The following is a 72,089-nucleotide window of genomic DNA, read 5'->3' on the forward strand; positions in this document are numbered from 1 at the left end:
TTTAGTGATTTTACAGATTTTACTTTTGCTTAAAAAAAAGTCTAGACACCTAGAAGGTCTTCATGTCTGTGGTTCTTAAAGTCAGGAATTAGCCTGGAAAGTTGTTTATATTATGTGAGAGAGAAGGAGTAATTCTTTCTGGCCTCAATAAACTGTTTAATATGAAAAAATAAATTAATGGAATCATGGATGGATGGAAGAATGTATGGTTGAATGGATAGTTGCATACATGTTGTGTCTAGATGTTCTAACTTCTCTGCAAAATAAGTTGCTCCTCATTCCTCACCCTGATGCAACCTTTAAATTTGAGAACCAGGAACAAAGAGAGAAAATTTTCCTAGCATGACTGAGAATTCTCTGTAGCCTATCTAGTTTTGATACCAAATGCTTATCACGCTCAAGGTTAGAAAGAGAATTACAAGGACTTCACAACTTATAATCATCACAACACAACAATACACATTTCCCTCAGCACACTGAGACATTACCTATTTTCTGCCATAACGAATAAAAAATTAACTGTGTTAAATTGTCATCATTTTTAGTTTTGAAAAATGTCAGGCAGTTTTTATAAGCTAGATGTAACTGAAATAGATGAGTATGCACTATAGTACTGTGAATAATTTTCTGTGAGGAATATTTGCAGTATCGCATTTCCAGGATATAGACACTGAGTGAAGGTTATACAATGACAAAGAATACACATTGCACTGCTTGAGCAAATCATTCCAGTCCTTCTGATCACATTAAATCCTGTGCATACACATCAGCACATCAATACTGAAAAGCCACTGAAAAGTGGAACTTTCGAAACAGATGAATGGCATTAGTACAATTGAAGCCAACTTACTTTCTGGCTCTTGTTCAAATGACAAAAGACCTTTCTGCCCATGTCTGTGCTTGGAAACTGATTCAGACAAGTAGCAGCAGCTCCAGGGCTTCAGATAATTTCTGTGTTTCAGTTCTTTTCATTCCACCCCTCTCAAGCAGTGCTTTGTCTCAGGGGGTTGTTGTTTAAATTCAAGCTCCATCATTGTGACTGCTGCACTAGGAGAAAAGTCAGAAGAATGGAAAATTTTGAAGAACTATCTCTGGCAAGAATCTAGAAAGGTAGTGTAATCTATTTTGTATTTTAGTTTTGTAAGATGCCAGTAAAATGTCCTTCTCTGCAAAGAAAAGGCTTTCTTTTCCTCTAAGCCTGTTGGAATTCCTTTACAAGACTTCTTGAGCCAGAATGCATGCCTCCAAGAGATACACAACATTATGCTGCAGATGGATAGTAGCAAGGGAAAGCCACATATAAAGTACAGGATAAACACAGCATATTTTTCTATCTGTTAGAGGCACCAATTTTATCCCATTATAAGTAAATTTAAATGTTATTTCATGTAAAAACAAATGCAGACATATTAAGAAGGAGAATGAGAATTGCATATACATTAAAATAAACAAGCTAGGATTTTAGCTTCCACCTCACATAAGCTACTTACACATCTAGCTTTTTCCCTAGAACTATTGGGATGTGGCTTCATTTTCCACTACTAGTAGGAGTATGTATTGAAAATATCTGAGTATTCCTGGTAGAGAAATGGCCACTTCAGTGCTACTAAGATGAATATGATTAAGATAAAGGGAACTATCTCCTTACAAACAAGGATTTGTAAATTTTAGTTCCCGAATAAACTTTATTTTTAGCATAGTACTTTATTTTTTATTTTTATTTTTTTGAGATGGAGTCTTGGTCTGTCGCTCAGACCAGTAGTGCAATAACACGATCTTGGCTCACTGCAACCTCTGCCTCCCAGGTTCAAGCTATTCTCCTGCCTCATCCTCTCGAGTAGCTAAGACTACAGGCACGTGCCACCACACCCAGCTAATTTTTGTATTTTTAGTAGAGACAGGGTTTCTCCATGTTGGCCAGGCTGGTCTTGAACTCCTGACCTCAGGTATGTGTCCACCCCGGCTTCCCAAAGTGCTGGATTACAGGCGTGAGCTACCATAGCAAAGTACTTTTTTAACTTCTTGCCTCATTATTGCAACTTCATTGTACATACTACCAATAATTTTCATAAGGCCATAGTCTTAGGGCCCCACTGTTATAATCTCCTCTTACTTTATTTACTTCCTGAATACTTTATCTACAGACACAGTTACATTTAGGCCTTCAACATATAAACTTGAGGCAGGAGACACAATTCAACTCATAGCTTTCTGCTTCTGCATTCCAGTCCAAATTCATGTCCTTCTTGGATGCAAAATGCATTAATTCTATCCCAACTGCCTGCAAAGTCTTAACTGATTTCAACATCAACTCTAAGTTCAAAAGGTTTAATCCAACTATCATTGAATTAGATAAAGGTGAGCCTCAGGTATAATTATTCTTGAGACAGAATTCCTCTCCAGCTACAAAACTGTGAAACCAGACAAGTTATATGCTTCCAAAATACAGTGGTAGGACAGGTATAGGAAAGACATTCCTATTCCAAAAGGGAGAAATTAAAAGAAAAAAAGGACTGGTGGGTCACAAGCAAGTCTAAAACCAATAAAGGCAAATTTTAGATCTTAGACTCTAGAATAATCCCCTCTGGTTTGATATTCTGCTCTCCAGGACCATGGGTGACAACACCAACCACAGAGCTTTTTGGGGACAAGCTTACCCATTCAGCTCTCTGAAAGGGCCCTAGCCACGTGGCTCTTTGCAAAGATACTCTGCCCCCGAGGCACTAAGTATAGTAGTTCTAGCTTACTGAATGCAAAGAGGTAGCCTTACCCTTTGAAACTGAGGAAGAAACAGCCTTGCCTCCTGGGGTGAGAATGAGAGCCCTGATGATCTCCAAATTTCTTTCTGGGTCATTCTTCCCTCTCCTTGAAGAATAGTTCAGGCTTAAAGCCAAATAGTTCTATGTCCCAGTTTTGTAGAATCCGAAAAGTATGGCAGCCTTCCTTCATTCTGATCTATTTTCTCTGTTCTCCTTATTTTAGAGTGGTAACATATTTGCTGGTATAATCCCATCTATGTTCCTAGCTTCAGCTGAGATAGCTGATTACTTCATTAATCATATCCATCATCTCTGTCAAATGATTTTTCCAGCCACACCCTTGTTTTTTTCTTCTGAATAAACTTTCTCACACTTTGGAATATGGATAGGCTGGTAATTTTCCAAATTTCCAACTTCGGGCTCCTTTTTGAGTAATATTTTTTTTTCAACTCATCACTCTCCTTTCACATTTTACTCTGTCAGGAAAAATAAAGGCACTCATCAACACTTTATTTAGAATTTCTAATTTCATTGCTCACAAGTTGTACTTTCCACGAAATATTAGAACACAGTTAAGCCAAGTTCTTTACTGCTTTATAACAAGGATCACCTTTACTTCAGCTTCCAATAACATGTTTTTTATTTTCTTCTGGGGCCTCACTGGAATTACTCTTAACATTCGTATTTCCTGTATATGCCTCAAAAGTCTTCTAGCTTCTACCCATTACCCAGTTCTAAAACCATTTCCACATTTCTAAGTATTTGTTACAGCAGCAACCCAGTCCCCAGTCAGCTTAGGCTGCCATAAGAAAATATCATAGACTAAGTGAGTGAAACAACAAATATTTATTTTTTCACAGTTCTACAAGATAGAAGTTGAAGATCAAAGTGACATTCAATCAATTTCCTATTGTGGGATCTGTTCTGGCATGTATTTGGCTACCTTCTTGCTGTATTTTCAGAGAAAGAGAGAGGTGTTCTTATGAGGCCACAGTCCTATTGACTGAAGGCCCCACTTTTATTAGCTCATTGAAATGTAATTGCTTCCTGAAGACCCTATCTTTAGATAGAGTCATATTGGAGATTAAGGCTTCAACACATGGATTTTCGAGGAACACAAATCAGTCCATAGCATCTAGCAATGGCTCCTTTGCCCAAGGTTTAATATGACCCTTAGTCATATTAAACAATTGGGACAAGAAATATGAAATTTACCACTGAAGACCTAAGGAAAAACCCTCCTCTGGGATATAAAGTATACACAGATGACTCTACAAACACATGGAACCACGGATGCAGTAGGGGCCATATTGGGGAGAACTCATCCTTGATCCCCAGAGTGAAAAGTCTTAGAAAGAACCTACAAATAACAACATTAGATGATTCTGCAGAAAACAATAAGGAGGACCAAGGCCAGAGCAAGTCAAGCCATAATGGTGATTTGATATTGACCTCACAAACCACAGCCCAATATGAAACTGTCTTCAAAATATATTAATTGAAAGAAATAAGGTAAAAAACAGCATGCATATACGGCCTCTTTTATAAAAATAACATGTAATAAGTACATTCATGCTAAGCACACACGTACAGATACACATTCACACACATGTGATAAAAATGCAGTCAGGCTCTGACTAACAATAACAGGCTGCATATACAGTGGTAGTCCCATAAGATTATGATCGAATTGAAAAAATTCTATTTCCTAGTGACAGTTGTAGCTTTCATAATGCTGTAGCACAGGGCATTACTCACAGTTTGTGGTGATGCTGGTGTAACAAACTTACTGTCCTGCCAGTCATATAGAAGGATAACACATACAATTATGTCCAGTACATAATATTTGATAATGATAATAAATGACTGTGCTACTGATTGATTTAGGTATTTACTACACTACACCTTTATTGTTACGTTGGAGTATATTTCTTTTACTTATAAAATACAAGTTAAATGTAAAACAGTCTCAGGCAGATCCTAAAGAAGATATTCCAGAAGAAGGCATTGTTATCATAGGAGATGACAGCTCCATGTGTGTTACTGATCCTGAAGACCACTCAGTGGGACAACATGTGGAGGTGGAAGACAGTGATATTGATGATAGTGACCCAGTATATGCATAGGCTAATCTGCGTGTTTCTGTCTTAATTTTTAATGCAGTAAAAAATAAAATAAATTAGAAGAAGGCTTATAGAATAAGGATATAAAGAAAGAAAATATTTTTTGTACAGCATAGTAATGTCTGTTTTAAGCTAAGTATTATTTAAAAAGAATCAGACATGAAGTCCTTGCCCATGCCTATGTCCTGAATGGTATTGCCTAGGTTTTCTTCTAGGGTTTTTATGGTTTTAGGTCTAACATTTAAGTCTTTAATCCATCTTGAATTGATTTTTGTATAAGGTGTAAGGAAGGGATCCAGTTTCAGCTTTCTACATATGGCTAGCCAGTTTTCCCAGCACCATTTATTAAATAGGGAATCCTTTCCCTATTTCTTGTTTTTGTCAGGTTTGTCAAAGATCAGATAGTTGTAGATATGTGGCATTATTTCTGAGGGCTCTGTTCTGTTCCATTGATCTATATCTGTTTTGGTACCAGTACCATGCTGTTTTGGTTACTGTAGCCTTGTAGTATAGTTTGAAGTCAGGTAGTGTGATGCCTCCAGCTTTGTTCTTTTGGCTTAGGATTGACTTGGCGATGCGGGCTCTTTTTTGGTTCCATATGAACTTTAAAGTAGTTTTTTCCAATTCTGTGAAGAAAGTCATTGGTAACTTGATGGGGATGGCATTGAATCTGTAAATTACCTTGGGCAGTATGGCCATTTTCACAATATTGATTCTTCCTACCCATGAGCATGGAATGTTCTTCCATTTGTTTGTATCCTCTTTTATTTCCTTGAGCAGTGGTTTGTAGTTCTCCTTGAAGAGGTCCTTCACATCCCTTGTAAGTTGGATTCCTAGGTATTTTGTTCTCTTTGAAGCAATTGTGAATGGGAGTTCACTCATGATTTGGCTCTCTGTTTGTCTGTTATTGATGTATAAGAATGCTTGTGATTTTTGTACATTGATTTTGTATCCTGAGACTTTGCTGAAGTTGCTTATCAGCTTAAGGAGATTTTGGGCTGAGACAATGGGGTTTTCTAGATATACAATCATGTCATCTGCAAACAGGGCCAATTTGACTTCCTCTTTTCCTAATTGAATACCCTTGATTTCCTTCTCTTGCCTAATTGTCCTTGCCAGAACTTCCAACACTATGTTGAATAGAAGTGGTGAGAGAGGGCATGTTGAACATTGATGCAAAAATCCTCAATAAAATTCTGGCAAACAGAATCCAGCAGCACATCAAAAAGCTTATCCACCATGATCAAGTGGGCTTCATCCCTGGGATGCAAGGCTGGTTCAATATATGCAAATCAATAAATGTAATCCAGCATATAAACAGAACCAAAGACAAAAACCACATGATTATCTCAATAGATGCAGAAAAGGCCTTTGACAAAATTCAACAACCCTTCATGCTAAAAACTCTCAATAAATTAGGTATTGATGGGACGTATCTCAAAATAATAAGAGCTATCTATGACAAACCAACAGCCAATATCATACTGAATAGGCAAAAACTGGAAGCATTCCCTTTGAAAACTGGCACAAGACAGGGATGCCCTCTCTGCACAGCAAAGGAAACTACCATCAGAGTGAACAGGCAACCTACAAAATGGGAGAAAATTTTCGCAACCTACTCATCTGACAAAGGGCTAATATCCAGAATCTACAATGAACTCAAACAAATTTACAAGAAAAAAACAAACCACCCCATCAAAAAGTGGGCAAAGGACATGAACAGACACTTCTCAAAAGAAGACATTTATGCAGCCAAAAAACACATGAAAAAATGCTCACCATCATTGGCCATCAGAGAAATGCAAATCAAAACCACGAGATACCATCTCACACCAGTTAGAATGGCAATCATTAAAAAGTCAGGAAACAGCAGGTGCTGGAGAGGATGTGGAGAAATAGGAACACTTTTACACTGTTGGTGGGACTGTAAACTAGTTCAACCCTTGTGGAAGTCAGTGTGGCGATTCCTCAGGGATCTAGAACTAGAAATTCCATTTGACCCAGCCATCCTATTACTGGGTATATACCCAAAGGACTATAAATCATGCTGCTATAAAGACACATGCACACGTATGTTTATTGCAGCATTATTCACAATAGCAAAGACTTGGAACCAACCGAAATGTCCAACAATGATAGACTGGATTAAGAAAATGTGGCACATATACACCATGGAATTCTATGCAGCCATAAAAAATGATGAGTTCATGTCCTTTGTAGGGACATGGATGAAACTGGAAATCATCATTCTCAGTAAACTATCGCAAGAACAAAAAACCAAACACCGCATATTCTCACTCATAGGTGGGAATTGAACAATGGGAACACATGGACACAGGAAGGGGAACATCACACTTCGGGGACTGTTGTGGGGTGGGGGGAGGGGGGAGGGATAGCATTGGGAGATATACCTAATGCTAGATGACGAGTTGGTGGGTGCAGCACACCAGCATGACACATGTATACATATGTAACTTACTTGCACGTTGCGCACATGTACCATAGAGTCTAAAGTATAATAATAATAATAATAATAAAGGAAAAAAAATAATAAAAAAAGAATCCAAAATTTCAAAAATGTTAAAAGGTTATAAAGCAAAATAGTTATAGTAAGCAAATGTTAATTTATTATTGAAAAAATAAAAAATATTTTTATAAATTTAGTGTAGCCTAAATTTATAAAACTTTATAAACACTAATTTATAAAGTCTACAGTTGTATACAGTAATGTCTGAGGATTTCACATTCACTAACCAGTCACTCTGACTCACCTTGAGTCCTTCAAGCTCCATTCATAGTACATACCCTAACAGGCATACCTTTTTTTTTCTTTCATACTATATATTTACTGTACCTTTTCTATGTTTAGATATGTTTGAATGCACAAATGCAATTGTTTTATGATTGTCTACAGTATTCAGTATATAATATTCAGTACACAGTGTTCTGTAGAGGTTTGTAGTCTAGGAGCAACAGGCTATACCATATAGCCAAGGGTGTATCCATCCTTGTTGTGTAAATACACATCCAGGTTGTGTAAATACAGTCTATGATGTTCACACAACAAGAAGATTGCCTAATGATGCATTTCTCAGAACATGTCCTCATTAAGTAATTACTGCATTTAAAAAAATAGATTGATAGGTCAGGCACAGTGGCTCACACCTGTAATCCCAACACTTTTGGAGGCTGAGGTGGGTGGATGACCTGGGCTCAGGAATTCAAGACCATCCTAGGCAACATGGCGAAACCCCATCTCTACCAAAAATACAAAAAAATTAGCCAGGCATGGTGATGCATGCTTGTGGTCCCAGTTACTCAGGAGGCTGAGGTGAGAGGACCACTTGAGCCTGGGAGGCAGAGATTGCAGTGAGCCGAGATTGTGCTACTGCCCTCCAACCTGGGTGACAAGAGTGAGACCATGTCTCAAAAATAAATAAATAAATAAATGAACGATTGATTGATAAATTAAATTTCTAGAAGGATACACCAGAAGTTTCTACCCATGATTAAATTAGAGAGGAAAGAATGATTGGTGTGAAGACCAAGATTTTTACTTTCCAGACATTCATGTTCTGTTTAAATGGTCTTAGAATGTACATATATTTCTTAAAATTGTTTTAATCTTAACAGTTTAAGTCTCTTGGTTTAGAGAAACCAAGAAAGAACTTTAAAGCCCTTAAAATACATTATGTAACATAAAGGTTCACCTGGAAACATCACTGAGGGCATGACAGAAGCCTCCAATAAACATTGCTTCCACCCTGGGCCCAAGGTCCCTCACATGAAAAATAATGTATTATGGGTAAAATGCAGGACCTAGATTGCAACCCTGAGGCTTGAGTCCTACTTCTACTACTGAAAACAATATAAATGTATACATTTTAAAGCATGGAAAATTAATGTTCTCATTTGTGATAGAGATATGTATCTGCCTCACAACACTCTGAATTGAAATGATAAAGTATATGAAAAAACATTTTTTAAATTATAAAACAATACATAATATCACTTTGAATGAGTGAAACTACATTAAAACAGGGCCTTATAAACTTTAGTAATTAAATTTATCTTCCTGGCAGTATTTGATATGAAACTTCTTTATATTCAGTTTTCCTCTGTAATAAATGACAGTGTTAGGTTATCTATGCTTTGAAAAACCTGCAAAGAAGAAATAAATAAGGAAAGAAGGAAGGAAGAAAGGAAGGACACTGAAGTTTTTAAAAAAATAATAATAAACTTTGTTCTAGCCGAAGAAAAATTAGATTAGTCTCCTTGTGTCAAATATCATACAGGAAACACTGACAGACTGTTTAGCAGTGTCAGACATGTAATAATGATTCTGTACTTTTTTTCCAATGAATAGATGTAAACAACATCAGATGATAATAATTTAATTAACAATAACACCCCCGCACGGCATGAATTAACCCTAATTTTTCACAATAATATAATAAAGAAAATTTATAATTGAAATCAAGAAAAGTGACCTGGGACTAGAATTGAGTCTCCCTTATTTGAGCTGCTTCAATTGGGGTCAGGAGAATGGAGATAAACTGACTGTACAGTATAGTATATTAGAACAGAATGGATAATTAGTCATCAAACCAGTCAGAAAAGCAGTTCTTGGTAAACAATGCAATCTTCCAAATTAAAAAAAATATATATTTTTCCTCAACAAAGACAAAAAGGAATAGAGTGATAAAGTTATTATTATTTTTCATTACATAAAGAAAACTAATTTAAATTATATTATTCTGTCAGATACTCTTTCTCATGTCTCTGTCTAACCTCATGCAGAAACACTCCTTTCATTGAGGATAGCATACCTGAGATTTCCATTATTTTCTTAATACTTTAATTTGTTGAAAATAAAGAAAGAAGAACAGGAAAAATAGTTACGCTGTCTCCCTTTTCTCACTTAAAACTTATAGTTATAAAACATATCAAATATAAAAATATGAAAAAAATGAACTGACATTCATGTACCAAACATACATATTAAACATATGCCAATATTTTACCTATTTTTTCATTCTTATGTTTTTAAGAAAAAAATGACAACTTTTGATTTTCTTAATTTTCTCAATTTTTCTTTTTTAATGTTTTTTAAAATTTCAATAGTTTTAGTGGTACGAGTGGTTTTTGGCGATACAAATTAATTCTATAATTGTGAAGTCTGGGACTTTAGTGTACCCATCACGGCAATAGTGTACATTGAACCGCAATAGCTAGTTCTTTTATCTTTATTATTCTTTCATCTGCATTGTTTGCCTTTATTCTGTTGTTCACTTTCAAACTTCTTGATTAGTGATTTAGCTCATCAAATTATTATCTTCAGCTTTTCCTCCAGTATATATATTTAGCAATATAGACTTCCATAAAGCATTTTATGGAATATGTTTTATGCTTACATATTTGATGTATGTTGTTTTCATTGTGATGTTGCTCTGAGTGTGAAGAGATATGAACAGAAAAGGCAAAGCAGTATTTTAATTTAAATTACTAATTTAAGTTAGTAATTTAATTACTTCCTAATTCCAGGAGACTCAAATTGTCACTGTGGGTCACCAGTCAGAGAAGGAGCTTATGGAGGTCAGGTGATCAATAGAGTATTAGCTCAGGAGCATCTCACAGTAGGCACAGTGGGTCTCTAAATATATCCTGTGTTCATTTCCTCAGTTCCAGAATGCAAAATTGAAATTGACATACTCAGCAATTGGCAGAATCCCCGCATTAGTTTTCTAACCTGTGAAGTGTGTACTATTATAGTGGGACAAGCTAAGTGGAAGTCGCTAGAACAGCTTCTTTCTATAAAAATAGTAAAACTAAAACGAAAGCAATACCGTATGTCTGAAGGGCTTGCATAAATTATTGCTACTATCAAGTACTTGAAGATGTTAATGTGGTGATTTCCACCACATCCCCATTAAGTTGACCCACTTGACTTGTGCAGAAACTAGATGTATGTTGGACAATGACAGTAGATTATCATAGTTAATTTGGTGGTGACTCAAATTGCAGCTGCTGGTACAAATGTGGATTTGTTGCTTGAACAAATTATCACATTGCTTGGTACCTGATATGCTATTTATCTGGAAAATGCTTTTTAAAAATCGATATTTGTTTTAAAGACCATCATGGGCATGGAAAGCCATCAATACATTTTGATTCTCCCATCTCAGGGGTATATCAAATTCCCAGCCCTATGTCATAATCTAGCCCACAGGAGCCTTGATTATCTTTTGCTTCTATGAGAGACTACACCTAGTGAAAAAGATGTAGCAACTACTCTAGAAATGTTGGTAAAAAATATTTGCCAGATGCTGGGAAATAAATACTACTAAAATTTAAGGAAACTTTTACCTCAGTGAAATTTCTAGGATTCCAGGTATGTGGAGACATGTTAAGATATGTTTTCTTAAGGTTGTTGCATCTGGCCCCTACTGACCCGAAAAGAGGCACAATATCTATTGAACCCCCTTGGACACTGCAGGCACCATATTCTTCCTCTTGTGTGCTATCCTTTATGGATAATTACTCTCATTTTGAGAAACAACTTTTAAATTGCTAGTGGTCCTTAGTAGAGGTCAAATGCTTAACCATAAGACAAGTTATCTTTTGAACTTTGCTGTTCATCATGAACAGGGTGTCATGAGACTCCCCACACTAAAGTTGGGTGGGCACAGCAGCACTCCCTTACCAAATGGAAAAGCTCAAGCAGTACCTGAAGACACAAGTAAGATATATGAGGAACTGGCCTAATGCACATAGTCCCTGCTCCTGGTAAATTACATTATCTCTCCCAACCTGCACCTATGACCTCATGAGGAGTTCTGTATTACCAATTGACTATGAGAGATACAATTTGGGCCTTATTTACAGATGGTTATACACAGTATGCAGGCACCACCTAGAAGCAGACAGTTGTAGCAGTAGAGCCTTTTTCTGGGACAACCCTGAAGGATAGAGGAAAAGGGAAACCTACCCAGTGAGCAGAACTTCAAGAAGTATATCTGGCTGTTAATTTTGCCTAGAAGAAGAAATGGCCAGAGGTACCTATCTATGCTGATTCACTGGCTGTGGTCAATGGTTTGACTGGAAGGCCAAAAAAATTGTGAGAAACACAATTGGAAAATTGGTGCCCAGGAGGTCAGAGGAAGAGATATGCAGAAAGACCTCCATCGAGGGGCAAATAATACAAAGATATTTGTATCCTATGTCAATGCTTGCTACAGGTGACTTTAACATAGGAGGAATTTGATAATCAAGTGAATATGAAGACTTGTACTAAAGATATCACTCAGTTTTTTACCCTAGCCATTCTATCATTGCCTAATAGGTTTATAAGCAAACTAACCATGGTGGCAAGGATGGAGATTATGCATGAGTTCAGCAGTATGGACTTCCACTTACCAAGATTTGCCTGGCTACAGCCACTGTTGACTGTCCGATCTGCCAATAGCAGAGGCCAACAATGAGTCACTAATATGGCATCATTTCTTAGAGAAATAGCTAGCTATTTGATGGGAAGTTGATTACATTGTACCATTTCCATCGTAAAAAGGGAAGCTCTTTTTTCTTGTTAGAGTAGATATTCAATCTGAATATAGATTTTTCATGCAATGCTTCTGCCAAAATTTGCATCCATGGGATTACAGAATGCCTAATCCATCATCATGGTATTCCACACAGCATTGTTTCTAATCAAATAATTCACTTCACAACAAATGAAGTGCAGCAATGAATCCATACTCAGGGAATTCACTATTCGTATTATGTTTCCATCACCCTGAAGCAGCTGCTTCAGCTGTCTTGATATAACAGGATTGCCTTTTGAAGAGTCAATTACACAGCCAACTAGGTGGCAAGACTTCAAGGCTGGAGCTGTGTCTATCAGTATGTTGCATATCCTTTGAATCAGCATCTAATAAATTGTGCTATTTCTCCCATAGTCAGGATTCATGGGTCCAGGAATCAAGAAGTGGATATGAGATTGCCTCCACTAGCAGATAACCCTAAAGATTGAATAGTAAAATTGTTGATTCCTGTTTTTTAGTTCTGCTGGTCTATAAGTTTTAGCTCCAAAAAAGGAAATGCTTCCACTAGGAGACACAACAACCACTGAACTGGAAGTTGAGACTACCATCTGGCCGCTTTGGGCTCCTTATGTCTCTAAATTAACTGGTAAAGAAGTGGATGAATGTACTCTCTGGGGTAATTGATCCTGATTACCAAGGGGATATTGGACTGCAAAGAGTATGTCTAGAATACAGGAGCTCTCTTAGATGTCTCTTAATATTACCATATCTTGTGATTAAAGCTAATGGAAAACTATAATATCCCAATTTAAACAGGACAGCTAATGGTTCAGAATCTTTAGAGTGAAGGTTTGGTTTACCCCACCAGGCCAAAAACCAAGACCAGTTGAGGAGCTTCCTGCAGAAAAAGAGAATATAAAGTACATAATTACAGTAATAGTTACACACACTATCACCATGCAATCAGTTGTAGAAATAAGGACTATAATAATTATAAGTATTTCCTTTTTATTTTGTTATGGATATGTGTATGTATGCATATAATATTTTCTTCCTTCTTATAGCTTTATCATGTAACATCAAATGGATTAAAAATAGCCAACTTTATTTTACAGTATTTATTTCATAGGGTATCATAGGAGAAGGGTGAAAAATTACCTAAAAACTTTACATCCTCTTTAGATGAAAAAGAATAACATGTTTTCAGTTGTAAACAGGAAACTTATGTCATGTTAGGTGGAAGAACAACTTTGGTATTGTCTTTATTGGGAGATTATGTATGGTTTAAGGAGATGTATATGAGTGCAAAGTTGACCAAGGATAGGCAGTCATGATCAGTTTATGTTTAACTTGACTGGGCTGCAGTCCTCAGTTATCCAATCAAATGCTAATCAAAATGTTCCCATGCATTTTGTTATTATTATTATACTTTAAGTTCTAGGGTACATGTTCACAACGCACAGGTTTGTTACATACGTATACATGTGCCATGTTGGTGTGCTACACACGTTAACTCATCATTTACATTAGGTATATCTCCTAATGCTATCCCTCCCCACCCCACCCCACTACAGGCCCCAGTGTGTGATGTTCCCCACCCTGTGTCCAAGTGTTCTCATTGTTCAATTCCCACCTATGAGTGAGAACATGCGGTGTTTGGTTTTCTGTCCTTGCGATAGTTTGCTTAGAATGATGGTTTCCAGCTTCATCCATGTCCCTACAAAGGACATGAACTCATCCTTTTTTATGGCTGCATAGTATTCCATGGTGTATATGTACCACATTTTCTTAATCCAGTCTATCATTGATGGACATTTGGGTTGGTTCTAAGTCTTTGCTATTGTGAATAGTGCCGCAATAAACATACATGTGCAAGTGTCTCTATAGCAGCATGATTTGTAATCCTTTGGGTATATGTGGAGTAATGGGATGGCTGGGTCAAATGCTATTTCTAGTTCTAGATCCTTGAGGAATTGCCACACTGTCTTCCACAATGCTTGAACTAGTTAACAGTCCCACCAATAGTGTAAAAGTGTTTGTATTTCTCCACATCCTCTCCAGCACCTGTTGCTTCCTGACTTTTTAATGATCGCCATTCCAACTGGTGTGAGATGGTATCTCATTGTGGTTTTGATTTGCATTTCTCTGACGGCCAGTGATGATGAACATTTTTTCCTGTGTCTGTTGGCTACATAAATGTCTTCTTTTGAGAAGTGTCTGTTCGTATCCTTTGCCCACTTTTTGATGGGGTTGTTTGATTTTTTCCTGTAAATTTCTGTAAGATCGTTGTAGATTCTGGATATTAGCCCTTTGTCAGATGGGTAGATTGCAAAAATTTTCTCCTATTCTGTAGGTTGCCTGTTCACTCTGATGGTAGCTTCTTTTGCTGTGCAGAAGCTCTTTAGTTTAATTAGATCCTATTTGTCAATTTTGGCTTTTGTTGCCATTGCTTTTGGTGTTTTAGTCATGAAGTCCTTGCCCATGCCTATGTCCTGAATGGTATTGCCTACGTCTTCTAGCATTTTTATGGTTTTAGGTCTAACATTTAAGTCTTTAATCCATCTTGAATCAATTTTTGTATAAGGTGTAAGGAAGGGATCCAGTTTCAGCTTTCTGCATATGGCTACCCAGTTTTCCCAGCACCATTTATTAAATAGGGAATCCTTTCCCCATTTCTTGTTTCTGTCAGGTTTGTCAAAGATCAGATGGTTGTAGATGTGTGGTATTATTTCTGAGGGCTCTGTTCTCTTCCATTGGTCTATATCTCTGTTTTGGTACAGGTACTGTGCTGTTTTGGTTACTGCAGTCTTGTAGCATAGTTTGAAGTCAGGTAGTGTGATGCCTCCAGCTTTGTTCTTTTGGCTTAGGATTGTCTTGGCAATGTGGGCTCTTTTTTGGTTCCATACAGACTTTAAAGTAGTTTTTTCCAATTTTGTGAAGAAAGTCATTGGTAGTTTGATGGGGATGGCATTGAATCTATAAATTACCTTGGGCAGTATGGCCATTTTCATGATATTGATTCTTTCTATCCATGAGCATGGAATGTTCTTCCATTTGTTTCTGTCCTCTTTTATTTCATTGAGCTGTGGTTTGTAGTTTTCCTCAAAGAGGTCCTTCACATCCCTTGTAAGTTGGATTCCTAGGTATTTTATTCCCTTTGAAGCAATTGTGAGTGGGAGTTCACTCATGCTTTGGCTCTCTGTTTGTCTGTTATTGGTGTATAGGAATGCTTGTGATTTTTGCACACTGATTTTGTATCCTGATACTTTGCTGAAGTTGCTTATCAGCTTAAGGAGATTTTGGGCTGAGATGATGGGGTTTTCCAAATATACAATCATGTCATCTGCAAACAGGGACAATTTGACTTCCTCTTTTCCTAATTGAATACCCTTTATTTCTTTCTCTTGCCTGATTGCCCTGGCCAGAACTTCCAACATTATGTTGAATAGGAGTGGTGAGAGAGGGCACCCCTGTCTTGTGCCAGTTTTCAAAGGGAATGCTTCCAGTTTTTGCCCATTCAATATGATATTGGCTGTGGGTTTGTCATAAACAGCTCTTATTATTTTGAGATACATCCCATCAATACCTAGTTTATTGAGAGTTTTTAGCATGAAAGGCTGTTGAATTTTGTCAAAGGCCTTTTCTGCTTTTATCGAGATAATCATGTGGTTTTTGTCTTTGTTTCTGTTTATATGCTGGATTACGTTTATTGATTTGCATACATTGAACCAGACTTGCATCCCAGGGATGAAGCCCACTTGATCATAGTGGATAAGCTTTTTGATGTGCTGCTGGATTCGCTTTGCCAGTATTTTATTGAGGATTTTTGCAGTGATGTTCATCAGGGATATTCTCTTTTTTTGTGGTGTCTCTGCCAGGCTTTGGTATCAGGATGATGTTGGCCTCATAAAATGAATTAGGGAGGACTCCCTCTTTTTCTATTGATTGGAATAGTTTCAGAAGGAATGGTCCCAGCTTCTCTTTGTACCTCTGGTAGAATTCAGCTGTGAATCCATCTGGTCCTGGACTTTTTTTGGTTGGTAGGCTGTTAATTATTGCCTCAATTTCAGAACCTGTTATTGGTCTATTCAGGGCTTCAACTTCTTCCTGGTTTATTCTCAGGAGGACATATGTGTCCAGGAATTTATCCACTTCTTCTAGACTTTCTAGTTTATTTGCACAGAGGTGTTTATAGTATTCTCTGATGGTAGTTTGTATTTCTGTGGGATCGATGGGATCCCCTTTATCACATTTTTATTACATCTATTTGATTATTCTCTCTTTTGTTCTGTATTAGTCTTGCTAGTGGTCTATCAATTTTGTTGATCTGTTCAAAAAACCAGCTCCTGGATTCATTGATTTTTTTGAAGGGTTTTTTTCTGTCTCTATCTCTTTCAGTTCTGCTCTGATCTTAATTATTTCTTGCCTTCTGCTAGCTTTTGAATGTGCTTGTTCTTGCTTCTCTAGTTCTTTTAATTGTGATGTTAGGGTGTCAATTTTAGATCCTTCCTGCTTTCTCTTGTGGGCATTTAGTGCTATAAAATTCCCTGTACACACTGCTTTAAATGTGTCCCAGAGATTCTAGTATGTTGCGTCTTTGTTCTCACTGGTTTCAAAGAACATCTTTATTTCTGCCTTCATTTCGTTATGTACCCAGTAGTCATTCAAGAGCAGGTTGTTCAGTTTCCATGTAGTTGAGTGGTTTTGAGTGAGTTTCTGAATCCTGAGTTCTAGTTTGATTGCACTGTGATCTGAGAGACAGTTTGTTATAATTTCTGTTCTTTTACGTTTGCTGAGGAGTGCTTTACTTCCCACTATTTGGTCAATTTTGGAATAAGTGTGATGTGGTGCTGAGAAGAATGTATATTCTGTTGATTTGGGGTAGAGAGTTCTGTAGATGTCTATTAGGTCCGCTTGGTACAAAGCTGAGTTCAATTCCTGGATATCCTTGTAAGCTTTCTGTGTCATTGATCTGTCTAATGTTGACATTGGGGTGTTGAAGTCTCCCATTATTATTGTGTGGGAGTCTAAGTCTCTTTGTAGGTCACTCAGGACTTGCTTTATGAATCTGGGTGCTTCTGTATTGGGTACATATATATTTAGGATAGTTATCTCTTGTTGTTGAATTGATCCCTTTACCATTATGTAATGGCCTTCTTTGTCTCTTTTGATCTTTGTTGGTTTAAAGTCTATTTTATCAGAAACTAGAATTGTAACCCCTGCTATTTTTGTTTTCCACTTGCTTGGTAGATCTTCCTCCTTCCTTTTATTTTGAGCCTATGTGTGTCTCTGCATGTGAGATGGGTCTCCTGAATACAGAGCACTGATGGGTCTTGACTCTTTATCCAATTTGGCAGACTGTGTCTTTTAATTGGAGCATTTAGCCCGTTTATATTTAAGGTTAATATTGTTATGTATGAATTTGATCCTGTCATTATGATGTTAGCTGGTTATTTTGCTCATTAGCTATGCAGTTTCTTCGTAGCATCGATGATCTTTACAATTTGGCATGTTTTTGCAGTAGCTAGTACCAGTTGTTCCTTTCCATGTTTATTGCTTCTTTCAGGAGCTCTTGTAAGACAGGCCTGATGGTGACAAAATCTCTCAGCATTTGTTTGTCTGCAAAGGATTTTATTTCTCCTTCATTTATGAGGCATAGTTTAGCTGGATATGAAATTCTGGGTTGAAAATTCTTTTCTTAAGAATGTTGAATATTGGCCCCCACTTTCTTCTGGCTCGTAGAGTTTCTGCCAAGAGATCTGCTGTTAGTCTGATGGGCTTCCCTTTGTGGGTAACCCGACCTTTCTCTCTGGCTGCCCTTAACATTTTTTCCTTCATTTCAACTTTGGGGAATCTGACAATTATGTGTCTTGCAGTTGCTCTTCTCGTGGATTATCTTTGTGGCATTCTTTACATTTCCTGAATTTGAATGTTGGCCTGCCTCACTAATTTGGGGAAGTTCTCCTGGATAATATCCTGAGGAGTGTTTTGCAGCTTGGTTCCATTCTCCCCGTCACTTTCAGGTACACCAGTCACACGTAGATTTGGTCTTTTCACATAGTCCCATATTTCTTGGAGGATTTGTTCATTTCTTTTTACTCTTTTTTCTCTAAACTTCTCTTTTCACTTCATTTCATTCATTTGATCTTCAATCACTGATACCCTTTCTTCCACTTGATCAAATCAATGACTGAAGCTTGTGCATGAGCCATGTGGTTCTCATGCCATAGTTTTCAGCTCCATCAGGTCATTTAAGGACTTCTCTACACTGTTTATTCTAGTTAGCCATTCGTCTAATCTTTTTTCAAGGTTTTTAGCTTCTTTGCGATGGGTTCGAACATCCTCCTTTAGCTCGGAGAAGTTTGTTATTACTGATCATCTGAAGCCTACTTCTCTCAACTCGTCAAAGTCATTCCCCATCCAGCTTTGTTCCATTGCTGGCGAGGAGCTGCGTTCCTTTGGAGGAGAAGAGGCACTCTGCGTTTTAGAATTTTCAGCTCTCTGTTCTGGTTTCTCCCCATCTTTGTGGTTTTATCTACCTTTGGTCTTTGATGATGGCGATGTACAGATGGATTTTTGGTGTGGCTGTCCTTTCTGTTTGTCAGTTTTCCTTCTAACAGTCAGGACCCTCAGCTGCAGGTCTGTTGGAGTTTGCTGGAGGTCCACTCCAGACCCTGTTTGCCTGGGTATCACCAGCAGAGGCTGCAGAACAGCAAATACTGCAGAATGGTAAATGTTGCTGCCTGATCCTTCCTCTGGAACCTTCATCTCAGAGGGGCACCTGGCTGTATGAGGTGTCAGTCAGCCCCTACTGGGAGATGTCTCCCAATTAAGCTACTCGGGGGTCAGGGACCCACTTGAGGAGGCACTCTGTCCGTTCTCAGATCTCAAACTCCATGCTGGGAGAACCACTACTCTCTTCAAAGCTGTCAGACAGGGATGTTTAAGTCTGCAGAAGTTTCTGCTGCCTTTTGTTCAGCTATGCCCTGCCCCCAGAGGTTGAGTCTACAAAGGCAGGCAGGCCTCCTGGAGCTGCAGTGGGCTCCACCCAGTTCGAGCTTCCTGGCCACTTTGTTTACCTACTTAAGCATCAGCAATGGCAGATGCCCCTCCCCGAGGCTCACTGCCACCTGCCTTGCAGTTTGATCTTAGACTGCTGTGCTAGCAGTAAGCGAGGCTCCGTGGGCGTGGGACCCTCCAAGCCAGGCACGGGATATAATCTCCTGGTGTGCCGTTTGCTAAGGCCATTGGAAAAGCGCAGAATTAGGGTGGGAGTGTCCCAATTTTCCAGTTACCGTCTGTCACAGCTTTCCTTTGCTAGGAAAGGGAATTCTCCAACCCCTTGCACTTCCCCAGTGAGGCAATGCCCCTCCCTGCTCCATGGGCTGCACCCACTGTCTGACAAGCCCCAGTGAGATGAACCCAGTACCTCGGTTGGAAATGCAGAAGTCACCCGTCTTCTGTGTCGCTCACGCTGGGAGCTGTAGACTGGAGCTGTTCCTATTCGGCCATCTTAGAACTCCCATGCATTTTTGTATTAATTGATATCCAGAATCAATTGACTTTAAATAAGGGAGAGTACTGTAGACATTCTGGGCCTGATTCAATCAGTGGAAAGTCTTTAGGAACAGACCTGAGGTGTCCCCAAAAAAGAATAAAATCCCCCCATGGACAGAAGCTTCAGTTTATGCCTAAGGCTACAGTCTGTCTTTCCTTGTGGCCTAAGAATATTGAAATTTCCTGGTCCCCACAATCATATAAAAGAATTCCTAACAATATATCTCTTAATATATATAGTCTACTGCATCTGTTTCTCTGGTCGAACTCAGACTGATTTAATTGACAAAAGACAAATAGAAACCTTTTACAGTCTTGTATTTGTCAAAGATATTAATTCAAATTAAAAACTTTCCACAAAAAATATGACTATTTTCTTCAAGACTAAGTTTTATCAATCAGTTAAGAAAGATAATGATAGCTTTACACACAATTGTTCAAAGAATTAAAGAAGTTAGGACTATTTTCCAAATTTTTATGATGCCAGAATAGTCCCAATGGCAAAACAAGACAAACACATTACAAGAAAAATATTGCTAGCCTTTATAAATATAAATTCAAACATTCTACATAAAAATACAGTAATAACGAGAAGGGACAATACATAAAAATTGAACTGTTTATCTCAGGTAAGCAAGTTGATTTAACATTTGAAAATCAACCAGTATAATTCACTCTACACTTATTCAAAATAATGGTAACTCTGCAAGTTTTCTATGACTCATTTTGCATGACACATCTGCACTGTCAGTGTGTGGAATTTCATTCGCTAGTGTCTGCCATTGTGAACTGATGAATATCCTATTGTCCTGAAAAGATATAGGTTTCACACTTTCTACTGGAAAGGCAATGTAACACAGTGGACAGACTATGGTTGTGGAGTCACACAGGCCTTGGATGGCATTATTGCTCCGTCACTAACCAGCTTTATGACGCTATAGTCAACTCATCTCTCTTGGCCAGTTATTGTTTTTTTTTTTATAAAAGTAAAATAATAGCATTTCATAGAGAAAGAGTAAGAATGAGAGAAGATAAATGTTAATTATCAATGCTATAATTGGTTGAAACACCTTGTCTAGAGAGTCTCTTCATATAGCAGAAGGAGGACCTCACTTTGGCAGCACTATCCTTGTACCCAGCTCTACATAAAAGGTTCAGTCATAAAATAGCCAAGAGACATTCTTTAGAAAGTAACTTCACTTCCCTGAGTCCTGGCACCACCATCTTTAGGATGAGATTCATAATTGTTATCTCTACTATTCATTGAAATATCTAGAATACAGAATGAAGACAGAAACCAAAATGTACTAAAATAGGCTGGTTGCAGTGGCTCATGCCCATAATCCCATCACTTTGGGAGGCTGAAGTGAGAGAATTACTTGAGTCTAGGAGTTCAAGAGCAGCCTGGGCAACATGGAAAAAGCCAGTCTCTACTAAAAGAAAAAAAGAGACATAAAATAAATTCTAATTATTATTAATGTTATTATTGTTATTGTCATTTTCATATCCATATTAACTATATTGTTTCACGTCTAACACACCATTCTTCTGGGCATGTTGTAGACTTCATTATTGATTAATTGGCTGTAGACTCGTTCACATTGAACAACAACAAAAAAATTGCTTCCATTTCTAGAATTTAGTTCCATGAGGAGGGAACTGGTTTCTAGCTATCAGAAAGTGTTTCAAGTGGATGTTCAGTAAACAGTTGTTCTGTGAGTGGATTTGCTAATTAATGTAAGAAGCTAGATCAACAGAGTTGTTTATCATGCAAGTTACACTTCCAGCATCATTTCTGGCACAGTGCCCACAACACCTGGAAAGCCTGTCTTTAACTCAAGGTATGTCTCAGGACATAGGAGAAATACAGCTTATTTCTACATGGAAGTTACCTAATAAATGTAAATGTTTACATCCTGCTGACTCTACTGCCTGGAATATATTTCACGTACTTTATAAAATCTTGTGGAATCATGGCCAAGACATTACTCCTTACTGAGTCTCAACTTGCTAACAAATAAATGAGGAAATCAATGTAACAGCTCCAAAGCTATTGAAAAGTAATACAGTGTAGTCATTTAAGGCCATACGCTTTGGAATCAGGAAGATGTGGATTTAAATCCTGGCTCTAACATTTGCTGTATTTGTGATGTTGGGCAAGTCAGTCCCTTAGTACTCAGTAGTCTTCGGTTGACTTATTTATGAACTGAAAAAATAATTAATTTCAAAGGATTATTGCAATTATTAAGTAAGAAAATGAACATTACACTCAGAATAAACACTAGCATTTAGAAAATGTCCAATAAATGATAGCAGCTCAGTTCATTATAATTATCATAACCTTAAAAATAGTAGAAAGAAGAAAAACACTGAACTTGGGCCAAGCTGTGCTGAAATCTCATCTCTGCTACTTGTGAGTTTTGTGATTTTGGGTGATTTATAATCTTCGAGGGCTTTTTTTTTTCTTTATCTGTAAAATGGAGTTAGTTTTACCTAATATCTACAAGTTATTAGGAAAATTAAATGATATGCTAATCTAAAAAAGTTGCCATTCAATGAATGTTAATTAATTTTCTCTTTGAAGATGCTGGTGGTTGGGTGCTCTAGTATTCTCTATTTTTTTCTACTGTTTTTCCCCCATACTGTGCTGTTACTCATTTATTCATTCACTCATCAAAAGGCACCGTGAAAGAAAATCAGAGTGCAATGATGGATGGACAAGCCAGACTTTTTATCTACAACCTTAGAATGTAAAGTTAGCTAGGAAGACAGTCACAGAAAATATAATTAAAGGTCTATGAATATTATGAAGAGGAATTACAGAATGCTTTGAAAGCTTATAAATGAGAACCTAATCCAGTTTTGGTGCTCAGAGAATATATTCTAATAAATAGTTTAGGCAGGAAGAATAAGCAGGTGTTGCCAAGAAAGGGATCCAGGATATTCCAGGCAAATGAAACACAGATGCAGAGGTCCAGCAGATGGAGGTGGCCTGGGGATTTCAAGGATAAAGAGGAAGGTCACTGTAACTGAACCGTAGTGAGTAACAGGGAGAAATGGCCATGTTCAGCCATTTTGGAAGTTGGCAGGTGCCAGACTAAGCACCATCATTTAAGCTTTTCTTAAGATTCTGGCCTTTATTCTGAGAGAAGTGAAAAAAAAATGAAATTGATATTTTATGAGGTCAGGATAAATTGATTAAGTATTAATTGAAATATCTGTTTTCAGAATGGGAACTGAAGGTTTAGATAGGCTAAATGCCATTTCCTGAATCACACACACCTGCACTGGTACAATTGTGACTTGAACCAAAGTGCTGATACTAATGGTAAAAGAAAAAAGCACAAATGTGTTGCCTCATTTTTTCATGCTCCCATGATACTTGTGCTGTCATCTCAGGACAGAACATAATGAGGCAAGTCACTTACAGTTTTGCCTGATGCAGCAAATCATATAACTCACAAAATGGGAGAGTAGGGAAATTGTAGGATGGCAGCTTCATTTATTAATGGTGTGCTTTTGGACAAAGAAAAAAAAAAAGGGTCCCCTATTTTGAAAAGATTCTGTACTCATTGTCTGAAGTCCTCCAGGTAGATGGGCATGATTGAAATTTGTGCAACTGAATAAACAACCAAAGATATATGCAGACACATAAGAATATGCAATTGTTCAATAAGAATGTAATATACCATATATGCACTAAGCAAGATACATTTCAGAGAACTAAGGATTTGAAGCACAAAAATTTAATTTCCAACTATATCTCTGGTACTTTCCATCTGTGTGACTATGGGCAAATTACCTGGATTTTTAGTTTTATCAGTGTCCTGTTAAAAATGTGCACAATTGTATATATGCAAATATATTCATGTATATGTTTATAAAAACTTACAGCTGGAAAGATCCTAGGAAATAATAAACTCACTCAATCCCAATTCCACCTGTATAGGGATGGAAAAATTAGGCCAGGAAGAGTGAAAAGATTGGCCCAGAATATGCCTACAACTTTTGACCTTGTGCTTCATCCTGTTTCCAATGTATCCCACACCTATTATATAAAAATAAGATAGTATGATTGTTCTGGGGGTTTTACCTACCTTATATCATTTAATCCTCACAGTAAACCAGTAACATAAATATTGTGATTCTCATATTGTAGATAAAGAAATGGAGGATTATAATGTTTAGGAAAATTGCCCCAAATTATTTAGCTAGTCAATGCAGTTTTAATTTGAACCCAGGTCTTTATTTTAATTACTCCTTACCCCTTAAGCTCCAACACAGCAGATTGCTTTGCAAATCTCTTGCATGCAAATTGCCATTGAGGAAAACTGACTTAGGAAAATTTTCTACCTTCTTTCAGCTGGATAGGCTTTTATGCCTTATCTTTCTGTACACATGTAAAAGTATTTTAGAAGAAGTGCGTGACTGTTTCTTAGCCCACACTTCACTTATTAAGTCCTAGGGCTGGCTACATGTGGAACTTACTAGAACCCAAGTTTTAAGTTTGAACTAGTCAGCTTCCTGCCTTTATTAAAGTATAGAACAATCTCTATGAAATAAACTAGTAGGAGTTTGGTTTACTCACACACTCTGAAATTTCATGGACAGTTTAGAAATACAAAAGATAATGACTAAAATTGACACCTGGTTAGGACTTTTTAACACTTCCACTGTGTTAAACTGCCATGAGTCCCCACATATTTTGTACCATTTGGAGACTCATGATGGAACTGATGAGTTTGAAATGTCAATCAGCTAGTAGTACCTGAAGCAACCTCATCTGGCATCCTGCTAATATACCATAAAGGCATGTCGCCAAAGCAAAATTCATAAGAGTAAAAACTAAAATCAGAAGATCATCTACTACCAAACAGCAGAAAAAAATTTTACTAATGCCAACAATAGAACAGGATTGAGAGGAAAAGAAATGCCAATGTAAACATACATTTGGCACCAGAGATAAAACAACCTCAACCAGCTGAAAGAAGGTAGGAAGATTTTTCCTAAGTTTCCCTCAGTGGAAATTTGTATGCAGGAGCTTTAGAAAGAAGAATTTTTAGAAGCAATATCAGCAAGGGAGTGAGGGAAATAGGTTTGGATAAGGAGATGAGTTTAATTGTAATTTAGTTATCAGCTTTGGAGCTTGGATGGCTCCACAGAGATGTCCTGAACTGGGAACAGGGCTTTTGTAGCCCCATACTCATCAGTCACTGTACCCTGGCTGTCTCCAGGAAGGGTGCTTATTCTTTAATGAATCAGCTCCCTTCAGTAATGGACAAGTTACTATGAGGGACTTAGAGTTATCAGCAGTCACTACACCAAGTGGAAAAATTAAGCAGGGATATTATTTTGGGGGGCTGAAAAGATACATCTCCTCTTTTATCTCATCTTTATCAGATATATTTAGAGGAAGTAACCCCTTGAAAACAAATGTTAAGACACTTTCAGAGAAGTTGAAGCTGCGTGTTAAATCCTTAAAGCCATAATTCCCTGGGGGGCGGGGTGGGGAGGGAATTATGAGCACATGGAGATTGGAAGATTTCTGGCAGCAATGCATGATGACTGCGGATTTATTTAAATGTACCCACTGGTCAAAGTTTAAGCAACATCAGGATAGGAGACAATTCTTCAAATGCCCAGAGCCTTATTGAAAGAATCCTGCTAGACACTGGGAGTTGGGCTAGAAACTATGCAAATTAACACCCTTCAAACTATAGACTAGAAAATGAAATAGCCAGAGTCCAAATCACCCTGGAAGTATGATCCATATCTCTACCTGCATGCTGAAAAACATTATGCCTGGAAAGATGAATTCTCATCTTAAAAAGGGGAAAAAAGTCACTATGGGTTGTACCAAAGAAGAGACTGGAACATGGAATTGGGAACTCTGACCTGGACATTGGAATAATGTATCTTAATACTATCTCCTGTAGTATGAGAAGAAAATTCTAAAAGAAAATGAGAAACCATCTTAAAATGGAATAAGTAAGTAGATAGATAGACAGACAGATAAAATAATGAATAAAGACATTGTGAACCACAAAAAAACTTTAAATCAAAAAGAGGCTAAGATTAAGGGGAAAAAAGTGGCAATATGACCTACACAATAGAATGAGAACCTAATGAGGCTGAGTTAAGGAATGCTTGCCATAAGATAATTACAGTATGAGAATTAAAATTCATATCAGTGCATTGGAATCTTTAAGCAGACATACATAGAAAAGTTAAGCCATACATCTGTAATTCAAATCTGAAAATTTAGTATGTGGATCAAAATTTAAAGAAATCTAAAGCATATGAATAATTGGTACAAAGTGCAGGTGGGAATCCAATGGAACAAATATGGTTGAACTGATGAAAAAGGGAAAAATTATAAAATGAACAAATTTTGAAACAGTGCAGGAAAAATTTTCAGTTTTAGAATAGAACTGTTTCTAAAGGGTTTAACCCTATTGTTGTGAGCTGTATCTTGTCTCCCCAATTCAAATTAACATAACAAAATTCTAACCCTCAGAACCTCAGAATGTGACTGTATCTGATATTGGGTCCTTTAAAGAGGTAATTAAAGAAAAATAAGGTTATATGGGTGGATCTTATTCCAGTGTGGCTGGTGTCCTTATAAAAAGAGAAAACAAGGACACAGGAGCACACAGAGGGACAGCCGTGTGAAGACACAGGGAGAAAATAGCCTCCTCCAAGCCAAAGAGAGAGGGCTCAGAATTATCAGCTCTCTTGACTTCTTGATCTCAGACTTGTAGCCTCTCAAATTCTGAGAAAATAAATTTCTGATGTTTAAGCCACCCAGTCTTTGGTACTTTGTTATGATAGCCATAGTAAACTAATTCCTCTATTCTGACAAATTTAATAAAATAAAGAGAAACAAAAAACAGACATATGGAATTTTTTTTGAATTGCAAGAATTATTTTAAATTCCCACAAATTTCCAGAGAGAAAATTTTGGTTATCTATGAAGGAATGAATTATAGAATAAAATTAAATAAATAAATTAAATTAAATTATGCAACCACCACCTTTATCTAATTCTAAAATATTTTCATCACCCCAAAAGAAAATTGTGATAGTACAACCCAGACTCTGCTAGTTTAAGTAAGCTAGTCTTTTCAAACTCCTATAGTAAAGAAACAGCGTCTTGTTTTGTTACTTATTGTTTTGTTGTTGCTCCTATTAGTCTATTGTAGATCAATACTTTTGAAAAATACAATAAAAATATCTGGCAGTGTCAAGTTGCGATATATGATTCTAAATGTTAACCCTGGCTTCCTGTACTTATCTCATTTTAATGGGTAACAAACTAGCCCACACTTTGAGTAGCGCTGCTTTAGGCTATCACATGAATTGTCTGCCATCAACTGAGAGTCTAACAGGACCAATTCCATCATACTTCACACCCCCATTATGTTAATCAGTACCACTACTCTAAGCCACCCAGGTCACCAGCCAACATCCAGATTATTTAGCCCTATATGGTTTTATATATTCAATGATCTGACTACCTCTCTCATTCTTTTCCATTTTACCCAACCTCTCTGGTGTGCTCTCTGAAATTCAGGGTGTAAGAGAACAATAAACTCCTATAAAGGTTGCAGCACACCTAAAGATCCCTATTCTATTTTCATTTCCATCTTTCCCTTGCTGTTAACTTCCCATTTTGTTTAGGGAAGCAAATGAATCATTACTAGTCTAAGTCAGTCATGATAGTCACCTTCACCTTTGCCAGGACATACATAGAAAAGTACTTGATTTCCCTGCATTATTTGTAGCAGATGTAGAGTAGAATTGCATCAACTGCAATTATTGACATTGATGCAATTCTTGACATTGATTTAGTTCATGATGTCTTCTAAAAGACTTTTGAGAAATTTACTTAACTGACATAAAGCAAGAACTACTTGGAAAAGGCCACTTTCTAGCCACCCCACACCCAACTCCAGCTTCCTGGATTCCATGTTGTTTCATTATAATATTGAGAGCATGCAGTGAAAAGCTTAAGTGCCCCAAACCAACCTGCCAAGGATGGCAGAGAAGAATGCCAGCAAACGTATTGGGTCATGATACTGGCAGATGGCTGAACTTGTGTCAGTAACTCTCTATCTTTAGAGTTCGTTATACAGAGAAAACTCTAAGTGATAAAACTATCACTCTATACTCTGAACTCTATACCACCTCATTTGAAGAAAAACTTGGAGGGATTCTGTGGACAATGCTTTTCCTGCAGTTCTCTCAAATAAATAGCATTTTCCCCCTCCATGTATCTCGGACTTTAAATGTGTAGTAAGTGTCCTGATACTACTTTTTGATCAGAGGTCTATGATGTTTTCTGTAATTATACGTATAGAAAATATTTACAGCTATCTAACTTTGCCATTGTACCTCCAAAACAGCAATAGACAATATGTAAATGAATGGGCTTAGCTGTGTTCCAGTGAGACTTTATTGCAAAAAAAGCGTGAGAAGGATTTGGCTCACAGTTCATAGTTTGCCAGTCCCTATTCTAAATCACTGTTTTACATTCTTCCTTGAAAACTTTATGCCTTTTGACAGTTTAGTCATTCTGACAGCTAATCTGCTATTATTTACCATTCTCTGATTATTTCCCTTTAATCCTTTGATGGCATTACAAACTAGCTCACTAATTTGCTCTCCATTACTGGTCCTTCCACCATTTTTGATAATTACAGAAGCCCTAGCATTTCAATTCCTCGACTTCCTCAAGAGCCATGCTTTTTCTGTACTCCCACTTAAGTCACTCACACTAATGGTTCAAACATAGACATTGTCATCAACAATAACATTGCTTCTTTCAAAGCCTTGAAAGCTAAAACTCTAGTTTTAGATCACTAACTCTGGTCTTTCCAGCTTGCTTACTCTAGTCTCCTATTCCAATAACTCTTTATCCTCATTGGAACTATTACTCACTTTATCATGTCTGCACGTTATGTCCTCTTTACTAACACAGCTATAGAATGCATGGGCCGGAACTATAACCAGCCCCTTGCAAATACTTTTAATACATTTTCTTTTGTTTCTACTTTGACACACTCGTGAGAAAACAACCGATCATGAATGAAATCCAAATGTATACTGATATGGTTTGGCTGTGTCCCCAGCCAAATCTCATCTTGAATTGTAGCTCCCATAATTCCCATGTGTTGTGGGAGGGACCTGGTGGGAGATAATTGAATCATGAACATGGTTTCCCTCATACTTTTCTCTTGGTAGTGAAGAAGTCTCACAAGATTTGTTGGTTTTATAAGGGGGAACCCCTTTTGCTTGGTTCTCATTCTGTCTTTGCTGCTGCCACGTAATATGTGACTTGCTCCTTCTTGCCTTCTGCCATGATTGTGAGGCCTCCCCAGCCATGTGTAACTGTGAGTAAATTAAACCTCTTTCCTTTATAATTACCCAGTCTCAGGTATGTCTTTATTAGCAGTGTGAAAACAGACTAATACACCTACCTAGGATAAATAGATAAGAAAGGTGCTAAAGGTTGTTGAAGAAAAATCCTAAAATGGTGCTGATCTCTTTTTTACAGGTATAGCCACAAACGTTAAACTAAACTACCCCAAAATCCCAATGTTTTCTTAGTAAATTCATTTTTTTAATCCAAGATGACTACTTCATATTTCTTTTTGCCCCAATGTACTCAACTATTGACTTTGTGTTATCTTTAACTTACAAAATCAATGTCATAAAATGAAAGTATTGTCCTCTTCCCAACTCCAAATCTCTGGATCCTCCTCAACTTTACTATTTTTAAAAATTTTATTTTTCAAGACAAGGCCTTATTCTTTCACGCAGGTTATGGTGAAATCATAGCTCACTGCAGCCTCAAGCTCCGCGTCCCAAGTGATCCTCCTGCCTCAGCCTCCCAAAATGCTAAGATTACAGGTGTGAGCTACTATGCCCAGCCCTCATGTTTACTCTTATAATGTGCCTTCTCCTTAGTTACAGAAGGCAGTCTGTCATGATGGTTGAGGATATCGCCTGTACAGTAAGACATCTTGGCTTTCTGTCCTGGCTCCTCTATGTAATACCTGAGCTCTGTGAGAATAGAGGAGTGGCTTAACTACTCTGTATCCCTGTTTTTCTCCTGTAAAATGAAAACAGTGACAGAATCTACCTCTCAAATTACTTCTGGATGTTAAGTGAGTTAATATTGTTCAAGTCCTAAGAACAATCCCCATCACATGGTAAGTAATTACTAAATATTAGACATATTACTAATTCATTATTAAAATGAGGGAAGTGTCCTTGCTGCTACAGAGAGCCAACTCTTCCTCTTGTGCTCCAGATTTAATTCCAAGTTTTGCATTCAACAGATCATGCTGAAATCCAAAATGCAAACAAGTTATAACAAGAACCGTATAGAAAATGCTGTATATATAGATTAGCACAAATAGTAAGGTAAATGGATTAAATCATTATAATTTCTATTATGCTGTTAGGTTTCTAAATAAATGTCTTCCTACCTAAATACCTCATATGCTTTTATGTTATTTTACAGTTGGTTAAAAATATGTGTGTCATTGTTTGCCATAAGTTATTGTCTTCCTCTTGCTAGTATCTGATATTAAATGTGTTTTACAAAGAGAAAGATTCAAACAAGCATGGATTCAGATTTTTTTAGAACCTAAAATATTTACATTTTTAGAAGATTCACAATTTTAGTATAAAATGAGTTCCAAGACCTTTGCAAGTGAAAGGCCTTGCAGCTTAAGCTTCATTAGCATCTCCTTTAATATCTTCAACAGTCCTAAAATGAGCTTGTTATTATCCCCCACATACTAATGAAGAAACATGGAGTAACATGCTAATGGCTACATAGGCAGTTGAGCAATCTAGCTGGGATTTGTCCCAAATTTTCTGGATTTAAGGCCAGTGTCCTTTACCTTTACATTCCAGCTGCCTCTATCCTTATAGGCAGAAAGGAAGTCAGGATTCCAAAGATTACCTTATTTGTTCAGTTGCTTCTTTCTCAATATTTATACACATCATGAATGTGATTTTTTCCCAGTTTCTTTTCAGGTTCTGCTGCTGCCACTAAAGGGCACATGGGGAAGCTTCTCATTCTCTTGAATCTGTTGAGAATTGAAATATCACCACCATGAGGAGTTGATGACTACCTGACAAACACAGTTATCAAAATTATAACAGCAGGTGCCCTCATATTTCTAGATCCCCCCTCTATCTCATCTTCCCACCCATGTAGGCAAAGGTAAACAGTAATTCTAAGAATTTAGTCTTAGAAGCAAGCATTGAGCATGTTAACATATGCTAACCCATGTCAACAATTTTCTGTCAACACAGAGAAGACTTTTGCTGTAGGACAGGAAGCAAAGAGCAATTACATTCAGACTTCTGAATGGTAGTGGTGGTGAAAAGTTTATGCGGCTGGCAATAAAAAAATTGTAACACATAAATGCAGGGTAACAGAAGACCAAGAACAGGTCCTCTGGTGAATGGACATCAAGGTAGAATCATAGTAATATTGCCAGATTTTTGGAGGATGGGGCTATAAATTCTTCACAGCAACCATAAGCATAGTTGGGATGTACTTCATGAGGTCTTGTGGCTGAGTACCTCCAAAGTGTGGGTACACTGTGCTGATCTGGGAAACGTCCCTTTCTCCAGACTTGATAAACTCCCTGTTTGCTGGAAACCAAGTGTGACCATAATGAAAAAGTCAAAATGCATTCGTTATAATCTGTGGCATCATGGTGAATACCATTTAGTAGGACAGCACTTATGCTCCAGCAGCTCACTCTCTGGTAGGAGAAATTTGAAAGAGCAGTATGGTTAATTTCAGAGACAATTTTGTGCCAGAATCCTCAAGCCACTAATGATTTGCATTACTCTTTGTTATTCTCTTATGTTAATGTAAATCCTTTGAGAGAAAAATAATTTCTATTCCTTAATGTGTACCAAAATAGAATCTTAGGAAGTGAGTCTTATGGGATTCAGAATGATTTAATCCTCTCTAATCTGCATTTGGCTATGGGCTATAAGTTACTTAACTACTTAACTCCTTTGTTTTCTCACCTATAAATTTAAACTAAAGATGTGAAGTTTAAAGGAAGTATCCTATATGACAAGCCTCATGTATGACTTTGCTGCATAGTATATTTCTCAAAAAGATTTTGCTCTTCCTCTTATCTCACAGGTACCATCATATTATCATTTACATTGCTTTCATCCTCTTCCATTTTCTTTACACTTTCCAGAAATGTTTGCCTTACACAAAATGTTTTCATCATAAACGTCACGAGAAAGGTCATTGCAGTGTACTTCTTTATACATTTCTGATTTTTAAAAGTATTCCAAATATTTAAGTGGCTACATTAGACCCTTATGTCACACCAGAGGGTACACATTTTAAAAGTACATGATTACTGTGTACTTACTATATGCTAGATAGTGTACTAAAAATTGAGGAAGTAATTATAGTTAGGATCCCCAATTTCAAAAATTCATAATCAAGGAAGGGGATGCTACATGTCATAAGTGAAAACGGGACCAAAATGAAGGATAGGCTGAAGTAGCAAAGAGGAAGAAGTCAGTGTTATGCTGAACCATATTAAAGTCTGAGACAAAAAGAAAAATCAATAATATTGATCCTGCCTTTATTTAAAATTTTGATTTTTTATCATTGATTTTTTGCATTGATTTTTATTTTTAAAATATTGTATTAAAATATTATCTGTCTTGATTGCTGAGTTTTTTGCTCTCCTTAAGTTTCATACATCTAATTGAGAGTGCTATGGACTGAATTCCTTTTCCCCCAAATTAGGATGCTGAAGTCCTAACCCCCAATGTGATTGTTTTTTGAGACAGGCCCTTTAAGAAGATAATCAAAGTTAAACAAGGTCATAAGGGTAGGGTCTTTAGAATAAGAGAGAGACTCCAGGCATGCACGCAGAAAGAGGAAAAGCCATGCGAGGACACAGCAAGAAGGCAGCCATCTGCAAGCTAAGGAGAGAGGCCTCTGGAGAAACCAAACCTGCCAACAACTTGATCGTGGATTTCCAGCCTCCAGAACTGTGAAAAATACATTTCTGATCTTTAAGGCACCCTGTCTGTGTTATTATGTTATGACAGCCTCAGCTGAAAAGCTAATGGAAAGAAGAAAGATAAGAAGAGATTTCATGAAAAATAAATCACTTGAGTTTAGTGTTAAGGGTCAAAGGATATGCAGAGTCAGAGAATAAAAGATAAGTCTGAGAATTTTGAGCATGGAATAGAAATTGTGAAAGTGATCTTTTAGACAGAGGTAATGTCTTTGAGAGAAACATTAAATGCCAAATTTTAGCATATGGAACCAGGCAGACATCAGAGCCGAATTGGCCTCTGACCAGAGACTTACACTGATGCCTCTTTCTGTAAAGTCTGTGAGTTAAGATTTTTATTTTTTATATTTTTTAATTGTTAGAAAAAATTCAAAAGGGTGATATTTATTGATATATAAAATTTGTATGAAATTCAAATACAATTTTATTAGGACACATAATACACATAAATACAATTTTATTAGGACACAGCCACACTAATGCCTACAAGTATTGTCTATGGCTGCATTTATGTCACAAGAGCATAGCTGAGTCATTGTGACAGAGATCACACGGCCCACAAAAAGTAAACTATTTGCTGACACTTTATAGTTAAAGAGTACCTGTCCCTGGACCAGACCATGATCTTTCCACACTTACTTCTAATATAAAACATATTTGTGAAAAGGAGAAGAAAGAAAAGAAAAATGAAAAGAAAAAGAAAAAGAAAGAAAAAAAAAAGAAGGAAGGAAGGGAGGGAGGGAGGGAGGAAGGAAGGAAGGAAGGAAAAGAGCAAGCATGAGAAAAGGTTTCGGTTTAGGTTGTGGGAAAAAAGGAAGTGAAGGAGGGGAGACGGAATGGAGAAAGGAAAGAAGAAAATAAGATGCGTATCTTTTTATTTCCCTAACACTCAATAAAAATAAGAACAGGAGCCCTTAATTTAGCACTGGCAAAAGCAAATGTCTTGCCAGGCTATCCTGAGCCCTTGTGATATCACAGCACCACTGCAAAAGCTACTGAGGTTAGCCACAACTCTGATAGGGCTCTTTTCTAAACCAAAAGTAGCCACATGCTCAGTGTATTATAATGTAGAGCTCATTACACCGAGCACATTTAGTAAACTGTCTTGGACAAAGTGCCTCATTTGCTCACTGTAATGGAGGAAATGGCATACCAGTGTGCACTAAAGCTTTGTGTCACAGTTGAACCCCCACAGCTGAAAGCACCTATAAGCAAATTTGTGGGAGAATCATTAAGACTGAATGAGTTGTCTGTGTGGAGAGAAGTTTGAGGTGAATGAAAGCATTGCTACATCTACATTTGAAGTAATGGTAAGTGTTGTATCTAAGTAGATCCATTTTGCCTAATGAATAAATATGGCTCAAATATTAATGATGTGATTCTTTTAGATTAATAATTTGCATAACTCAAGCATCCTTAATTAGGTGGTAAATTCATTGCATTGTAGACCTTCAAATCAATTGCTTCTGCTCTTCACACCATCCCCCCAATATTGTATTGATCAAAATGGCTTATTCTCAGCAATATCTTTCCAATCTCAAATAGAAACCACAGCGTAATCATGCTATTCTCTGCCAGTTTTATTCCAATGAAGCATACCATCATACTCATTTTCTGACATGTGATTATAAAAGAATCTCTAGTCCCTGTAATAAAAAAGTAAGGTTTAGAATGATGATGATGAAATAGGAAAACTCTTGATGTAACTCTCATTTTTGCCATTATTATTGACAGAAGGTTTGTGTCCTCTCAAAATTTATATGTTGAAATCCTAACCCCCAATGTGATGGTATTAGGAAGTGGGGCATTTGGGAAATGATTAGGTCATGAGTGTAGAGCCTTCCTGAATGGGATTAGTGCCCTTAATAAAAATTCTAGAAAGCTCGCTTTCCCTTTTCCATCATGTGTGGATGCAGCAAGAAGATGTCATTTATGAGGAATGGGCCCTAACAAGACACCAAATCTGCCAGTGCTTTGACCTTGGACTTCCCAACTCCAGAACTCTGATAAATAAATATACATTGCTCAAACCTCCCAGTTGATAATATTTTTATTACAGCAACCCAAATGGACTAGTATGTCTGTATACCAGCTTTGGAATTTCTGACAAGTTACCTAATACCCTAGGGCCTGCTTCCTCATAAATAAAATAAGTTGAAAATAGCAACTTCAAGTTGCTGTGAGGATCACATGAAATAATCTAAGTAATCCTCTTAGCTCAGTTTCTGGTACATCACTAGCATGCATATGTTGTTCCCTTTTACAGAGTTTTGAAAAATTTAGGCACTGAAATAAAAATTGATAATCTCCAGATCTGATTTTATATTCTAGAAATGTAGTGCAGCTTCTCTGATTTTTAGAAAACATTTTTCTGTGACTATCATAGAAATTTAAACATTTTAAAAATATAAAATAGAAAAGGAAGAAAAACATTAGTAAGATTTTGCTTATTTGCACAGATATTATTTGTGAAAAAGAATAAGGGAAAAGAATTGTGAAGTGTTTACAGTTTATTGATTTGGTCCCAATTTCTGGATGGTAGAATGTTATAAGGCTTCTTACTGGTTATAAAGAAGAAAACAGAATGTTAGAATAACTGGGCACATTCACATTTTAAAAGCTGTGAGCCCCCTCCAAACAGAACCATTATTTTTAGCCTGAGGAAGGAAAAATGGAACAACAACTTGTGGCTTGGGCATTCTACCACTGGGGAAAGAGTTTGGTTTATGTTTTATATGCTTGTTTGTTTGTTTCTAGCACCCCATGTCAAACCTGTCTAATTTATGTCTTCAAAATGTCAAGGATCTCCCACTACCTGCAATTTCCACATTCAGATTATTTCTATGCAGCCTTGTCAATGTTAAGCTATTTTAGAGGGAAGTGGGAGAGCTAGGACTGGTCTCCACATGGGAGCACGTATTTCCAAACACAGGGGTGAGCCAGGTGTCTTATTCCATTTGTGCTGCTGCAAGAGAATACCAGAGACTGAGTAACTTATAAAGTACAGAGATTTATTTCTCACAGTTCTGGAGGCAGAGAAGTCCAAGATCAAGGCATTGGCATTTGGTGTCTGCTGAGGGCCTTCAGGCTCTGTCCTCACATGGCAGAAGACAAAAGGGCAAAAAGGACCTAGGCTAGTCCCCTTGAGCCCTTTTATGAGGAACTAATCCATTCATGAGGGTGAACCCCTCACGACTTAATCATTCCCCAAAAGGCCTTACCTCTTAACACCATTACAATGGAGATTAAGTTTCAACACATAAATTTAGGGGGACACTCATACTATAGCATTCTGCCCTGGCCCCAGCATTTATGTCTTTCCCACATGGAAAATATATTTTTATTTCATATCAACAACCCAAAGTTCTTAACTAATTCTAGCACTCACTCAAAGTCATCTCTCCAGACTCTCATTTAAATTAGATATGGATGAGACTAAAGGTACAATTTATCCTGAGGCAATTGTTCTCCAGCTCTGAAATTGTGATATCACAAAAGTTATGTACTACATATACAGTGATGGGACAAACATCGTTTAGACATTCCCATTCCAAAAGGGAGCAATACGAAAGAATAAAGGAGTAAGTCCCAAATAAGTTCAAAATCCAATAAGGCAAAAAACATTAAATTTTAAGGCTTGAGAATAATATTCTTTGGCTGCATATCCCACTTTTTGGACACACTGGGATGAGGGTTGGGCCTCTAAGGCCCTGAAGGGGCCCACCCTCACAGCTCTGTGGGGTGCATTCACACAGCAGCTCTTAATGATTAGAGTCAGGTGTCTGAAGATCTATGAGGCTGGGATCACATACTTGTCTCTGCAGTTCTAAGGTCTTGGGGGCGGCCCCACTCTCCCAACTCCACTAGACATTTCCTTAGTGGGGATACTCTCAGCCATCCTTTGCAATCTAGGTAGAGGTAGCTGTGCATCCAATGCTTGTTCACTCTGTGTGCCAGCAGATTTAGTATCAGGTGGACGCCACCAAGCTTTACAACTCGTGCCCTCTGCAGTGGTGGCCCAAGCTGCACCTGAGCCCACCTGAGTCACATCTCGAGCAGCCAAAGAGTGCTACGCCAGAATGCAGCCAGCAGAGACTTGAGGCAGCCTTGGCAGTGATCCCTGCAGTCCCACAGGCACCCTGGAACTCTGTAGTGACCTGGGTCTCTCCCTTGAAACCATTCTGCCCTCAGTGTTCTGACTCTGGGCCTATGATGGCAAGGCAGCCTGGATGATCTCCAAAATGCCTTCAAGGTCATTCTCCCATAGTCTTGATGAATAGCATCTGGCTTCCTTCAATCCATACTAATCTTCTTATCAAAGGGACTGTTGGCTACCTCCTTAGTTTTCTCTCCTAAATATGCTTTTTTATTCTTTACATAGTCAAGCTGAGAATTTCCCAGCTCTTTGATTATTAATTCAGTCTTTCACTCATTTCTTTCTTCTTATATTTTACCGTAAGTAGTTTAAGATAAGCCATTTAGTATCCTAAACAAATGCTTAGATATTTCTTCAGCTAAATATCCTAGTTCATTGCTCTTAAATTCTGCCTTCCACAAAGGACTATGACACAAACATAATTCAGCCATGATCTTTGCCACTTTGAAACAAGGATGGCCTTTCCTTCAGTTTCCAGTAACACCTTCCTCATTTCCACCTAAGACCTCATTCAAATGGCCTTTACTGTCCCTACTTCTACAAACATTCTGTTCACAACCACTTAGATAATCTCTAAGACTGAGGCTTTCTCTATACCTATCCTTTTCTTCTAAGCCTCACCAGTCACCCTTAATGCTCCATGGCGTTCTAAATGTTTTCAAACGTGACCTTCAAAATTGCTTCAGCCTCTACCCATTACCCAGTTCAAAGCTACTTCCACATTTTTAGGTATTTGTTATGGTAACACCCCACTTCTCAGCACCAATTTCTTAGTCCATTTGTGCTTCTATAACAGAATACACAGACTGGGTAATTTATAAAGAACAGAAATGTATTTCTCACAGTTCCGAAGGATGGAAAGTACAAGATGAAGGCACAGGCATTTGCTGTCTGCTGAGAGCCTTCTTGCTGCGTCCTCTATATGACAAGGCAGAAGGTAAAAAAGATCTTTGCTAGTTCCCTCAAGCCCTTTTATGAGGCACGAATACATTCATAAAGGCAGAGCCCTCATGACTTAATCACTTCTCAAAAGGCCCCCTCCTCGTAATACCACCACAACCGGGATTCGGTTTTAACACATGAATTTTGGGAGACATTGAGACCATCATATCAGCAGACCATCAAAAACACATTTCTTTATAGTTGGAAGGAAACTTTGACATTGTTATGTCCAGCACTAGATGCTATGAAAAAAGTAAAGTCCATCTCCCAAGACCGATTTAGAAAGGTTCTAAAATTCTAGATTTGGTGCACAATTTTAAGCAACATATGAAACTCCCAATGTCCATCCATGAAACTCCAGTGTGGTCCATGGAACCTAGATAATGAATTTTTTTCTATGAATAATGCTGAATAAGAATGAGAGGAGAAGTAAAAATGTCTTTGACCAACAAATTTCTCAAAATATTTTGTCAGGGGAAAAATATACTGTAAAATTTACTGTGTTCTCAGCAACTATTTTTGCTTGGCTAATATTTTCAGAGATCCAAGCAGATGAGTAATTTACTTCCAGAAAAAATCTGTCTTCCACATACAATGCATTTGTTAGTATATCCAGGGCTTTGTGCTATCTTTTTGGCATACTGCATTTACTCTAGCTGAGAAGTAATTCAATTATAGCATATTTTGAATACTAGGTACTTTAGTAATCCCTTCATGCTGAAAAGATGATAAAAAAAAGTTCTGTGGCAAGGATGTGAATTAATATCACCCATTCATAGAGCAATCAATAAACTTATTTTAATAGCTGCCTAAGAATAATTGTTGCAAATGTATTTTGCTTTAAAAATTTTCTTAAATTTTTTAAATAAGGCAATTTAAAATAATTAAATACACTTTTCTCGCATAAAGTTTTCTGTGGGTATTAAAATTTCATGGTTATGAAAGAATATGAAAAACAGTACAAAAATGGAGTATGCCAAATTGTGTGTACAGAATGATTACCAAGACAAAATGAAACACTATGAGATTAAAAAAGAAAAAAACTAGAAAAAGTACCCCAAAATTATATGTGTTATGGAAAATGTAACTGGGAGCTATTTTTGTAATATTCTCCACTTACCAATTTTTCTGTCACAAGATTTTACCACTTTTATAATAAAGACGTTTTAAGGAATAACCATTTTGGGCAGTGATACTGAATTTTTCTCTAGACATTAAGTCAAATAGCAGCTACAAAAGTTACTCTGTGCCAGGGCCCAAACTAAGTATGCCGAAATGTTTTACCTGCTGAATGTTTAAAACATTCATATCCCTCTTATGCAAATGAGGAAACTTATGCTTGAGGTAAGCAACAAATTCAGTAAGAGGAAGAACTGGCAAAAATGTATGCTTCTTTTTTCCATATTTTTCAAGTTTTTGGAAACTAACCCTATACTACTTTGCAGTCAAGATGAATATTTTTTTCTAATCATGGGCTGTATTATCCATACAGCAACAAGGATCTCAGACAGTGTGGGGAAATGTTGAGGGAAAAGGTGGAGAGCAGCAATTGAGACTCCTGAATACTTTACCTTTCGTACTGTTTCCTCTAATATGATTGATTAACTGATGATGTGTAAAACTTGCCATAAAAGCCACCATTCCAAAATATTATACACATGTTAACATTATGATAACAATACAATTCTTATGTCCATGGATTCTTTTTGTATTTTTTTTTCTTTTCCTGTCTGCTGCCTGACGTGAAAAGAGGAATAAGAAGAAACAAAGTCAATAGTATTGAGTAACTTACATGTACTAGGCTGGTTAAGGGTTTCAATGTTTACATATGTTTGTGGAGAAACAAAAAAGTTTGATAATATATGATAACTTTTACAAGGAATTTTTAAAATTTCTTTCTGAAGAATGGTCTACATTAGGTTTATAGCCACATTTACATAAGATAATATAAGATGCATAATTTTATGCATAAATCAACGTATTTACAGCATAATTGTGAGGAAGTGGCACACCCAGGTGGCATTCTGACTCATTTAGTTAAAGGACAAAGCATATTTGTAATGGACAGTGAAGGCGAGCATATGTAACCTTAGAAAGGGAAAAAATATCAAAAGAAAAAATGTCATCATCTGGTTCATCCTTTATTTGTCCCTAGGGTTTTCTTTTTCCCTTGGTATTTTACATAGGAGAGTATTTTGAGACCAGCCTTGGGGGATTTAAAAGCACTTTTGTTCAGAATGGAGCAGATATCATCATGTAAAGCACTATTCCCTCATGCCTTACTCTTTGTAGAAATAAAAAATAATAAAGGAAGCTTAAAATATCTGACATTCATCAGCAGGCTACCTGGATCTATCTTGTGCTTCCTGAGAGAAAAAAAAAAAGAAAAGGTATGCAAGAAAAGCATTAGTATTTTACCATAGGAGAGCTATTTACTTGAAAAATATAGCCTGCTTTTGTGGATTTCATGGAAAATCAACACACAAACTTAGCCTAAGCCTCATTGTTCTTTCATGACAGTGATACATTGAAGCACCATTGTCTGGCTGAAACATATACAACCACCATTTGCATTTATATTTGAGAAATGGTTTGTCTCCTACTACAGTTTCCCCTTTTTAATAATTGCACATGTGATTTTTTTTCAATTACCTTTCTGTTTGTCATTTTGGAAGTCCTCATTCTTTGTCCTTAGGTACCAGTTGGTGGTGTTTTCTGGCTGGCCCTGTTTACTTCTCCATCTGTCATCAGCATTAATCATTTTACCATGAATTTTAGGGTAGCTCTGTCTGCAATATTTTAACTTCTACTCCCCCTCCTGGCCCCTCGTCTACTTTGCAGCTGCAAAGCAGAACTGTATGGAGTATGTGGGCCAACATCATATCTACGGATTGGCATCGTGGACAAAAACATTGAAAGGACAAAGTTAATTCAGCATTACCCTAGAATCTAAAGTATTTTAAAAATGACTTCTGTCTTCTCTGTCAAGTTTCTTTCTATTATGTTATTCAGAATTATTTTGAGGGCCAGTGTGTAAGGGGTACAGTAGGCATTTTTGCACTTATTTCTATACTGTTTTGCACACACAGCAAGAAAAATGTGATATTAACCTGCTTTCCTATAAAATAATTGGTGACCCACTCAGAGAAGAAATTTTGCATAAGTTTACCACAAGTCTAACTGTATGTTTTCATTAAACTCATAGTTCATAGTTACAGGACACTATGGTACAAATCATTGAAAGAAGATATCATCCAAAAGTCATTTCCATTTAGTTTAAACAATTGTTTCATGATATTGTTGGTTTGTTTGTTTAAATAAAAAAAGGCTCTTCAACATTTGGCCAGAGAGAGTGGTCAACAGAACTCCACCTTATAGACCTACCAAGCACATCATATCCCCAAAACTTTCCCACGGAACACATGTTCCTCAAGATATTCTGCCAAAAGAACAAAAACAACAACAACGACAACAACAGCAACAAAAGTACGTCTTTATTAGTTATGCTGAACGTTATACATTTCTCTTGAAGATAAAAAGAACTTTGTTATATTAAATACATATATCATATTTTTGACCTAACACCTAGAGTGCCCTATAAAACTAGTGTTTAATGAAATATCTCTTGGTTAGGACCAAAATCAAAATTCTTTTCTTTGGTATCAGAGAAACAAAATCTTAGTGACAGTCATCAAACAAGTGTCTCCAGGGACTCATGTTTCCATTTTTATATCACCACACCGCATCTACCTTGCAATTTTACTTAAGTAAATAATCATGAATGGATAAATGCATAAGCAACTGATTAGAACCTGAAAATACATATTTTATCTGAAAAAAGTCTTGAGTTATTGGCTCATCGCATTGGAATTTTTGCATCATTAAAAAATCCAATAAAGTACACTGTAATAAAGAGTTTAAGAGCATATCACCATTTATTCAAACCTTTTATCACTTATTTTATTGGTAAGCCATACTAAATTCTAAAGCATGTTTCTGAAAGTTTATGCATCATCCCCCAAATACTTGTATCCTAATTGAGTACTTGGATCTGCCTTATATTTAGAGTTCACAGAGTTGCAAATCCTCTGAGTAGGGCAGGGGATGTTATGGCTAAGATAGGCGAATGTTTCATTGTACAGATGCAGTAAGTAAGCCTCAGATGGCACAAAGGATTTGTATCAGGTCACAAGGATAAATTTTCATAGAGGTGTTTCATACTTTTTTCAGTATATTCAGCAGTATCAAGCACATTTAATAAGAAATTTGATATATTAATTCATTATATTTATATCAACACCTCTCTTAAAAGCTAATTTTTAGATAGAACAGATTCAAAAACCTATTATCTTAAGACTTAATGGAAAGGAAATTTTTCTTACTCATTAATTGGCTAGACTCCTGTGCAACTTGCCAAGAAACGATACTCAGAAGGTCTAGTTTGCAAAAGAGAATCATTTAAAGTAATGAGTGGGTGTCAGTGAGAACTTGTGGGTGTAAAGGTGAAAGTGAGCCACCAGCCAATGACAGACTCCTCAGTACTGTGTGACCTCACTTCATCAGACAAATGTCACTACGCATTGCTTAAAAAGGACACATCTGACCCTCAAATTTTACCTTTAAAGGATTAGAAAATAGTAAGATAAGAAAGTGGTTTCAATATGAATATCACAAAGTGTAAGCTTTAAATAAATATATTATGCAAAAGAAAGAGTGGCTGTTTACTTCAACAAAAAAATAGACTGCATAGTTATATGACAATTAGGAAAAATATATAGGAAAAAATAAAAATATGGGACAAATTTATAATAATGATAGTTTTAAACTTGTAAATCTCAATCTTTCAAAAATGTTTAAAACAAAATAAATCTGCTAAACTTTATAATAAGGTAGCCAATAATAATCATTTAGTGGTTGAATAGTGCTTTCTACATGCACCATAAAAATAATTTGAAATTTTATTAAAACATGAACATACATCAACTATGTATGGAGTCTCAAAAAATTACAAGATCTAGGAAATGTGAAGGACATTTTCTTTGACTCAAAGCAATAAAATATTAAGAAAAACAGAAAAAAAGTTAACAAAAGAGTTACAGAAGAAAAAGGGAGAAAACTAGAAAAATTTGTTCTCAGAATGTTAAAGAGAAAAGATTCATGTATTTATGAAGCCAAGTTGTTATAAATAAGCTATTGTCAGAAATACGTACAAAGTAAAGAAAACCTGAGAGCTGAATTTAAAATGAGAATGGGGATGTAGAATAGTAACTTGATACCGCAGAAAACTGCATCACTGCAATAGGAGACAAATGGGAGCAGTGTCCTAGAATTTGACAGAGAAAGCTAAAGAACAAGAATTAGAGAAGAGGTGTTATGGAACACACATGACAGATCCAGATACCCAGTCTAAATTAGCTGAAATAACTAGCATCCATTCCCAATGAAAACTCTTCTGCAATGAGAATTGAAAGAGTCTCCCTTACAATAATATTCAATTCAAATTGACGTCCAGTTCAGTTCAAGCTAATTGGCAAAAAGCTTAAAGCATTACCAATAAGTGCAGAAAAAAAATTGAAATGTCTGATTTCAGAACTATATTTGAGAAATATTTAGGATATTTGGGAATTAAAAGGGAAAGTCAATATGTGCTCAAAAGGAAAATATTAATTTTATGCATGAGAATTTCTGAGTCATTTAAATTACTATAGTCCCATGAGTGGGAAGCTAAATGTATCAGACCTAAATGCCTACAGCCCAGTTACTCTGGGCCTCAGTTTATTTATATATAAAAAAATGGGAATTAGCCAGATGATCTTAAGTTCCCTTCTAGCTATCCTTGTCAATAAGTCTCAGACAAAATAGACACAGATATCAAAATCTACCCTAAATGAAACAGAAAAGTTCTTTCTTTCTTCTAAATAATAGGTAATATTTATTGAATTCTTCTTATATGTCAGATATTATTGTTATAATTTAATCCTCACAGATTTCTTTTGAATTGGGTATCAGATTCATCCCATTTTGGAGATCTGGAAACTGAGGCTCAAGGAAGTTAAATAGCTTGGCTGAGGTCACAAATCTTGGGGATGTCAGTGACATGTCTTGCAGATTTTGTAACATGATCAAAAGACCCCACCTCTGGGCCATTAAGTGGCACTGCGTCTCTATAGTGTTATTTTTTTCAGGATTTTAAAACAGCATCTTGCCTCTCTCTGTATTTCCATGATCCCCAGATGCTCTCTTTGCATTGGACTCTTTGCCCTCATAATCATGGTTTTCTGTAGTTTTCTTCTAGGACTATCAAGGACTATGTGGGTCTGACAGGCACTTCTGCTCAAGTAAATGGCGTGGAGGTGTGCACACATTTCCAGTAATTCTTTCACGACTTGGCCTTTTCCTGGATAGCTAGTGTTTGGTTCAGGAAAAGAAAAAAAATAGAACTCAGAATTTTCCAGTCGTGTTCTGCAGACCACCAAGTAATAGAAACAACCACAATGATATTTTGTGGAAATAACAGAGCTCTGTGTTCAAAAAACATGTAAACAGTCTAACATAATATTTATCGGACTTCTTTAATAAGGAATTTCTTAAAACTTTTATTATGCCGATGTGTACTATACAGAAATTCTCAGGTTTTTCTAATGATAGAAACTTTATTTTGTTCAAGGAGCGTATAATAAACAAATATATCATAACACATTGGGAAGTGCTAAATTATTCAATTATTTGTTTATTCAAATAATAACTTCATGAGTATCTTCATGAAAATTTATATGATGCTTAAATGAGAAGCTTTGACTATTTGAGCATAATATTATAGACATAAATTGTCAGAGAAATGGAGTTACTTTTCCTTCATTTCAGTTGTGGCAGGAGATGAGCTATTAAACAAGTAATCTACATCTTTATCTTTTAGAAGATAGGAGGAAGTATTTTGGGCCATAGAGTTCAGTTCTATACATTTGTTTCATTCTTTCTGACACAAAGTGTTTAGAATAAACTAAGTTTAGCTTGTATGTGAACACGCAATATAAGCAACGGGAACTCCATTATGGTTAAATCACTGAAGCATGGGTATGAGTCTGACTCAGGTGTGTATGTCAGCTTCTTAATCCATTTCCAAATTTGCCTTTTCATCAGAGCTAGAAAGAAAACTCTGTTTATCTAGAAAATCAGGCAAGGCCAGGGTCTCTCCATTTATATTGGATTGAAATGTTTCTTTCTCTTTTAGAGCACAGAGCTATTTATCATCATATTGGCTGTCTAACACCACATAACACATCATTCTGGGCTCAGTCATAATGCTTGAGTAATACTGGTGATCAAACTTCTGAAAGCAGTCTGCAATGGGTTACACCACCAACAACAAATCACAATGGAAACTGGAATAAAGTAGACCAGTTGAAGGCTAGAAAAAAGTAATTGTACATTTCCCAAAATGAATTGTATTCAATTAAAGGGATCTACACACATATACATATATATATGTTATGCATATATGTGTATAGAAATAGATATTTATACACACATATACATATATACATACACATATTAGTACGTTCTCACAGTGTTATGAAGAAATATCCAAGACTGGGTAATTTATAAAGGAAAGAGGTTTAATTGACTCAGTTCCACATGGCTAGGGAGGCCTCGGGAAACTTACAATCATGGTGGAAAGGGAAGCAAAGAAGTCCTTCACATGGTGGCAGAAGAGAGACAAGTTTATAAGGAAAAGCCTCTTATAAAACCATCAAATCTCGTGAGAACTCACGCACTATCACGAGAACAGCATGAGGGTAACCACCCCATGATTCAATTACCTCCCACCAGGTCCCTCCCATGACACATGGGGATTATAGGTACTACAATTCAAGATGAGATTTGGGTGGAGACACAGCCAAACCATATCATTCCGCCCCTGGCCCCTCCTAAATCTCATGTTCTCACATTTCAAAACACAATCATGCCCTTCCAACCAACAGTCCCTTGAAGTCTTAACTCATTTCAGCATTAACTCAAAAGTCCAAAGTCTCATTGGAGACAAGGCAAGTCCCTGCCTTGTAAATAATTGTTTACCTTTAGATTCTGCTATTTTCAAAGTCTCAGGATACAAAATCAATGTGCAAAAATCACAAGCATTCCTATACACCAATAACAGACAAACAGAGAGCCAAATTATGAGTGAACTCCCATTCACAATTGCTTCAAAGAGAATAAAATACCTAGGAATTCAACTTACAAGGGATGTGAAGGACCTCTTCAAGGAAAACTACAAACTACTGCTCAATGAAATAAAAGAGGATACAAGCAAATGGAAGAACACTCCATGTTCACGGGTAGGAAGAATCAATATCGTGAAAATGGTTATACTGCTCAAGGTAATTTATAGATTCAATGCCATCCCCATCAAGCTACCAATGACTTTCTTCACAGAATTGGAAAAAACTACTTTAAAGTTCATATGGGACCAAAAAAGAGACCTCATTGCCAAGTCAATCCTGAGCCAAAAGGACAAAGCTGGAGGCATCATGCTACCTGACTTCAAACTATACTACGAAGCTACAGTAACCAAAACAGCATGGTACTGATACCAAAACAGAGATATAGATCAACGGAACACAACAGAGCCCTCAGAAATAATGCCACATATCTACAACCATCTGATCTTTGACAAACCTAACAAAAACAAGAAATGGGGAAAGGATTCCCTATTTAATAAATGGTGCTGGGAAAACTGGCTAGCCATATGTAGACAGTTGAAACTGGATCCCTTCCTTATATCTTATACAAAAATTAATTCAAGATGGATTAAAGACTTAAATGTTAGACCTAAAACCATAAAACCCTAGAAAAAAACCCTGGCAATACCATTCAGGACATAGGCATGGGCAAGGACTTCATGTCTAAAACACCAAAAGCAATGACAACAAAAGCCAAAATTGACAAATGGGAACTAATTAAACTAAAGAGCTTCTGCACAGCAAAAGAAACTACCATCAGAGTGAACAGGCAACCTACAGAATGGGAGAAAAATTTTGCAACCTACTCATCTGACAAAGGGCTAATATCCAGAATCTACAGAGAACTCAAACAAATTTACAAGAAAAAAACTAACAACCCCATCAAAAAGTGGGCAGAGGATATGAACAGACACTTCTCAAAAGAACACATTTATGCAGCCAAAAGACACATGAAAAAATGCTCATCATCACTGGCCATCAGAGAAATGCAAATCAAAACCACAATGAGATACCATCTCACACCAGTTAGAATGGCAATCATTAAAAAGTCAGCAAACAACAGGTGCTGGAGAGGATGTGGAGAAATACGAACACTTTTACACTGTTGGTGGGATTGTAAACTAGTTCAACCACTGTGGAAGTCAGTGTGGCGATTCCTCAGGGATTTAGAACTAGAAATACCATTTGACCCAGCCATCCCATTACTAGGTATATACCCAAAGGATTATAAATCATGCTGCTATAAAGACACATGCACATGTATGTTTATTGCGGCACTATTCACAATAGCAAAAACATGGAATCAATCCAAATGTCCAACAACGATAGACTGAATTAAGAAAACGTGGCACATATGCACCATGGAATACTATGCAGCCATAAAAAATGATGAATTCATGTCCTTTGTAGGGACATGAATGAAGCTGGAAACCATCATTCTCAGCAAACTATCCCAAGGACAAAAAACCAAACACCGCATGTTCCCACTCATAGGTGGGAATTGAACAATAAGAACACACGGACACAGGGTGGGGAACATTACACACCGGGGCCTGTTGTGGGGTGGGAGGAGAGGGGAGGGATAGCATTAGGAGATATACCTAATGTTAAATGACGAGTTAATGGGTGCAGCACACCAACATGGCACATGTATACATATGTAACTAACCTGCACATTGTGCACATGTACCCTAAAACTTAAAGTATAATAAAAAAATTATTATTAAAAGAAAAAAGAAAAAATGTCTTTTGGAAGGTAGGTTAACATTAAGAAAACTTTTACATGATTGGCTTTGGCATTTCTGTTGGGTTTCTGGATCAGTTAAAGTTTGGGCATATGTGGACATGGCAACATGTCAGTGAGAAATTTAGGAAGATGTAGCCAAGGTGAAACATAGCACAGCTTTACAGCCTATGAGCCTGTAAAATCAAAAGCACTTTAGTTACTTCCTAGGTACAATGGGGTTACAGGCTTTGGGTAAATACACCCTTTCCAAATGGGAAAAATTGCCCCAAATGCAGGGGCTACAGGCCCCATGCAATTCCAAAAACCAATAGGGCAGTCATTAAACCTTAAAGTTCCAAAATGATCTCCTTTGACTCCATGTCTCACATCCAGGTCACACTGATGCAAGAGGTGGGCTCCCACAGCCTTGGGCAGCTCTGCTCCTGTGGCTTTGCAGGGTGCAGCCCCATTTCAGCTGCATTCACAGGCTGGCATTGAGTGTCTGTGGCTTTTCCAGGAACACAGTGCAGGGTTTTATATATATATAACACATATACATATACATGTGGTATGCCTACATGTGTATATATGTTCATAAAAAATATACATACATATACATATATACATACACATATATAATAAATGTGAAAGGAAATAACAGATTGCAACTTTTGGAGCAGTCTAATATTTTTAAATTTCTAAATTCTTCAGTTAAATTCAGATGCAATGAATCAAATTAAACAAGCTTTTTCTTTCCTACTGACATTTTTTTTTTCCTCCTGGATACTCTTGAACATTCTTCTCTCCCTTGAGTAGTTATATACTTTCTTTTTTGACAAATCGTGCAAAATACAAGAACATAACTAATTCACAGTTTTAATACAGGTGATTTGGTGAAAAAATAAAAGATCAGAAGGACCAATGAGTTTTTATTTGTTGGTAATTTTAGCAAACTCTAGGACAATGTTCCAACATTTTGTACTTTATATTCTTTTATCCTTTATAGCCTGTAAAAGTTATCATTAATTTTGAGCTCCTTATCTGTACTCTTTGTATCTGTTTCACTTCATTAGTTTCAATTATTTTATTTCTAGCTCTCCTCTAGAGACTCCTACAACATCATCCTCTCCTGATTTCTTTGCTGGCTGCTTTTATAACAAAACTCCAAACATCAAAATTATCAACTTAGTCCTGGCTATTCTGTCCTAATGTGTTAACTGCAAAAATGACCTCAATTCTTAGGAACTTCTGCCATCGGTAGCTGGAGTCTATTGGGTTTCAAGTCTGGGCCTCAAGAGGCATTGCAAACTTTCATCCTCTTTTTTGAGATTTCAGCACCATCACCAAATGAACAAGTCCCAGGTAGCCTGCTGGAGGATGTACAACCATGTGGAACGCAGATGAGCCATCACAGCTGAGTTTTGGACCTGCCGGCCCTAAACCAATGTCGCAGCTGTCTGCAGAAGCACGAATGAGATACGGCCAAGCTCCATTGAGCCTGGCCCAGATAAGCAGAACTGTTTCATGGAGCCCAGGACAAATTGCCAAACCCCAGTATTGTGTGTTCAATAATTTCTAGTTGTTCTAAGCCACTAAGTTTCAGGGTGACTTGTTAAGTGGTTATAACTACCTAATAAGTACATTTTGTATTTCCTTTTTATTATCATCTATCATAGCCTGTTATTATTTTGTTTGTTTATTTATTTATTAGCTGTTTCTCTGCAAATGTAGGACAATTGCATTATTTGTCTTGTTCTCTGATGTATTCAAAACAGTTGGTGACTGGCACATCAAAGGCGCTTATTGAAAAGTTACTGAATAAATGAACACATGATTGGATGAATAAATGTCTATAGGTAAACCTTCCAAAAGTACATTGATAAAAATGAATATTTCTATCAGTTATATTAATAACTTATTTGCTGTCTAGAATGACTCAGGAAATGTAATGTATATTATTAAAGCACAATTTCTATTTTTTGTTTTGGGTTATTTTTCTGCCATTGCTATCTACTTTGATTATTTTGCTATGTTTTTGATTTGTACATCTCCATTACATTGAAAGTTTTGAAAACGTCTTCTTCTCTTAAAAAGTTTCTAGCCACAATGATGTATCCACTTTTTTTTTTTTAAGACAGAATCTTGCTCTGTTGCCCAGGCTAGAATGCAGTGGTGACATCTCGGTTCACTGCAAACTCCACCTCCTTGGTTCAAGCAATCCTCTTGCCTCAGCCTCCTGAGTAGCTGAGATCACATCCAGCTAATTTTTTTTTTTTTTTTGTATTTTTAATAGAGATCAGGTATCACCATGTTGGCCCGGCTCGTTTTGAACTCCTGACCTCAAGTGATCCGCCCGCCTCCCCCCCTCAAAGTGCTGGGATTACAGACATGAGCCACCGAGCCTAGCGATATCTCCACTTCCATATGTTTATTTATTGATTGATGTCATAATATTTATGAACATAGCAAATTCTTAATATAGAAGATCTATGAATTCACAAATATTTCCACTTTTAAACTAGCTTATAAAAAATCAAAGAAGTGCTTTTTTGAAGTACAAAGTTTTAGGGCTTGGAGAAAAGAGAAAGTGATCATTAAAAATTCTTCATAGATCAGTCAAGGATCTTTTAATCTACTTAAATCCAAATATAGAAGATCATATTCTGATATGACATTATTTTTACATTTTTATAACAACTTCACTCACAAATCCAAGGTGACAATGGCATTAAAAATATCTACAGGACAACATTGGTATGAAATGCAATAACATGATAATAGTGTTACATTAAAGCAGTTATTTTTATTTTCTGTATTTTTCACATGTCCTATTTGGCTATATAATTTTTATAATAAAAAATAGTAAATTAAGAAAGAATTCAAGCTTACAAAGTATAGTTGACCATATAAAGTGATTCTTAAAACAAATGTACAGAAAGGAGACATTCAACTAAGATAAACAAGATGCTGGATGCAAATGCTTGTGATGATCCCTGAAGGAGATGTAAGGATGAACACCATCCTTACCATTTCCCAGCAGTGCTGTCCTTGCAGATAGGAACCCCTTTCCTGTGCAACTACAGACACTCACTAAGGCATGTATAACACTTATTAGCCTTGGATGCCTAGGGAATTTCAGAGTACTTCTGAAATCTGTACTTGATTCAGTTTTACACTGAGGAAAGTAAGAGACACACAAATATCAAATGACTAATGAATGGTGGCCTCGCTGGCAACAGCAGCCATTGTAGGTAGCCAAATTGCCTCACTGGCATTCTATAACCCACGGACTTAGGGAAAGATTAAGTAACATTTCTTTTTTTAATTCATTTCAAATACTCAACTATGTTTATTTTAATAACTACAATTGTATGCGCAAGACTGAACAGATCCTGCTCACACTGAAAGCCCACAGAGGGGACTCTGCATCTTTTCAGGAGTTTTTTAGGCAATAAAACCAAAATCTATATTTAAAATAGGTGTGTGTCTCATAAGATAAATTTTTCCACTCATTTATTGACTGTCTTACTGAACATTACAAATTAGTAATTTATACCTAGAGAGAGGAAATATCAATGCCTACTGTATAGTTACATAAAAATAGAAATTCATCACAATAGTCCAATCCTCAAGAAAACACATAATTTGTGCCCAAAGACTGTACATATACTAAGATGACTTCCTTCCTTGATCTCTAAATAACATGCCTCTCCACATGGGCAGGAGCTGGAGGTTGAGCATGTGCCTAATCCCATGGAATCCACCTTGGGGGAGTCACAGCTGCCAGTTGGTGAAGAATCCGATCTCCCTGCAGACAATTTAGAATTGGTGAAGAATTTAATCTCCCTGCAGACAGGATTTACACTGAGCAAACAACTCAGAGTCAACTCTGCGGAACACAGCTTGTTTAACTGGGTAGGTGAGTGCACCAAGTCAGCTAGGGCCTTAGAGAACACTAGATTTTCATTAAGAGGCTGCTCTTCTGATGTTTTCAACTCCACACTCATTGTCTAAAACTTGAGAGTACTCGATATCCAGTTTCCACAGCATTTCAGTGTTATCACTGGTAAATGCTATCAAAACTGAGAGGATATTCTTCTTCCCCCTCTCAGAAAGCCCTCTGATAGATTTCATCTGTTTGAAGACCCAACCAGGGCATTGAACCAACCTTGGATCCTCACACCAGCTGGTAAGGGTTGCAGTAACGCAGCCTTTCTATGACTCTTTGGATAGTGGCACTTAACTCCTGAGAATAGGGGTCTCCTCTGTTGATCATGGATATTGGCAGTGAGTGAGCAGAAAAGAGAATGGCCAACTCGCTTCTCTTCTCCAGTGGAAAATGGTCCAGCTCTTTCAGAACGTGGTCAACAAAGCAGTGGGTGAGGGGGCGATGTGTGGGCCACCTATTGATAGTGCTGCACTTCATTGTAAGCTTCTGTCCCACTCTGTTATAGGATCTTTAAATGGCATTTAAGCTGCCGCCTGTGGTACAGCAACTGTACTGTGGATGCTGCATGAAAGCAATAGCCCTTTCCAGGCCATTTCTCTCCATCTTTTCATTTGCTTCTTTTGGTAAAGAATGGACATACCAAAATCCAATGAAGTATTTGTGAGGGGCTGTGTAGAGGGACAAGTCATCCAGCAGCTTCACCATGCCTTCTCCCTGCTTGGAAATCCACGTCTTGATGGAGGACCCACCTCCAGTTCTGTGGTACTGCCCTTGAATCTTGGAGGTTCTGCAATTGGCAAAGAATGGTGTAAACTTATTTTGAACAGTAAGTGTCATGAGGTCTTGGTCCAAGAAGAGCCTCAGAAGGAAGTCATGAACGTGTCCGAGGGTTTCAGGTCCTCCCATGTTTAGCATTAATATTCCAGTTTTCAGCTTCCTCTTCTCCACTTGAACTTGAGGTTTTGCACCCTGGCCATGCTGGGCTGTTTCTGTGACACCTGACTGGCACTTCTGTGGCTGACAGGCCCTCAAGCTGCCTTGTGCCAGCCAATACATTCCCGGGGCAACCTTCACCGAGTCCCAGACTCCTCCCATGGCAGCGCCCACAGGTGTCAGCACAGCCAGGGCCCAGCCAGGATCTCTCCTCACCGATATCCCAGGACACCCGACTTCATGTGGCCCCCCATAGCCCTCCCAGCGCCTGTTTGTTTGAATTGCTTCATTCCACTAAATACATAACAATCATAATGTGTTATTAAATATGAGTAAAAATCAAAATCAGAAAGAAATATATATACACATATGAATGTCCACAGCTAGAGAAAATACATTCAATACAGATATTCAACATGGTCTTAGAGTCTTGTAAGTTGCTAGAGTTAGTCTGTACATTTGCCTCTGTCCTTCCCCAAGGCCTGAATGATAAGGTAAACATAATTCTTATTTTATCATAAAAAGAATGAAGATCAGTTTCCTCTTGCTTGCTGGGAATTTATTCTGGTTTTAGAGTTTCAGCTTCTAGTTGATGTGACTTAGAAATCTATGACATTTAATGTAGAATGTTGAGGATATCTTTTACAATTCATTAGATGTCTTCTGTATGAGGCTCAATTCAGATATTCCATTTACATTAATTGGAATATTCTCATCACTAAACTTTCCTGGATTGGGCACCATGTTACCTCATCCCATGCTTTCCTTCTACAGGAGAGTGGGTTGTATCTTCACTCGTAACACTCAGGTACCATTTCTTGTACATTTTTTGTCTTTAAATTATTGTTATATTCCTATGTTCCCTGAAATTCTGTATTCTGTTCCTTTTCCCTATGTGTTTATCTGTTCATAATATGTTACCACTACTTTACTAGGATCAGGAGGTTCAAGAGATGAAAGACTGTATTCCATGTGCAGTGTCTAACCACACTCTGCCATTGCACCCTTGCCAGACATAAAGATGAGGAATAGTAACTTTCCTTGCAGACTCCAAGGACTCTTTTTCCTCATTGTTTTACACCTTGTACCAGGTGTTACAGCTGCTTATATAGAGTAGACACTCAACTGAATTGTATAAAGAAACCTCCCTTACGTTGCTCTTTAATGTCCTTGCTTTTTTTTAACCTGTTGTTTCCTCTCCCTGAAATGCCTCTACCTGGCAAATTCTTATTCACAACTCAAAGCCCAGCTGACACATTACCTCCTCTTAAGTCTTCCTTGACCACATCCAGAATGAAGTCAATCACTCTCTTATTTTTATGTCCTCAGTACCTTGCACATACATGCATCAGCAAACTTAGAACAGTTTACCACAATATATCCCTATGTGTGTTTACATATCTTTTATTTTTTATTTATTTATTTATTTATTTATTTATTTTGTGAGACGAAGTCTCACTCTGTCACCAGGCTGGAGTGCAGCGGCGCGATCTCAGCTCACTGCAACCTCCACCTCGCGGGTTCAAGTGATTCTCCTGCCTCAGCCTCCTGAGTAGCTGGGAATACAGGTGTGTGCCACAATGCCCAGATAATTTTTGTATTTTTAGTAGAGACAGGGTTTCACCATGTTGGCCAAGATGGTCTCGATCTCTTGACCTCATGATCTGCCTGCCTCGACCTCCCAAAGTGCTGGGATTATAGGCGTGAGCCACAGCGCCCGGCCTATGTGTCCTATTGATGAACTCTTGATTAGTGAAACAATGTCTTATCCATCTTTGTTACTTTCCAGATCTAGCACAGTTCCTGGTAATAGCAGGCCATTAGTAAATGTCCATTTTAATGTAATTTTATGCATTTAATTTTCTATCTCTGGACCTCGGTATCTTATTTCCAAACAATATTACTTTAGTTTTAAAGTTTGTCTATTCCTGTCACTCTAGCTGTGTGACTTTGAGCAAACTACTTAACCTTTCTGTGCTTTATTACTTTTACCCTAAGAAATGGACATAGTAATACTTACTTTATATGGTTATGATAAAAAATAAATGAGTGTAGTTATGGATAATACTTAGCATAGTTCTTGCCATGTAATAAATATTAGACACATTTTAACGTCATCATCATTTTCTGTTATGCCTATACTCACATTAGGCAGTATGTCCTCTATCCTATCACTGACAGCTCTGTGCTGCCTGTTAATGTTTTTGTCACTCTCTCTGAACCATGATATAATAGCTCAAGGTCAAGGATGTTGCCTGTCCACATGTATTTCCTTAGCCCCAAGATTAGTGCCTAAATAGCCATTGCTCAATTAATGTTTATTTATACAACTGATTGAATGAATGGAAAACAAACATATTAAAGTATTAGAGGACTTACAGAAGGAAAGAATATTTAACCTGTTTAACAATTTCTGAAAGGATATGTTCAAGAATATCTATTTGGACTGAGATCTGTAATCTCCACTCATCAAATGGAGGACCCAGGGTTACTATGGTCAACAACTTAAAAAGTGTGTGGTTTACTTAATGGACTCCTCTCCAAACCACCAACACTCAGATATTACAGTATGTCAAGTATATTAACTTTCACATATCAGAGCCACCATTACAACTACCTTTCAAAATAACAAGGGTTTCAACTTACTGAAGTTGCCTCACATGCCTCCCTCTTATTAAAAAAAAAAAAAAAAAGATGAATTAAGGTAGATGTTTACATGTTTATATGACGGCATCATCCCTGCAAGCTCAGTCCTACACTTCACTTATCTCATCCCCATGATTTTGGAGAAAGGGGATGCAGTTTTGCCCAAATTCTGGCAGTAAATCTGCTTCCTACTCCTATGTGACAGGTGGCTCCCAGACAGGTAGGCTGGTAGAGCTGGGCTTCCTTTCATGCTGTCAAGGAGGAGCAGCATCCTGCTGCTTGACAGCTAAAGCCTTACCATCATATTAAGAGTCTCTTTTTCTTTTAATTCCCCTAGCCACAAATCTTTGAGAGATTTGGTCCTGTTGTGAACAAGGCTGTTGCAGATTGGCGGAGCTCTGCTGTGGTCTGCATATCCCCGTGCAATGTATTTCCATCTGTGTGGGGCATCTGCCTCCTCCATTCTGCCATCTGACTTGTCTTAGGCCAAGTGCTGAGACTTCTCTTAGGGAAGGGAGGAAAGAGTCCCAGAGTCAACCTCAGGCTTATATAGCACCTGATTCTGCCCTTATCTTTCTATCCAGTGTTTCTCAAATGTTAATGTGCTTACCAATTACCCAAGATCCTTGTTCAGAGCAGATTCTGATTGATATATTCAGGTATTTTGCCTGAGATTATGCATTTGTAACAATGTGTCAGGGATCATTCCAAATATGGTCCCCAGATTACCAGCATCAGAATCACCTAGGATCTGAGTTAGAATCTACATTTTAATAATATCCCCAGGTGATTTGTGTGCACTTTGCGATTTGAGAAACACTGCCTTTGAAGGCATTGAAATCCATATGGCAGGAAGTTATTTCTCATCTTCTTGCATAGCAAAAGCTATTAGTGATAGTTACTTCTCTTACCTCCATTCTGCTGATGCTGCTGGTCTAAGGAGAACTTTTTGGGTAGTAAGGCTTTAATCAGCATAATTTAAAGGGTAGCTTTTCTTCTATCTCTGGGCTACCATGATGTCATAGCTTTAATTTCCTAGGTGTACTTGATAGTGTTGTTCTGACCTTCCAATTAACTTATCTTCTGAAACCAGGCTAACTGATTGCCCTAATCATCAGCATTTCAGTGTTTAAAAATATGCATTAAATTAAACTAATAAAAAAGAACAGAAAGCAAACAATTTACCCAATAATTAGTAAATCAATAGATTAATTGACAGATCAACACTTATACCTGTTTTCTTACATTCACAGTTTAATATTTTGTGCTTGTCAGAACTTCTAGTAAGAGACTAAAGAAGAAAAAAGGTGAATTACTTCATTAAATCCAATTTATTTCAATTTAACAAGCCAATTGTTGAAGTAGATGCTCTGGTGGTACCAAGACAAACAGGCACAACGTTTCCCTTCAAGGACTTTACAATGTCACAGGGTGAATGGACATTGCCACAATATGAATGGACATTGGTGTGAGTAGAGCAGAAGATAAAAAAAATACTTTCACAAACTATACTGCAAAACAGAGGGACAGAAGATGCTAAATGCTACTGAATAGGCAAGAGAGGAAAGAGTTTTAGGGTTTTACTACTGTTAAGTGTGGTCCATGCAGCGGCATCAGTATCACCTGGGACCTTGTTAGGAATAGTAATTCTTGGATCCTCATTCAGAACTACTCAATTATAGTCTGGGAGTAGAACAGCAATCATTGATTTAACAAGCCAACCAGGTGACTATTAAGCACAATAAAGCTTGAGAGCCACTATTATAAAATATGCTAAATGCTATCAATAGCCAATGAAATGGAGGGAAAAGAGCATTAAAGCAGTGGTGTTCATAGAAATATAAAATGAGCAATCAGAATCTGCTTTTAACAAGAATCTTGGGTAGCTGGTAAGCACAGTAAAATTTGGGAAGCACTGGATTAAAATTATAAAATAATGTAATTTACAAGTTTGTAGTTCTTTAATTAAAAAGAAGCAACTAAAATTAATTTGATTATATATTTTATTAATCTCCATATAGCCAAACTATTATCAACATGTCATCAATGTTAAATATCGATGAGAAATTTTATATCCATTTTTTTAAATGAATCTTTGAAATCTTGTATTTTACATTTATAGAACATCCGAATTTGAACTAGTTACACTTCAAGTGCTTAATAGCTGCATGTGGCAGTAGCTACCATATTGGACAATGAAATTTTAGACCTTACTATTCGAAATGTGGTCCCTGGAATACCAGCATCAGAATCACCTAGGATCTGAACCAGAATCTACATTTTAATAATATCCCCAGGTGATTTGTGTTCACTTTGTGATTTGAGAAACACAGCTTTTGAAGGTACTGAAATACACATGGTAGGAAGGTATCTCACATCTTGCATGGAAAAAGCTATTAATGGTAGTTACTTCTCTTACCCGCACCCTGTGCCTCTCAGAGCTTGCAATCCTCTATCAAATCTATCTAGTTCTAGACTCTGGGACCCTGTGAATCTAGGAGTTGGCAATATTGCAGAGGGAAGAGCAGCATTCCAGCAGGTGCAAATACAGACTATTTGAGGAATTCCAAAGTACCTGAATTCCCACGTTTAGAACTATACAAGACCCTCACCTTCCTCCTGCATATTTGCTCAGAATTACATGAAAAAGTAGTTATTATATTCAACGTAACTGTTTTGAATAGAAAAATTAACAACATAGAAGTTCCTGAGAAGAAATAATACAGTTGTTCTTAGAAAAGAATAAGGCAATGTTCTGGAAAGGCTAATGAAAAACTGATAGATCACACCATAAAAATAAATTAATTAGTGAAGATGAATAGGAGAAGCGATCTCAGCAGCTGGATTGTAAGAGGAAGGAAAAAGGAAACAAGTATTGCTGGCCCACGAGTAAGATACCAATAAGTAGATAACCTAGGGGAAGAAGATGAGAATGTGTAGTCTCTCAATCCTGAGTTCTAGTTTGATTGCACTGTGGTCTGAGAGACAGTTTGTTACAATTTCTGTTCTTTTACATTTGCTGAGGAGTGCTTTACTTCCAACTATTTGGTCAATTTTGGAATAAGTCTGATGTGGTGCTGAGAAGAATGTATATTCTGTTGATTTTGGGTGGAGAGTCCTGTAGATGTCTATTAGGTCCGCTTGGTACAGAGGTGAGTTCAATTCCTGGGTATCCTTGTTAACTTTCTGTCTCATTGATCTGTGTAATGTTGACAGTGGGGTGTTAAAGTCTCCCATTATTATTGTGTGGGAGTCTAAGTCTCTTTGTAGGTCTCTAAGGACTTGCTTTATGAATCTGGGTGCTCCTGTATTGGGTGCATATATATTTAGGATAGTTAGCTCTTCTTGTTGAGTTGATCCCTTTACCATTATGTAATGGCCTTCTTTGTCTCTTTTGATCTTTGTTTGTTTAAAGTCTGTTTTATCAGAGACTAAGATTGCAACCCCTGCCTTTTTTTGTTTTCCATTTGCTTGGTAGATCTTCCTCCATCCCTTTATTTTGGGCCTATGTGTGTCTCTGCACGTGAGATGGGTCTCCTGAATACAGTACACTGATGGGTCTTGACTCTTTATCCAATTTGCCAGTCTGTGTCTTTTAATTGGAGCATTTAGCCCATTTACATTTAAGGTTAATATTGTTATGTGTGAATTTGATCCTGTCATGATGTTAGCTGGTTATTTTGCTCATTAGTTGATGCAGTTTCTTCGTAGCATCAATGGTCTTTACAATTTGGCATGATTTTGCAGTGGCTGATACTGGTTTTTCCTTTCCATGTTTAGTGCTTCCTTCAGGAGCTCTTGTAGGGCAGGCCTGGTGGTGACAAAATCTCTAAGCATTTGCTTGTCTGTAAAAGATTTTATTTCTCCTTCACTTATGAAGCTTAGTTTGGCTGGATATGAAATTCTGTGTTGAAAATTCTTTTCTGTGAGATGTTGAATATTGGCCCCTACTCTCTTCTGCCTTGTAGAGTTTCCGCTGAGAGATCAGCTGGTAGCCTGATGGGCTTCCCTTTGTGGGTAACCTGACCTTTTGTCTGGCTGCACTTAACATTTTTTCCTTCATTTCTTTTATTTATTTATTTATTTATTTATTTATTATTATTATACTTTAGGTTTTAGGGTACATGTGCACAATGTGCAGGTTCGTTACATATGTATACATGTGCCATGCTGGTGTTCTACACCCACTAACTCGTCATCTAGCATTAGGTATATCTCCCAGTGCTATCCCTCCCCCCTCCACCCACCCCACAACAGTCCCCAGAGTGTAATGTTCCCCTTCCTGTGTCCATGTGTTCTCATTGTTCAATTCCCACCTATGAGTGAGAATATGCGGTGTTTGGTTTTTTGTACTTGCGATAGTTTACGGAGAATGATGATTTCCAATTTCATCCATGTCCCTACAAAGGACATGAACTCATCATTTTTTATGGCTGCATAGTATTCCATGGTGTATATATGGCACATTTTCTTAATCCAGTCTATCATTGTTGGACATTTGGCTTGGTTCCAAGTCTTTGCTATTGTGAATAATGCCTCAATAAACATATGTGTGTGTGTGTCTTTATAGCAGCATGATTTATAGTCCTTTGGGTATATACCCAGTAATGGGATGGCTGGGTCAAATGGAATTTCTAGTTCTAGATCCCTGAGGAATCGCCACACTGACTTCCACAATGGTTGAACTAGTTTACAGTCCCACCAACAGTGTAAAAGAGTTCCTATTTCTCCACATCCTCTCCAGCACCTGTTGTTTCCTGACTTTTTAATGATTGCCATTCTAACTGGTGTGAGATGGTATCTCATTGTGGTTTTGATTTCCATTACTCTGATGGCCAGTGATGGTGAGCATTTTTTCATGTGTCTTTTAGCTGCATAAATGTCTTCTTTTGAGAAGTGTCTGTTCATGTCCTTTGCCCACTTTTTGATGGGGTTGTTTGTTTTTCTCTTGTAAATTTGTTGGAGTTCATTGTAGATTCTGGATACTAGCCCTTTTTCAGATGAGTAGGTTGTGAAAATTTTCTCCCATTTTGTGGGTTGCCTGTTCACTCTGATGGTAGTTTCTTTTGCTGTGCAGAAGCTCTTTAGTTTAATTAGATCCCATTTGTCAATTTTGGCTTGTGTTGCCATTGCTTTTGGTGTTTTAGACATGAGTCCTTGCCCATGCCTATGTCCTGAATGGTAATGCCTAGGTTTTCTTCTAGGGTTTTTATGGTTTTAGGTCTAACGTTTAAGTCTTTAATCCATCTTGAATTGATTTTTGTATAAGGTGTAAGGAAGGGATCCAGTTTCAGCTTTCTACATATGGCTAGCCAGTTTTCCCAGCACCATTTATTAAATAGGGAATCCTTTCCCCATTGCTTGTTTTTCTCAGGTTTGTCAAAGATCAGATAATTGTAGATATGCGGCGTTATTTCTGAGGGCTCTGTTCTGTTCCATTGATCTATATCTCTGTTTTGATACCAGTACCATGCTGTTTTGGTTACTGTAGCCTTGTGGTATAGTTTGAAGTCAGGTAGCGTGATGCCTCCAGCTCTGTTCTTTTGGCTTAGGATTGACTTGGCAATGTGGGCTCTTTTTTGGTTCCACATGAACTTTAAAGTAGTATTTTCCAATTCTGTGAAGAAAGTCATTGGTAGCTTGATGGGGATGGCATTGAATCTATAAATTACCTTGGGCAGTATGGCCATTTTCATGATATTGATTCTTCCTACCCATGAGCATGGAATGTTCTTCCATTTCTTTGTATCCTCTTTTATTTCATTGAGCAGTGGTTTGTAGTTCTCCTTGAAGAGGTCCTTCATGTCCCTTGTAAGTTGGATTCCTAAGTATTTTATTCTCTTTGAAGCAATTGTGAATGGCAGTTCACTCATGATTTGGCTCTCTGTTTGTCTGTTATTGGTGTATAAGAATGCTTGTGATTTTTGTACATTGATTTTGTATCCTGAGACTTTGCTGAAGTTGCTTATCAGCTTAAGGAGATTTTGGGCTGAGACAATGGGGTTTTCAAGATATACAATCATGTCATCTGCAAACAGGGACAATTTGACTTCCTCTTTTCCTAATTGAATACCCTTTGTTTCCTTCTCCTGCCTAATTGCCCTGGCCAGAACTTCCAACACTATGTTGAATAGGAGTGGTGAGAGAGGGCATCCCTGTCTTGTGCCAGTTTTCAAAGGGAATGCTTCCAGTTTTTGTCCATTCAGTATGATATTGGCTGTGGGTTTGTCATAGATAGCTCTTATTATTTTGAGATACATCCCAGCAATACCTAATTTACTGAGAGTTTTTAGCATGAAGAGATGTTGAATTTTTTCAAAGGCCTTTTCTGCATCTATTGAGATAATCATGTGGTTTTTGTCTTTGGTTCTGTTTATATGCTGGATTACATGTATTGATTTGTGTATATTGAACCAGCCTTGCATCCCAGGGATGAAGCCCACTTGATCATGGTGGATAAGCTTTTTGATGTGCTGCTGGGTTCGGTTTGCCAGTATTTTATTGAGGATTTTTGCATCAATGTTCATCAGGGATATTGGTCTAAAATTGTCTTTTTTGGTTGTGTCTCTGCCCAGCTTTGGTATCAGGATAATGCTGGCCTCATAAAATGAGTTAGGGAGGATTCCCTGTTTTTCTATTGATGGGAATAGTTTCAGAAGGAATGGTACCAGTTCCTCCTTGTACCTCTGGTAGAATTCGGCTGTGAATCCATCTGGTCCTGGACTCTTTTTGGTTGGTAAGCTATTGATTATTGCCACAATTTCAGCTCCTGTTATTGGTCTATTCAGAGATTCAACTTCTTCCTGGTTTAGTCTTGGGAGAGTGTATGTGTTGAGGAATTTATCCATTTGTTCTAGATTTTCTAGTTTATTTGCGTAGAGGTTTTTGTAGTATTCTCTGATGGTAGTTTGTGTTTCTGTGGGATCGGTGGTGATATCCCATTTATCATTTTTTATTGCATCTATTTGATTCTTCTCTCTGTTTTTCTTTATTAGTCTTGCTAGTGGTCTATCAATTTTGGTGATCCTTTCAAAAAACCAGCTCCTGGATTCATTTATTTTTTGAAGGGTTTTTTGTGTCTCTATTTCCTTCAGTTCTGCTCTGATTTTAGTTATTTCTTGCCTTCTGCTAGCTTTTGAATGTGTTTGCTCTTGCTTTTCTAGTTCTTTTAATTGTGATGTTAGGGTGTCAATTTTGGATCTTTCCTGCTTTCTCTTGTGGGCATTTAGTGCTATAAATTTCCCTCTACACACTGCTTTGAATGCATCCCAGAGATTCTGGTATGTTGTGTCTTGGTTCTCGTTGGCTTCAAAGAACATCTTTATTTCTGCCTTCATTTCGTTATGTACCCAGTAGTCATTCAGGAGCAGGTTGTTCAGTTTCCATGTAGTTGAGCGGTTTTGAGTAAGATTCTTAATCCTGAGTTCTAGCTTGATTGCACTGTGATCTGAGAGATAGTTTCTTATAATTTCTGTTCTTTTACATTTGCTGAGGAGAGCTTTACTTCCAAGTATGTGGTCAATTTTGGAATAGGTGTGGTGTGGTGCTGAAAAAAATGTATATTCTGTTGATTTGGGGTGGAGAGTTCTGTAGATGTCTATTAGGTCCACTTGGTGAAGAGCTGAGTACAATTCCTGGGTATCCTTGTTGAATTTCTGTCTCGTTGATCTGTGTAATGTTGACAGTGGGGTGTTAAAGTCTCCCATTATTAATGTGTGGAGTCTAAGTCTCTTTGTAGGTCACTCAGGACTTGCTTTATGAATCTGGGTGCTCCTGTATTGGGTACATATATATTTAGGATAGTTAGCTCTTCTTGTTGAATTGATCCCTTTACCATTGTGTAATGGCCTTCTTTGTCTCTTTTGATCTTTGTTCGTTTAAGGTCTGTTTTATCAGAGACTAGGATTCCAACCCCTGCCTTTTTTTGTTTTCCATTTGCTTGGTAGATCTTCCTCCATCCTTTTATTTTGAGCCTATGTGTGTCTCTGCACGTGAGATGGGTTTCCTGAATACAGCACACTGATGGGTCTTGACTCTTTATCTAATTTGCCAGTCTGTGTCTTTTAATTGGAGCATTTAGTCCATTTGCATTTAAACTTAATATTTTTATGTGTGAATTTGATCCTGTCATTATGATGTTAGCTGGTTATTTTGCTCATTGGTTGATGCAGTCTCTTCCTAGTCTCGATGGTCTTTACATTTTGGCATGATTTTGCAGTGGCTGGTACCAGTTGTTCCTTTCCATGTTTAGTGCTTCCTTCAGGAGCTCTTGTAGGGCAGGCCTGGTGGTGACAAAATCTCTCAGCATTTGCTTGTCTGTAAAGGATTTTATTTCTCCTTCACTTATGAAGCTTAGTTTGGCTGGATATGAAATTCTGGGTTGAAAATTCTTTTCTTTAAGAATGTTGAATATTGGCCCCCACTCTCTTCTGGCTTGTACAGTTTCTGCTGAGAGATCCACTGTCAGTCTGATGGGTTTCCTTTTGAGGGTAACCCGACCTTTCTCTCTGGCTGCCCTTAACATTTTTTCCGTCATTTCAACTTTGGTGAATCTGTCAATTATTTGTCTTGGAGTGGCTCTTCTCGAGGAGTATCTTTGTGGTGTTCTCTGTATTTCCTGAATCTGAATGTTGGCCTGCCTTGCTAGATTGGGGAAGTTCTCCTGGATAATATCCTGCAGAGTGTTTTCCAACTTGGTTCCATTCTCCCCGTCACTTTCAGGTACACCAATCAGACGTAGAAGTAGATTTGGTCTTTTCACATAGTTCCATATTTCTTGGAGGCTTTGCTCGTTTCTTTTTATTCTTTTTTCTCTAAACTTCCCTTCTTGCTTCATTTCATTCATTTCATCTTCCATCGCTGATACCCTTTCTTCCAGTTGATCGCATTGGCTCCTGAGGCTTCTGCATTCTTCACGTAGTTCTCGAGCCTTGGTTTTCAGCTCCATCAGCTCCTTTAAGCACTTCTCTGTATTGGTTATTCTAGTTATACATTCGTCTAAATTTTTTTCAAAGTTTTCAACTTCTTTGCCTTTGGTTTGAATTTCCTCCCGTAGCTCGGAGTAATTTGATCATCTGAAGCCTTCTTCTCTCAATTCGTCAAAGTCATTCTCCATCCAGCTTTGTTCTGTTGCTGGTGAGGAACTGCGTTCCTTTGGAGGAGGAGCTGCGCTCTGTTTTTAGAGTTTCCAGTTTTTCTGCTCTGTTTTCTCCCTATCTTTGTGGTTTTATCTACTTTTGGTCTTTGATGATGGTGATGTACAGATGGGTTTTTGGTGTGGATGTCCTTTCTGTTTGTTAGTTTTCCTTCTAATAGACAGGACCCTCAGCTGCAGGTCTGTTGGAGTACCTTGCCGTGTGAGGTGTCAGTCTGCCCCTGCTGGGGGTTGCCTCCCAGTTAGGCTGCTCGGGAGTCAGGGATCAGAGACCCACTTGAGGAGGCAGTCTGCCTGTTCTCAGATCTCCAGCTGCGTGCTGGGAGAACCACTGCTCTCTTCAGAGCTGTCAGACAGGGACATTTAAGTCTGCAGAGGTTACTGCTGTCTTTTTGTTTGTCTGTGCCCTGCCCCCAGAGGTGGAGCCTACAGAGGTAGGCAGGCCTCCTTGAGCTGTGGTGGGCTCCACCCAGTTCGAGCTTCCTGGCTGCTTTGTTTACCTAAGCAAGCCTGGGCAATGGCAGGCGCACCTCCCCCAGGCTTGCTGCTGCCTAGCAGTTTGATCTCAGACTGCTGTGCTAGCAATCAGTGAGACTCCGTGGGTGTAGGACCCTCTGAGCCAGGTGTGGGATATAATCTCCTGGTGCGCCGTTTTTTAAGCCCCTTGGAAAAGCGCAGTATTCGGGTGGGAGTGACCTGATTTTCCAGGTGTCGTCTATCACCCCTTTCTTTGACTAGGAAAGGGAACTCCCTGACCCCTTGCACTTCCCGAGTGAGGCAATGCCTCGCCCTTCTTTGGTTCCTGCACGGTGTGTGCACACACTGACCTGCGCCCACTGTCTGGCACTCCCTAGTGAGATGAACCTGGTACCTCAGATGGAAATGCAGAAATCACCCATCTTCTGCATCACTCATGCTGGGAGCTGTAGACCGGAGCTGTTCCTATTCGGCCATCTTGGCTCCTCTTTCCTTCATTTCAACTTTAGTCAATGGCCTCTCTCTCTCCAGCCAAAGTGGTGAGATATGGCTCTGCTTCTCAGTATTTAGTGGGCTTTTTTTAAAAGGACTCAGTAAGTTTTAACCTCTTGGGGTGTAGTTCTAAGATAATGAATTAGCATATCTGACTGGTCCTATTATTGGTCAGAAATGAGGCAACGGAGGGAGAAGAGGTTATCTCCAGATGATGGGTCACAGAAGCAGATATTTTAGGATTTATTCATAAAAACACATTTCTGCTCTTTTTCTATGCCCAGACAAGGTTCTGTTGAAAATGATAGGAGGCTGTGCTGCAAATGTGCTTGTCAGAATTCAGATGCACATAAATGGACCAGTAAAGGGCTTGGCTACAGATGCATCTTTGTGAACAACCCAGTTAACAACAGACACAGATTGGGGAATTAGTAAAAGCAAGCTTTTGTATTTTACTGCTCATTCAAACTACAGGTAACAAAACCCTTCTAAAACCCGCATAGCACTTTCTTAAAATCACCCCAGGCTTCCATTACAATAGGTTTGTTGTTGCTGTTGTTCCAGCAATGCCTTTTTAGGAAACAAGTGCTGTCTTTTATTACTGCTTAACACATTCCCAAAGCTCCAGCTCTCATTTATGCAGCAAAAGTAAAATTGAATTATTTCTCATTTCTCTCCCTTAAAGGCCCAAAGTCAGATACAACTAAAACTATCTGTAAGTGCTAGCCATACTGAAAAAAAAAAGTCATGAAAAATCAAAAACACAAAGCAACTTCAGTTACATCCACTGAGACCAATTTTGGCCTCAGACAAGCAGGTGTATTTATTGGTCATGTAAAGGTTGCCATGTTTAGAATACAGCCTCGTGATTCCTCATACACACCATCTCACAGAGGCTATCCGTGAGCAAAATGGATAAAAGCATCTCTGAGAAATCTAGTTGGCAAATGCCTATGGGGCTTGGAGGCTGGGCTTTACTTAGTCTATAAAACTCAACACCCACTGAGAATCCAGAACACCAGCTGGGGTGATCTCCCAACTTACTTTCTTAATAAGGATAGTGTAAACTGTGACTGGCTTCTGGTCAAGGTTATTAGGAGTCCCCTGGCCAATTCACCAATGTCTCATATCCTTACTGTGCCCATGGACACAGGCTTCAAACACCAGCTGTCACCTTAAACCCTGACATGAAATGTCTCACCAGACACCAACCCAGAGACTCACAGAAATTCACACATGTCCGGAGTGCTTGAGGGGCTTCCAGTTTGCATTGCTGGCCCCCTGTCTCTGGTGCAAGCCTGGGTTTGAGATTCTTTCTAACTTTCAGTTCCCCAGCTGGACCTGGGTTTCCTTTTCAGACTGACCCATGGTTTCTGGAACCTACACTTCCTTTTGTAATTATGAGAATATATTTATGTTGTAAACAGTGGCAAAAAGCCTTAGTCAACAAGAGAGTACCTTCCTAAAGAGATGAAGTAAAAATAACAGACTAATAGAATTCAGTGGTTAAAAGGTACTCTTTGGTAAAATGTAAAAATCCCCGTAAACTCCCAACTATCCAACAGAAAAATGAATCTTCTCTACAACTTGTTGGAAGAATCAATATAAATCACTATGCACAGCAGTACATTTTTCTCTAAGGACCTGGCCTTTGAGTAATTGGGGAAACATGTTCTCCTAAAAGGCCAAAAGCATTGAGTGGAGGGAGAGCTGCCCCTAGAGTGTGTATAACAATCACGAAGGGGGCTTTTTCAAGCTATAACCCTCCCTCACATTTCTGAAACATGCCCCTAGGGTGGTGTTAGGTATGAATATCTCTAAGAAAATAGTCTGAAGTAAAATGCTTTTTGGTCACCTTGCTCCAAGGAGAATGACTCACTTCCTTCAAGTGTGTTGTGAGTTTCTTTGAGTCTGACTCTGTCAGATTAGTATGAGAAGATGAAGGTGCCAGAAATATAAACCACTACGGCAGCACAGAGAAGACTAAGACTATGCACCCATGTGGAGTCAGAAAACCTGAGACTTAGGCTGGTATCAGCTGAGTGTTCTTGGGCTAATCTCATACACCTCTGAGCTTCAGTGTCTCCATATGTAAAATGGGTATGTGACCCACCTCCAGGGCATAGTGTAGATTGCAACATATAGCACCTTTGAAGGCATTATAATAACTGTAAAATGCAAGACAAGTGGTAGTTATGACTATAACTGGGTAGAACCACTCCTTGATATTGATGGTAGACAGCATCAACCCGGTCATCTTCTCCCAGGGCAAATCCTTGAGACCTAAGCATCAGGGTTTATGAGAATAAAGCTATAATTCTCAAAAGACTTCTCCCTGGCTGGTGAGCATAAAAATCATGAGCTCAGATGGCCCCACCTTGATCTTATGATCACCAACCATAACCTACAGCTGAAACTAATTATGGCAACTGACCAAAAGAGGAACTCATAGCGAAATGAAGATGAGCCAGCCCAACCCTGGGCCCATGGCAAAAAGCAGCCAACATAGGGTAAAGCAGCATTTTTTTCTACTAGAGGATAAACTCATAAAGATACACACACACATTTATATATATATACACACTTACATAAGATCTACAAAGTTAGGTTTGTTTTAAAGGGAAGATTCTCATATTAAATATAATACCACATATAATGAAAACATATAATCTAAATCAAATAATTTTCAAGTAATACAAAAATGAGAAAGGAAATAAAAACAAAGTGTCAGGCACTTTATGCAATTCATTTTTATTCTTAATCTTTTAAATTGGAAAGGAGAGTATTATTATTGTCTCCACCCTTTTACAGATGAAGAAATTAAGATGATAAGCAATTTGACCAAGTGAAGGCCAGAAAGAAGATTGTCTCTCAAGCATATACTATCCTAGAAACAGCACCATTGACATCAACACCATTACCATCCTCATCATATAAGCCACAGTCTAATAAGTGCTAGAGTACAAATAACACACTAAAGGAACAAGAATAGGGCAGATTAAGTCTTTCTGGATTTAAAAATCTAGTAATAGAGGTGACAGTATTTAAGCAAAGCCTAACAGAGAACACACAATTGACTGGTTGGCTAGCTAAATATTCAGCAAGATAAGGAATGTTTTTTGGTTAAAGACTTGAGGAATCATTCAAAAGCTTGAGAATCAGTGAGACTGAGACAAGTGTTTAGGGACTGCTGGTAAAGGCGTGTCAGGGCACCCTTCACAGAGTCAGTTCTGCAGCCCAGTAAGCCCTCTCCAAAGCAAAAGGTATCAGCTGTCATCTCAGCTAGAGCTCAGCTGACAAAGCCCAAGCATCTGACAAGAAGGGACCTGGGAGGTAGGTGTCAGCCCTGACAAGCCTTGGTCTCTGCCTCCAGGAAAGCAATACAGGCCTCCTTAGACTCCACCAGAAGGCTTACAGACAGACTGGGCTATGGAAGGCCAAGAGCCCCTGCCTCATATCCCTCCAGTTCACAGCACATAAAGTTGTCAGTGTAAGTGCAGCAGGGTCTCAGTGGCCAGAAAAGGTCCTTTGTAGAAAACGGATCATGTCGCTTGCAGGGATTTTATGTCTAATGGCCAGGCTGTCGTTTAATGAGAGCCATGCTGTAATAAATATGCATTAGTTCCATTAAATTAGGTCCAGAGGTAGAGAAATCCCTGTAGATGTGGCTGTCAATTTTGTTCATGCCACAGAGCAGTCCTGCCTTACATTGATTGTGAAAACACCTAAATGTGTGAACTGTGTCTCCTCATTTTTGGAGTTCTCCTTCGCCATCCAGCATATTGTTTGCTTCTTTAAATGTTTCTATAAACATCAGTGCAGTGTACATTTTTCTGTTATTTCAGTCAAATCTCAATCATTCACTGTGGTAGTGATTGTGTATCATGTAATGTACTAAAATCATCAAATTACCCCAAACTAATTTTGAGAATTCGCAGTTTCTTTTGGGAGAATTGTTTAAACTAAGTGCTTGAAGTCCACCTCTTTGTTTTCTTTGTTTGTTTCATAAAGTTGCCACAAATTAGACTCCATTTAGAGTTGGAGGGGATGGGAGGCAAAATTCTATAAAGGAGAAGCCTGCAAACCTGACTGTGTGATCTTGGGCATGCTAATTAAACTCTGAGAGTGTAGTTTCTTCCATCTGTCAAGGGTGAATAATATACTTATGCTGTATACTAAGGATTTCTATATGAATAAAGTAAGATAGTGTTTCTGAGAATGTACTTATTAAAGAGTAAAGAATCAAAGAGATGTAAAACCTTATACTTAATGAAGAATACACACCAAATTGTAATGATAATATGGTACAGCAAAAGGAGAGCATATTTTAAGAAACAATAAGGATTACTGTTAAATGTGGTTGGTAAGCCATATGTGTTTATCTCTTTTTCTGCAATTAACTATAATTAAATAACAAATTTAACATCATAATATTCCAAGAAGACCAAAAGGAAAAGCAGAAAAGACAATAGTAGACAAGGGATTGGTATTTCAACAAAACTTTTGGAAGCTGGAAAGTAAATGGATGATTAAGAATTACAGTTAATAGAATGATGATGGCTGTAAGTAAAGCTTCTGCAGCAGGAGACACTACTGAGAAAGGGCAGTTGACCTTTATAACTGAGAAAGTTATAGGACTGGGAGGATCCAGGCCATGTGTAAAGTTTGGATGAGGCATGCATCTGGACACAGTGGATTACCTGCACATCTGAAAACTAAAAACTAAGGCCATCACCCACTCCACACCCCAGGAAAAGAGAAGATTCCTCTCTATAAGAACAAAATGATCCCTTAGAAAATATCACCAGACTGTGACATTTAGTGATAATTCCCCAATAAAAATTTTATCTTATCCAAATCATCTTAGAATTAAGCCACAAAGTTTACAGGTCATGTGCCTACACATAGAGCTTTTAGTAAATTTCTTTGTTCCTCCTTCTTAAAAATAAAATGGACAGCCAAAGTGCACCAACAATTGAAAAAAGTTTTCAACGTAAAAAACCCAGAGACCAAAACAAAAAGAAAGGTGGAAACCTAAAAGAAACAGGGAGAAAGTTAGTGAGCATAAATTAGATAAATAAAAACAAATTTAAAACAAAAACTATTATATCCCACAAGAGATTAGAAAAGATATTACAAGAGTAAAAGTCTATTTTGAAGAATAATAATTTTGAAAACCTCATAGATATGAACATTTTATATCAAGAATCTTCTCAAAAAAATGGAAACATAAAAAATTTTAAGGGCTTTCCCAAAAAGCACAACTACAGCAACCAACAGAGAGAAGGAGAGAAAGAGAGAGAGAGAGAGCACACGCGAGAGAGAGAGAGAGATTAAAAATAAAGGCATACTTTAATAAATGAAGAAGTTTCAACTAATAGTAAGAATTCCAGAAGAAGAGAACAAAATAATAAGAAGGCAGGAAGTTATTGAATATAATACAATAAAGATTTTCAGTAATGAAGGACAGAAGTCACCAGAAGGAAAGGATTAACTAAGGTTCCAAAATTTAAAAAAAAAAATCCTTCCTACACAAACACACACACACATGCACATGCACACACATACATCCCCCCATGGACATCATAGTGATATTTCAGAATAGTGAGGATAAAGAGAAGATCCTAAAATATTTTAAAGAAAAAAGAGTTAAGTCACATGTAAGGGAGCAGGATTCAGAATAGCACAGAATTTTTTAATAATAGCAAAGAAAACTAAAGAAAAATGAAGCATGATTTTTAAAATTCTGATTTCAACTTAGAATTCTTACTCAGCCAAACTACTCAACAATGTAAGAGTAAAGAACAGAGCATTCAAAATCAATGAAAATAACAACAAAAAATCTTTTTTTCATATTCCTTTTTAAAATTATGTTTTATTATGATAGGAATATTTTACATGATATCTACCTTTTTGACAAGTTTTTAAGTTATAAAATCCATTATTGTTAACTATAGGCACGATACTGTATAGCATGTTTCTACAGCTTACTCATCCTGGTTAGCTGCAACTTTGTGCCTGCGAATTAGCAATTCCACTGGCCCCTATCTCCACTCCCTGGCAACCACCATTCCAATCTTTGATTCTATGAAACTATTTTAGATACCTCATGTAAGTGGAATTATGCAGTATTTATCTTTCTGTAAATGGCTCATTTCACTTAGCATAATGTCCTCAAAGTTCAGGTATGTTGTCTCATATTTCAGAATTTCCTTTTCTGAAGGCTGACTAGTGTTCCATTGTATGTACACACAACATTTTCTTTACCCATTCTTCTCTCTATAGACACCTAGGTTATTTCTACAT

The 72,089-nt window shown here is 37.5% G+C and overlaps 1 long non-coding RNA gene and 1 pseudogene across 1 annotated transcript; one reads left to right on the forward strand and one right to left on the reverse strand.

Moving 5' to 3' along the window:
• Positions 1 to 932: 932 nt before the first annotated feature.
• Positions 933 to 50,003, forward strand: LOC134761017 (uncharacterized). The gene is made up of 2 exons (XR_010139219.1): positions 933 to 1,110; positions 49,227 to 50,003. It is a non-coding gene; the product is annotated as an uncharacterized LOC134761017 (long non-coding RNA).
• Positions 50,004 to 51,743: 1,740 nt separating this feature from the next.
• LOC100442737 (ferrochelatase, mitochondrial-like) lies at positions 51,744 to 53,068 on the reverse strand (annotated as a pseudogene).
• Positions 53,069 to 72,089: the final 19,021 nt, after the last annotated feature.

This window comes from Pongo abelii, chromosome 2 (assembly GCF_028885655.2).
Source record: "Pongo abelii isolate AG06213 chromosome 2, NHGRI_mPonAbe1-v2.0_pri, whole genome shotgun sequence".
In the NCBI taxonomy this organism is placed as follows: Eukaryota; Metazoa; Chordata; class Mammalia; order Primates; family Hominidae; genus Pongo; species Pongo abelii.